The sequence below is a fragment of the Miscanthus floridulus genome, chromosome 7 (assembly GCF_019320115.1).
Source record: "Miscanthus floridulus cultivar M001 chromosome 7, ASM1932011v1, whole genome shotgun sequence".
Lineage (NCBI taxonomy): Eukaryota > Viridiplantae > Streptophyta > Magnoliopsida > Poales > Poaceae > Miscanthus > Miscanthus floridulus.
The window spans coordinates 2,415,684-2,487,772 of NC_089586.1; the positions used below are offsets into that span (position 1 = coordinate 2,415,684).

At 44.6% G+C, this 72,089-nt stretch overlaps 3 protein-coding genes, 1 long non-coding RNA gene and 1 pseudogene across 4 annotated transcripts; 3 read left to right on the forward strand and 2 right to left on the reverse strand.

Moving 5' to 3' along the window:
- Positions 1-15,788: 15,788 nt before the first annotated feature.
- Positions 15,789-18,959, forward strand: LOC136462354 (uncharacterized). Its single transcript, XM_066461465.1, has 2 exons — positions 15,789-16,401; positions 18,347-18,959. Exons 1-2 carry the CDS (start codon positions 16,006-16,008, stop codon positions 18,506-18,508), a joined length of 558 nt encoding a protein of 185 aa, XP_066317562.1. The 5' UTR covers positions 15,789-16,005; the 3' UTR covers positions 18,509-18,959.
- A 251-nt stretch (positions 18,960-19,210) lies between these two features.
- Positions 19,211-20,129, reverse strand: LOC136462355 (non-specific lipid transfer protein GPI-anchored 7-like). Its single transcript, XM_066461466.1, has 2 exons — positions 19,643-20,129; positions 19,211-19,529 (listed from the first exon to the last, which is right to left on the reverse strand). Exons 1-2 carry the CDS (start codon positions 20,010-20,012, stop codon positions 19,381-19,383), a joined length of 519 nt encoding a protein of 172 aa, XP_066317563.1. The 5' UTR covers positions 20,013-20,129; the 3' UTR covers positions 19,211-19,380.
- A 1,431-nt stretch (positions 20,130-21,560) lies between these two features.
- On the forward strand, positions 21,561-49,263 carry LOC136462357 (uncharacterized). The gene is made up of 3 exons (XR_010760699.1): positions 21,561-21,683; positions 23,381-23,433; positions 49,048-49,263. It is a non-coding gene; the product is annotated as an uncharacterized lncRNA (long non-coding RNA).
- On the reverse strand, positions 46,234-47,849 carry LOC136462356 (F-box protein GID2-like). Its single transcript, XM_066461467.1, has 2 exons — positions 47,487-47,849; positions 46,234-47,333 (listed from the first exon to the last, which is right to left on the reverse strand). Exon 2 carries the CDS (start codon positions 47,266-47,268, stop codon positions 46,570-46,572), a length of 699 nt encoding a protein of 232 aa, XP_066317564.1. The 5' UTR covers positions 47,269-47,333; positions 47,487-47,849; the 3' UTR covers positions 46,234-46,569.
- An 8,456-nt stretch (positions 49,264-57,719) lies between the features above and the next one.
- Positions 57,720-62,256, forward strand: LOC136466388 (uncharacterized; annotated as a pseudogene).
- The last annotated feature ends 9,833 nt before the right edge of the window (positions 62,257-72,089 follow it).

The window sequence follows — 72,089 nt, forward strand, 5'->3', positions numbered from 1 at the left end:
CTTATGATGCCTCACTAATGGTTAAGAATGAGACACTCAAGAAGGAGGTAAAAGAGCTCAATCACACCTTGGCTAAGGCCTATGGTGGTGAGGATCGCTTGCTTATGTGATTGGGTAGCCAAAGAGCTTCTATCTATAAAGAGGGATTGGGCTATACCCCTAAGAAAGGCAAGATAGCCTTTGCTCCTCACAAGACTAATTTTGTGAAGAACAATGGTCGGTTTTACACTAGTTGCAAGCAAGTTGGTCATGTAGAGCAAAAGTACATGAAAAAGAAGCCTCAAGCCAATGTATCCATAATTAAGCTTGATTCTTTTTATGTGCTTACTAAGGGTATAAATGGTGTGAAGACTAAGTTCATTGGTGCACCATGGATGGGCTCAAAGAAGAAAGCCATTTGGGTACCAAAGAGCTTAGTGACTAACCTTCAAGGACCCAAGCAAGTTTGGATACCTAAAAAGAATTGATCTTATTTTGTAGGTCAACTATAAAGCCAGAGGAAGGCATTAGGTTCTTAATAGTGGGTGCACTCAACATTTGACCGGTGATGTAAGAATGTTCAACTCAATCAATATCAATGGTAATAATGGTTATGATAGTATCATATTTGGTGACAATGGCAAAGGCATGGTCAAAGGGCTTGGTAAGATTGCAATATCCAATGACATGAGAATATCCAATGTGTTGCTAGTGGAGAGCTTGAACTTCCATTTGCTATCCATGGCTCAATTGTGTGATCTTGGATTCAAATATATATTTGGGGTTGATGATGTAGAGATCATAAGTGTAGATGTCTCTAATTTGATCTTCAAAGGCTTTAGATATGAGAATCTATATTTGGTTGATTTCAATGCTAGTAAAGCTAAATTGTCAATATGCTTGTTCACTAAGTCTAGTATGGGTTGGTTATAGCATAGAAGGCTTGGTCATGTTGGAATGAAATAATTGAATGGATTGGTTAAAGGCTTGAAAGATGTTGTGTTTGAGAAGGATAAGCTTTGTAGCTCTTGTCAAGACGACAAACAAGTTGGAAACACCCATCTTAAGAAAAGCATTATGAACACTAGTAAAGTATTTGACTTGTTGCACATGAAATTGTTTGGGCTAACACAATACACTAGCATCGGTGGAAACAAATATGGCTTTGTGATAATGGATGACTATACAAGATATACTTGGGTATTCTTTCTAGTGGACAAGAGTGATGTGTTTGCAACATTGAAATCATTTGTCAAGGACATACACAATAAATTTGAAACAACCATCAAGAGAGTTAGAAGTGACAATGGTAGTGAGTTCAAAAATACAAAAATTGATGAGTTATGTGATGAATTTGGAATTAGACATCAATTCTTGGCCAAGTACACTCCATAATCAAATGGCCATGTTGAGAGGAAGAATAGAACACTCATTGATATGATAAGGCCTATGCTTAGTGAGTACAATGTGAGTCAATCCTTTTGGGCCAAAGCTATCAACACGGCTTGCTATTGTAGCAACTGCCTATGTTATCATCCATTGAAAGAGAAGACATCATATGAGCTCTTGAATGGTAGAAAACCCAACATTGTATATTTTCAAGTCTTTGGTTGCAAATGCTATATCTTGAAGAAAGGCGCTCGATTGGGCAAGTTTAACAAGAAGTGTGATGAATGATTCTTACTTGGATACTCCACTACAAGCAAAGCATATAGAGTTTGGAATTTGGAAAGTGGTACTCTTGAAGAGGTGTATGATGTTGAATTTGATGAAACCAAGGGTTCTCAAGATAAGAATGAGAACTTGCAAGATGTTAGAGGCATTCAACTTTTAAATGCCATGAAGAACATGGATGTTGGTGAATTAAGGCCTAGGCAAGTGAATGATGAAGAAGATGATCAAGTGCAAGTGCTCTCTAACTCAAATGTGTAAGATGATACAAATCAAGCAATTTCAAGTGGCTCTCATAACAATGTGCAAGATCAAGTGGCTAGTATATCATCTCAACCTAATGATAAAGCAAGTGCAAGCAACAATGTTCCAATACTCTAACCAACTCATATTGCAAGACACCATCCATTGAACACTATAATTGGAGATATTTCTAGAGGCGTATAAACTAGATCAAGATTGGCTTCATTTTGTGAGCATTTCTCATTTATGTCATCCATTAAACTAAAGAAGATAGATGAAGCATTAAAGGATGTTGATTGGGTGAATGCTATACATGAAGAATTGAACAACTTCACTAGAAATCAAGTATGGGAATTAGTGGAGAGACTAAATGAACACAATGTGATTGAAACCAAATAGGTGTATAGAAACAAGCAAGATCAAGATGGATAGTAGTAAGAAACAAAGCAAGATTGGTAGCACAATGTTACACTCGAGTTGAAGGTATTGACTTTGGAGAAACATATGCCCCCATTGCTAGATTGGAAGCAATTAGAATCTTGCTAGCCTATGCTTGTGCCCACAACATCAAGTTCTATCAAATGGATGTCAAGAGTGCATTTCTCAATGGCTACATCAATGAAGAAGCATATGTTAAGCAACCTCCTGGTTTTGAAGATGACAAGAAGCCTGACCATGTGTATAAGTTGAAGAAGGCATTGTATGGCTTGAAGCAAACACCTAGAGCATGGTATGAGGGGTTGAGGGACTTCCTACTCTCAAAGGGGTTCATGATGGGCAAGGTTGCCACCACTATTTTCACTAAGAAGATTGGTAAAGACTTGTTTGTGTTGCAAATCTATGTTAATGACATCATATTTGGATCAATCAATCAAGACTTTTGTGAAGAGTTTGAAAAAATGATGGCTAATGAGTTAGAGATGTCCACGATTGGAGAGTTGAGCTACTTCCTTGGACTTCAAATCAAGCAATTGAAGAATGGTACATTTGTGAGTCAAGGCAAGTAAATCAAAGACATGCTCAAGAAGTTTAGCATGAATGAAGCAAATGCCATAAGTGTTGGTGTTTGATGACCAGCAACTCATCACGGGGTTACCCAGGATGATGTTTGAAGGGCCTCGGCGTATGCAAAACTCGATAGTAAACGTAAAGAAACGAACGATTTATACTGGTTCAGGCCCTCTTGTCGAGTAATAGCCTTTATGTCCAGTCGGCGTGTAGCCTTTTACGTTGGATTAATTATATGATTGTTAGGGTTATAAGGGGTGCGCTGTACCTCTCTTTATATAGGGGAGAGGGTAAGGGCACGTATCTAGTCCTAGTCGGTTACAAAAGAAGAGTTCTAATCCTATTATATAATCTAGCTTTCATAGTAAGCCGACCAAGTTGATCTAGAATAGTTTGAAGTCCACACCACCTTGTCTCACGTCCTTCAACAGATCATGGGCCATCCTAGGGCCCATCTAGGTAGAACTCCTGTGGGGAACCCCTAGGACCCTGGTCTATCAAGCCCTCGAGCATGTCATGGTTGAACTCAGAAGCCTTCTTGTTCCTCCTGGCCTTGCCGAGTAGAAACAAGTGTAATCCAAGTGCTTTCATGAGTGAAGCCATAAGGTGCTCTATAAAGCCTCTAGGTGACTTGCACCTTTCAGAAAAGTGCACTCACTGAGTGTAGCCCCTGTGCCTCTTGTTGTTTGCAAAATAAAGAGTAAAGGGTCTAAAAGAAAAAATATCCATAGAGGATATATACCCTGCATCCCCCAAGCCTATGTCCAAGTACTTGTACTCAAAATAAGGATCTAAAAAAGAATATACTCGAGGATGAGGGTGCCAATGAAAATTATTGCCCTATCTACTTGTATAGAAGCAGGAAGGACCTGTCGAAGTCACATGCAAAGCTTTAGTACTGTTGGTCCAAAGATCCTCAGTATATCCATGAGAATATGCCATCAAAGATGCTACCGGGTGTACTATAACTTCACATGTGCTGGGAAAAGGCTGCCTGTACACTGAAAAGGTGTAGTGGGATGCACTGTACCCTTGTAGTGTAGCACGTGAAGCTGTGTAGGTGTCAATAGTTTGTCTGTGTATTCCGCATGAACCTGGTCTATAGATGTCGTCAAAACACCTATAAAACCCCCTTAGCGAGCACTTGAACCTCAGTTGTAGAAGAAGCGAAGTGGCTCAGAGTTTGTAGCTTGCAAATATGGTGGTGAGCGAAGTAGACCAACTCCTAGGAGTACTCGGTTGGCATAGCCAAGAGCTGTAGTGACTAGAAGAATTCTTGTGAGAGGGTTTAGAGGTAGGCTAAACCCGTATTTGTGCACAGTAGAGTAGTCTAGATCTACAACTAGAAGAAATCTTATGATGGCTGGTGGGGTGGCACATCCAGCAGTCCCATGTCAGTGCTTCTAGGGTGCATGTGGACGTCTATCCATGAAGGGTCGTACCTGGACCCAAATGTGTACAAATGGCGTCGGCTGGGTCGCAAGATGTATGAGTAGCTCATCCTACATACTAGCCGCAGGCTTCCTATTCGCAGTAGCTATGCTACCAAAGGTAGGTGGCCAACAAATGTTCATAGCCGGACAGTCTACCCAAGGTTCTAGGCTAGGACACACTACACTTCTGTTATCTACCCAGATGCATGACTCTTCTCTTGGATCTAGGTGCATCAGGTAGAAAAGTACCTACTGAGAAGCACTTAGAGTATGAGTATTATGTTATATCTGAGTAGGTGTTGTCTTTGTTATTGACTAAAATAAATCTTGTACTAGACGATCTTGAATGTTGTAAAGTGTTCAACTTTGTATCCATGGTACTGTTATTGAATAAAAAATCTTCATCCGAGTACTGCGTTGTGTAGTGCAAACTGTTAAGCAATTGTCCAAGTACTATAGAATCATCCAGGTACTGCACGATGTGGCCGTGTGGATAATAGTTGTAGTGTGGCCGGTACCCGAATGGAGGAAATTCAACAGATAAGTTTGAACGCATTCTAACACGTGGGAAATCGTGAAAAGGCGTGCAACCATCATATCAAACCACGCAGCATCATTAAAATGGAAGGGAAACCGAAATGACATGCCCATTGGCATGATTATCGATCGCACGGTAGTGGAATCCCTATATAAAAGGTAACCACCCTATGCGTCATCTTCCTCCATCGCATTCCACATTCTGCTTAAGCCCCCATGCCTACTATGAGCACTATCTCCCTCAAACCCTAGATCTAGAAAAGAGCTCCGCTTGATGGGTAAGGGCAAGAACCCAAGCGTTGCCGCCAAGAAGGTTGTCGAGAAGAGGGCGTTGGAGGTGCCGGAGATGTCCGCCATCGCCCAGATCTGGCCGGCGCCAAGCACAAAGCTAAAACACCTTTAGAAGCTCTGCGATCAGGGCTATCTCTCTAACTAGAAGCTGGGGGAATGGAAGGCGCCTAGTGAGCACTGCATTCCCAATCTTGAGCTGGGTGAAATTGTGCTCTTTATCCCGTTCATCCAGCATGGGTTAGCATTGCCAGCTTGTCTATTTTTACAAGGGTTTTTGCATTACTATGGCATAACCCTAAACCATCTCAACCCTAACTCCATCCTGCATCTGTCAATTTTTGTTCATCTTTGTGAAACTTTCCTTGGTATTCCTCTCTCCATCACTCTTTTCTGCTATTTCTTCAAACAAAAAGTGTACCCAAACACCGCAAATCCAAGCATTTGGGGAGGTGCTAGTATTTAATTTTGTGTGGGGAGGAAGATCGAGTATATCCACTATACCCTGGTGGATTCTGTGAAGAATTAGAGAGCCGAGTGGTTTTATGCGGGAAACATGTGGCCCCCCTAGAAGTCCATAGCGACACCGTGCCAATGCCCAACAATCGTTGGAATAAGGAGACGCTGAGTGCGATGGAACTTGAGGGTATTCTCCTTTCCTCAAGCAAATCCGAGCTAGGAAGGACCAAGACCTTAGTGGAGTTGGAGTAGTTGCCAACTTCATTAGACGCTGAATACAGCCTCTATAGGAGAGGATCCACTATGGGTTCGAGTACACAGGCCTAGAGGACCCAGCCCGAGTAACCGCTGATGAACTGACGGAAGGTGAAGTTCTATTAGAACGTGCTTGCGTCGGTACAGGGATACTATACCAGTACCCGAAACATGATCATCAGAATCCGCCAGCCGCTGTAAGTATATTAATACTGTACATTATAAATATCTTAATACTATGGAAAACAGACTCATGTGTGTTGATTGCAGGAGTTGGGGCATAATTTCAATGATTTGCCTACCCATCCTCCGTGTCCTGATTCTAGAGGAGTTGGCGGAAGCGGATCGGCATCTGGCAGAGCAGCCGAAGGAAGCGCTACCTCCGCCTCCCCTATGGACCAAGAAGCCGAGGGCGAGTCTGAAGATAACCCAAATGTCATCATTGTCTAGGCAATCCCAAGTGCTAGGCAGGGAGCCGCTGGCGAGAAATGGTCGCTGGAGGCCAATGTTGCCATCGGGAGCGGGACAGTGCCCAAAAGTCCCCGACGAGCCTACACACGGAGACCAAGTAAAAGATATCTAAACTATCTCCGAGTAGTCTGATTGTTATCTTGTGCTAAATCCAATTCGTTAACAGCTACTACAGATGAGACTATTGAGGAATAGGCGGAAGAGGAGGATACCACTATTACCTTGTGCTCGTCAAAGTAGTGGCATAGCTTGCATGAAGTAATTAAGAGGGCATAGAGGAGCTTTTGCATATGTGGGTACCTGGCCTTGGATTCTGATAGCACCTCGCTAATATAATAGATAGGTCATTGTACCTTATATATGTGTCCTTCTTCATCCTGCTCCACAACTATTGTCGTGCTAACTACTGTAGTAGTAGCTGCAATGTAAAGTAGGAGTGGTTGATGCTTCTCGGGTGGAGTAAGAATTGGAGAGGTGGACAGGTACTCTTTGAGCTTCTAGAAGGCTTCATCAGCTTCAGTTGTCCATTCGAACTTGCCCATCTTTTTCAACAACTTAAAGAAGGGTAGACCTTTCTCCCCAAGTCGCGAGATAAAATGATTGAGGGCCACCATGCACCCTGTCAGTTTTTGAACATCTTTAACGCAGTGAGCTTGAGTCATCTAAGTGATTGCTCGAATCTATTTCGTGCTGGCTTCGATACCCTAATGGCTCACGAGGAAACCTAATAGCTATCTAAAAGGAACTCTAAACACACACTTGGTTAGGTTAAGCTTCCACTTGTACTAATGAATATTATCAAAGGTTTGCTTCAGGTCTACGATCAGAGTAGAGGGATCCTTGGTCTTGATGATGACATTATCCATGTAGGCTTCTACATTATGACCGATCTATTCACTTAGGCATGCCTAGATAGACCGCTGATATGTTGCACCGGCGTTTTTTAACCCAAATGACATGGTTGTGTAACAGTAGGCACCAAACAGAGTGATGAAGGATGTCTTACTCTGATCTTCTTTTCGAAGGGCAATCTGATGGTAACCCGAGTAGCAATAAAAGAGTTGACCTGGCCATGGAGTCTACGCTATGATCAATGTGAGGTAAGCTAAAGGGATCCTTTGGGCAATGCTTGTTGAGATCTGTGTAGTCAATGCACATGCGCCAGTCTTTCGAGTTCTTCTTCTAAACGAGTATAAGATTGGCTAGCCAGTCAGGGTGAAGAATTTCTCTAATGAACCCGTCTGCCAATAGCTTGGTGATTTCCTTCTTGATTGCTGCTTTCCTATTAGGTGAGAATCGTTGTAGTCATTGCTTAACCAGCTTTGAGCCAAGATTTAAATCCAATTTGTGTACAACCAACTCTCTTGAAACACCCGGCATATCAGCCGGCTTCCATGCAAAGATATCCTTATTTTCCCTAAGAAAGTTGGTGGGCTTGAGTCCCTATTCTTTGGAGAGGTGGGCGTTGATGATAGCCGTCTTAGAGATATCACTAGTACCCAGATCAATCTCAATGGTATCCATCTTAGAGGGTGGGGCAATGATTCTCGCCTTCTTAGTCAGAATCTCCATGTCTTCTGGCTTAGTCCACTATGTAATGTTGGCAATCTCCTGTGCTTCATAGGCTTGCTGCATTCTGGCTATGATTTGGATGACTTCCATGTCATAGTCATATGAGCGCTTGAGGTCGCCTTGAAAAAAGAGTACACCATTGGGACCTGGCATCTTGAGCAAGAGGTATGGGTAATGCGGTACGGCCATGAACTTGGCCAAAGCGGGTCGACCAAAGATCGCATGGTATGATAATTCAAAGTCAGCTACCTAGAACTGGATGAACTCTGTTTAGAAAGTGTTTAGGGTGCCAAACGTTATTGAGAGCATGATCTATCCGAGTGGCATGGCAGCCTTGCCGGGTACTATCCCATAGAAAGGGACGTCAGTGGGATTGAGTAGGCTAGTAAAATCTAGGCCTATCTTCTTTAGTGTGTCTTCAAATATTATGTTCAATCCTACGCACTGTCGATCAGGACCTTGGGGACTATCATGCTGACTATTGTTGGACCCAGGATGAGTGGATAGTGGCCGGCATTAGTCACGCTAGTCCATTGATGTTTCCTGGAAAACTAGATCGAGTACTTAGACCAATTAAGGTACTTTGGTATTGAAGGTTCTCCTGCTATGATATCCCAAAGAGCCAACTTCCTAGAGCGCTTGTTTGATGAAGTCGGTAACCCCGCAAAGATTACTACAATTTGGCCCTTGGACTATTGGAAGCCAGGGTCAGCGTTGTCATCTCCATCTTTGTTGTTATCAGTATTACCCTTGCCTTTGTTGGTTTTGGCGTAGAAACCCAGTTCTTGGAGTTGTCTACACTCGATCACCCTGTACTTGGCGTTCTTATGGAAAGGGCAGGGTAAATTCTTGAGGTCTTCGAACTTCTTGTTATTCTTGTTAGACTTCTTGGACCTATCCATGGAAGTAAGGGTGTTGTCGGGTCCTCTCTTTCTGGTGGATTGTCCACCCTGATTGCTTCTAGGGTCGTAACCTTTGTCTTGTGGGCCACGTGGGAATCGTTCACGAGTATGCTCTTTAAATGCAATCATTTTTTGTACTGTACGCTTGAATTCCTCAGTGGTCTCTAGATTGTCGTCGTAGATTTTTTTTTTCAAACTATCACTTGTATTTGATCCCATTGGCGAAGTGATCTATCACCTCCCTATCTATGATATCAAAGACTTGGGCTCGTATTTTAGCAAAGCGGTGATAATATTGCTAGAAGGATTTATCTGGTTTCTGTTTGCAAGTTCTAAGCTCATTCTGAGTACTTGGGTGGGTGAGGACACCGCAAAAATTTTCATAGAATTTGCGCTAAAGCTGTCCCCAAGTATCAATGGAGTGGGCTCGTAGTCTATCAAACCAAGTGAGAGACACAGTGTCGAGTGCCATGGGAAAATATAATACTTTGATGTTGTCATCACCGCCTGCCAACTCGATGGACTGAGAGTAGATGTGCACCATTGGTTGGGTTCTGTCTTCCCATTGTACTTGGTATTGTTGGATGGCTTAAACTTGTAGGGAAGTCGCACAGAGAGTAGTCTAAACATGGGAACCTATTTAGGGGATACTGGCTTCTCTGTACTTAGACTCGCCTCTACCTTCCCTGTTGTTGTACTAGTGTCCATGATAGGCCAACTACATGGCACCCTGATTCCTGTTCTGGTTACCCTAGGGTCATAGACAGGAGTGGGCTGGTACTCGCTATTCACCTCCTTGGTTACCCTATGGTCCAAGACGAGTGGGCTGGTGCCCACGCCTCTGGTCCTCAGGAAGGGTTAGCTTGAGATGTTGCTTTTGCAGCCTACATCTGAAGGGTTGTTGATTCCAAAATGACTTTGAGTCATTGTTGATCTAGAGTAGGGTTTTCTATAGCCGCCATCTCCTCTACCAGGGCATAGACATTGGCATAGGGCATGGTAAAGACCCTATGGCTAGCTACTTCCATGAATTCAGGCTCAAGGTTGCGTGATGCAAAGGCTTGACTGCATCATGGTCTTGGCGCTGTCGTTCCACTTCTTCATCCCGTAGATGTTGTTCATACGCTACCTCTATAGCCAAGCATCGTTGTTCAATGTCTCGACAAACCAATTGATATCGCTGCCACTCCTCCCTATGATGTTGGGCGCTGTTACATCGAGCTCTATTCTTCCTTTCCCTGGCCGTCTTCTGCTCATCTGTCTCTCCGTTGGGTGGCGCAGTGTCCGGGGAGATGTCGGACAAGGTTTCCTCTCCATCTTGGATATCTTGTGGGTTAGACATAGGGATCTGAGGTGTTGCTCAGCCATGAAGACTTCTCTAGAGTGCTTCATGGCCGAGTGAGTTCTAGATTCTATAGTCATCGCAATGTCTAAGATCTCTGTAGAATCATGATTGTTGTTGTCTGCTGGAAGAGTGCTGCCGTCCTGATAAGGCAAGAGCTCCACCATGCCGATAAGACAAGATGGATCTATTAAAGAAGTGTTGGGTCGAGCACTCGGCCAATGAACGATGACTCCTTTGGGTGTGATGGATAGAACCAATCCTCTTTGGGCACCCGCAAGAGGGATTTCTTGCTTAGACTGCATGAGGTGGCTAATCACATCTTGATAGATTGAAGCCGAATTCTTGAGTCTGAGTGGAAAAATGAACTGGGTCTTCGAGTTGGACTTCAAATAGGACCTCCAACCTAGACAAAAGTGATGTGTCTGAGTGGGAGTCATGGTTGATGGTGACCTCCTGAGTTTGAGTTGAATCAGAAATTGAGAGGTGCGAAAACTTCTCATCGAGTTGATCTAGTGTGACCGTCGAGACATCTAGTGAAGCTTGAGGCACCGGGATCTCCATGAGGCGACTTTGGAGCTTGCCATTGTCGTCTACCTTGTAGATCTAGGAGCCAAAGATGAAGGTGGTTCCCACCGAGAAAATCATGTTGTCGAGGTTCGCTGAGATCTCGATCATGAAGTCACTGAAGGCCCCTACCTGGCACGCCAGCTGTCGGTGTTTGATGACCGGTAACTCATCACGGGGTTACCTAGGATGATATTTGAAGGGCTTTGGCGTACGCAGAACTCGACAATAAACTCAAAGAGACGAACGATATATACTGGTTCAGGCCCTCTTATCAAGTAATAGCCTTTACGTCTAGTAGGCGTGTAACCTTTTGCATTGGATTGATTATATGATTGTTAGGGTTACAAGGGGGTGCGTCGTACATCTCTTTATATAGGAGAGATGGTAAGGGTACGTATCTAGTCCTAGTCGATTATAAGAGAAGAGTGCTAGTCCTAATACAGAATCTAGCTTTCATAGTAAGCCAACTAAGTTGATCTGGAATAGCTTGAAGTCCATGCCACCTTGTCTCGCGTCTTTCAATAGATCATGGGCCATCCTAGGGTCTATCCGAGTAGAACTCCCATGGGGAACCCCTAGGACCCTGTTCTATCAATAAGTACACTAATATGAACAAATGGCAATTTGGATAGTGATGCAAGTGGCAACATGATGAATCAAAAGTTATATCGGTCTATGATTGGAAGCCTACTCTATATGACCGCATCAAGGCCGGATGTCATATTTAGTGTGTGCATGTGTGCAATATTTTAAGCCTCACCAAGAGAAAGTCATTTGAAGGCTATAAAAAGAATATTGAGGTACTTAAAGCATACACAAAATGTTGGTTTGTGGTATCCCAAAGGAGCAAAGTTTGAGCTTATTGGATATTCGGACTCCGACTATGTGGGATGCAAGGTTGAAAGGAAGAGCACCTCGGGCACTTGTCAATTGTTGGGAAGATCACTTGTTTTATGGTTATCAAAGAAGCAAAATAGTATTGCATTATCAACCACCGAAGCCGAATACATATCCGCCAGTAGTTGTTGTGCACAAATACTAAAGGCCACATTGAATGACTTTGGAATTAAGTTCGAGAAAGTGCCATTGCTATGTGGCAATGAGAGTGAAATCAAGCTAACCAACAATTCGGTTCAACATGCAAGAACAAAGCACATTGATGTCCGTCACCATTTCATTAGAGATCATCAACAAAAAGATGACATTTGCATTGAGAGTGTTGGCACCGAACATCAACTTGCCTATATATTCACCAAGCGATTAGATGAGAAGAGGTTTTGCAAGCTAAGAAATGAGTTGAACATATTAGATTTCTCAAATATGTGTTGATGCACCCCCCCGCTTATATGACATGCCTCTCATTCGAGTATTCCAAAGTAAAAATTGATTGGCATGCATACATTCTTTGCTAAAGATATGTTTAGTGCATCTAGTCATTCCTCACATGTTATAGGCTCATTCATGAAAATTAAATAAATTTGATGCTTGTATGGTACCACTATTGTTTCTATGCTTGATATGATCTAGTGGTAGCATATGACATGTTTGTGGGTTTGTAAACCTAGTGTTTGATCTAGAAAATAAACTACAAGTGTTTAACTCAACATGGTATAAGATAACCCTTATTTGGATGTGTGAAGAAGCTTGTCCTTGGATCAAACCGAGTTAAATATCTTTGGCAAGTCTTCTAGATTGAACCGAATTTGAGAAAATGATCCTCACCCCATTGATTGACATTGTTAATCTTAACCTATCTAAAATTAAACCTTTGTGGTCATTAATGACAAAGGGGAAGAGAAACAAAGATATAAGTGATAGGGGGAGAAGTAAACACTAAGGGGAAGAGAACTTTGACATAGGGGGGGTAATATGAGAAAGGAACATGATCAATTAAAATTTGAGCACACAAGTAGGGGGAGCAAGCTCATAAACTTAATTGGTGCATTTGAATGTGTATTTTATATGTTTGCTTGCATGGCACATGTTTTAAATTTTAACATCCATGCTTGTGTGGTGTATTCTAGTTGTAGGATTGAATGATGAAATAAAAAACTAGCATGCATAGATTGAGTAACTAGACTTATGTTATATTGTGAAAACTAGACCCTTGCTTCTAATGTTGATTTCACCGAGTATTCTAGTTTTTGTGTATGTCTAGTTACTAATGGTGCTAAGGATGGTATATTTGGTGCACTCCGATTGGTATCACGCTTCAAAGGTTCATCTCTTGCACCTTAGCATTATTTGGTAGACATTACTTTCCCACAACTCAAATCTATGTATATGTTCAAGCTTCAATCCAAACTCTTAGTACATATGTAGGGGAAGCTAATGCTACCGATGGGGTTCATGAAAGTTGTCCATATCCTTTTACAAATGGTAAATATGCTTGGGCAAGCAACATGGATTTAAATGAATTTTAATTCATATCTTTGTGAAAGGGTTGTCATCAATTATCAAAAAGGGAGAGATTTAAAAGCTCTAGTTTGGTTTTGGTGAATTGATGAAACCTTAAGTGCTAACCTAGTTTATCAAAGTGATCATGAGATAGGTAGCACTATTCCAAGTGGTAGAGCAATGGTGAAGATCATGATGATGGTGTGACCATAGTGATGATCAAGTGCTTAGACATAGAAAAGATGAAAGAGAAAAATAAAATGCTCAAGGCAAAGGCGAAATTTGATAGGAGCTTTTTGTTTTGGTGATCGAGACACTTAGCGAGGTTGATCATATTTAGGATCGATAGCCATATTATTAAGAGGGGTAAAACTCGAATCAAAATGTGGTTATCAAAGTGCCACTAGATGTTCTAACTCATTTCATGTGCATTTCGATCTAGTGTAGTGCTAACACCCTTAAAAATATTTATGAAAATATGCTAACATACATGCACAAGGTGATACACTTGGTGGTTGGCATATTTGAGCAAGGGTGGAGAAGTTGGTGAAGTGAAGGAGTTGACTTTCACTGAAAATCAGTGACCGAACGCAGCTCATGGTGTGACCTGACGCTAGGTCAGTGAGTTCGGTCATTTATAAAATTTGGTGGCGCCTTTGGTCTCTGTTTGTTGCTTGATCGAACGCAAGAGCTGAATGTGACCTGACGCGTAGAGGGTGAGTCCGGTCTTTCATGACATACGGTGACGTAAGCGGCTGAGTGAGCGCGGTGAAGACCCGACGCGGTGATGCGTCCGGTCGCATGCACCTGACGCGTCAGGTCATGGTTTTGGCGCTCGGGAGCTCTTTGGAAATGACCTGACGTGCGGTGGCTAGAGTGATCGGTGCGTCCGGTCGTTTGTTACAGCGGGCGCGGTTTCGTTGATCTGACGCAGGGCTAGCGTGTCCGAGCTCTTGATTGGTGCGTCCGGTCCTTCATTAACGCGAGCGCGCGAGCGAGTTAGCCGTTGGAGATCAGGCGGCTCTCATTTAAAGGCAATGACACATGGAGATCATCTGTTGACCGAATGCAGGGACCGTGTGTCAGGTCAATTCGACCTGCGCGTCCGATCAGCGCAATGACAGTGAGGTGCATTTGTATTGACATAGCAACCTTGTGAGCTTAGCCAAAGTCCTTTCACTCATCTGTATCATTGATTTATCATCTTTGTGAGATTGGGAGTGAATCCAAGTACATTGCTTGAGTGAATGTATCTAGAGGCACTTGGTATTCGTGTTTTACTACGGGATTCACTTGTTACTCTTGGTGGTTGTTGCCACCTAGATGGCTTGGAGCAGCGAGGATCGTCGAGCAGAGAAAGGTGCTTGTCTCTGGCTCCGATTGTGGTGATTGTGAGGGGTTCTTGATCTTTTTCCGGCGGAGAGGCAAAATGTATTCTAGTGGATTGCTCGTGGCTTGTGTGATCCTCATATTGTGTTGATCGTATGGCACCCTATTGAGGATTTGACGTGTGATGACAATTAGCGCGTGAACCTCTAAGTGAGTGAATCACCACAACGATCGATAAAAAATCGTGTGTCATCATCGTACAAGGATTTCTTTGTATTTATTATGATTGATTATGATCATCTTGTGATTGGCTCAATCTGCCGACATGGCAGTATAATCATCACCATCCTCTCTTGTGCATTTACATTTCTAGTGTTGCTCCGCTCTTTAGTGTAATTAGTTTTGAGAGCAAGCTTATGTTGGGTCTAGTGGTTAGTGAGGCTCTTTAGTTAGCCTTTAAGAGTTCACTAATTTAGTGTTTTGACATAGCCATTGTATACTCAGAGATCATAGTCACTAGAATTATGGTAGGTGATTTATATTTTTAGTGTGCTAACGTAATACTCGTTTTGCTATTTAATTATCTAATATTTTTATTAAGCGTTGTTGTAGAAATTTTTAATAAAATATTCATTCAACGAATAGCTCGGCGCGGCGGCGGTAGTCATGCGTGCGCGCCCAGCTCAGTACGGCGGCGGCTCGCCTGGCTCGGAGCCATAGAGAAGAAGGGAGCGGTGGGTGAGAGACAAGGAGTCGGAGGTGACTCCGTCTCGCTCGTGAGCGTTTCAGCTGGTCAGACCCAGACGAAACGGACCTGGATATCGTTTCCCGGAGAGAGAGAGAGAGAGAGAGAGAGTGAGAGGATGTTTTGCACCAAGGCTGGCCAAGCTCGCAATTGGGTCCGAGACATTAAACACGAAAGTTACAGTCCAAGAGCGCAGCCAGACCGCCGGGCCACTATATCAAACAAGTTTTATAGGCCAAACCACATGGTGCTTTCTTTCGTGTAGGCCAAAATCATAGTTCGGTTATTTCTCTGGATGTTTGATCGACAGATCGGAGAATCTGCATAGGCCTCACCGGTCTTGAAAATTTTATTAGGAACGGGTACGGCCTTATGCAGAAGCACAGTACAGACGGAGCAAAACATGCACGGGCACACCGTGCCCTCTGCGGTGCCGTGTGGTGCGGTCAACACTCTAACACACACAGCAGACAGCATGGCCATCATCTCATCGCTCGAAGCCGGGGGGGCCCCCGAGTCCCCACCCACGCCGCAGCACCGCACCGCCCCCCGAGCCCAAACAAAACAAGCCGCACAGTGCGGTCCTGTCCTGCGTGGTTTGACCGCGACCCGCCCGCTCCTCTCCCTCGCCGAAGCGAAGCACCCCACCACCCCACAGGCCACAGCAGAAGCGAAAAACGGCAGGAAGCCATCCGGGCCCGCCAGGCATGCTCGCCCGCTGCCGCAGCTGAGGCGAAGGCGAAGGCGAAGGCGAGGCGACCCGCAGCCGTCCCCGTCCGAGACGCAGGCGCGCAGCCAGCCGCCATGGATCCGGCGTCCGAGGAGCTCGAGCGCCGCAGCCGCTATCTCAGCTCGCTCATCCGCCGCACCAAGCTCAGCGCCGCCCCGGCTCCCCCTCCTCAGCCGGAGCCCGAGCCGAAGGCCGCGGTTGGGAAGTGCGGGGAGGCCAAGGCGGCGGAGCCAGTGGCCGAGGAGGAGAAGCGGGAGGCCAAAGAGGCGGGGGACGGGAAGGGGAAGGAGATCAAGGGGAAGGACGACGGGGGTCCCAAGGAGGACGACAGCAGCAGGAAGGTGTCGGTGCGGGTGCGCGCGGCCGACATGCCCCTCCCGCTGCAGCGCCGCGCGGTCCAGCTCGCCTACGAAGCCATCGCAGCCATGCCGCGCCTCGACAGCAAGCGCCTCGCCCTCGCGCTCAAGAAGGTATGGCACCGTCCGCCCTACATCTCGGTAGTTAATTTCTCTTGGGAAAGATATGGCAGCATGTTTTTGTGTCGCTATGTCTAGCGCGCGGAGATCATTTGTTGTGGGCCTGATATGCGGGTATGCAATTGTGCATTTGGGTTTGATTCGGCCGTTCGGGTAGGTGTTACTCCTACTAATGTTGAGATTGTAGGAAATGTGCCTAACTGGCTAGTCCCCACAATGGCTAGTCATAACTCGTAACAAACCAAACCTTGTTGGGGGGAGGGGTTTACAATCAGAGATCCAGTTTCACATTCAGTCTGCCCTCTCTGCAATTATTCTGAGATGAATGGAACTCCTCGAGATGCTTCTGTAGTTGTGTGAGAGTTGTGCTATGACTTTGGTTTTGATAGTTATTTATAGCCATACAGCCAAGGACCACGGTAAGAGGCAGGCCTTGAGGAATTCATTAGCTAGCTTTGCATCCTGCCTAGTAAATACGACTTGTTGCATGCTCTTTAGCAAATTGATTCACCCATCAGTACAGCAGAGGCGATCTGGATGAGGAAGGCAACGGTGTTAGAGATGACCAGTCATGAAATGTCATGTATGCATCTTAAGCTTGAGCAGGACTGTTTCATGATTGCATTGCAGTGTCTGTGGGCTGTTTGGATCCCTTCATTTTGGAGGAATTGGAATCTACTTAATGTATTAGGCTATTTGGCTTGGAATTTGAGATTTCACAACTTTCCAAAGTTCACATATAAGCCTATCTCAAATTCATAGGATGGGAGATGGAAATTGATTCTATAGATCACCATGCTATGTTTCTACTCTTCAGCTTATAGCACGCTCTCCAACTCGCTTCCCTATAGTAGAAATGAAACATATAAGCATCTCTCTTTCATGGCTAACAATAGTATTCAAATATATTCCATACACAGCCATATTAGCTTAATTAATATGTGCCTAAATTATAATTTATAATTTATTAGAATGAATTCAATTCCAAGGATCCAAACGGGGCCTTAGAGTTATTGAAAGGAGCGTCTTGAAGAAAGTAGGACAAATTGATATTTCTAAATGTTAGATATTGGCATTTGGTCCCTATATTGAAAACATACCCTCAGACCGTAGTGCTATTAGTGCAAATCATCTGCTTTTGTGTAGCCATTAATGTCTTGTTTATGTGGACCTTCTGAATTCAACATAGGTTAGCAGTGGACCTAGATGTCGCCAAGTTCTGCCAATGTGTTGAATGAATGCAATCTTCTGTTCCTCTTCATTTATTGTGTTTTGTCGCCATGCCATCTTTGTCTTGTCTAGCAAGTAGCAACTACTGTTAGTTTGGTCCCCCACATATGTTACAAGGAATTAATCTTCAAAGATGTTGGTACAAGCACCCCAGAGGATCAGAGCAATCTGGACTTCTACTCGGTGTTAGTGTTGTTGACAAAAGGGTTCTTTGACAAAACTATGTATTGGTGTGTACAATAATTTATTTTAGCCTACATAAGATTGTTTGGGCCAATAGCCTTAATTTGTCACTATGAATAGATTTGTTATAGGTTTGCTGCTAAAATGACTGTTGTCTCTTGGGTTTTCAATCTTACAGCTTAGTGCAATATTCTGTCCTCCGTTTATGAAGCAATGATCTTCTTTTATATTAAGCATTTGGTGTACCTGAGACTGTAGAAAATCATTGTATCTCTGTGCATATCTTTCGTAATATGATTTATAACTATTAGTTTCCTGTAACCTCCTAAATCTGCTGAATGTATAATCTGGGTTCTAGTATTCATTTCTAGTAATCTGCTGATTACTTGAGGCTATTGCTTTCCAGAACATTGGTTGCATGCATGCATATTAGTTGTTTAACCAGGATTTGGATGTCTGGTGACTCTGCAATTCATCAATCTTCCCCATGTTATTGGTAGATGATATTGTTTTCATTTGCCTGCAGGAATTTGATACGGCATATGGCCCTGCTTGGCATTGCATTGTTGGAACTAGCTTTGGTTCCTATGTCACTCACTCTCTGGGAGGTTTCTTGTACTTCTCTGTCGATAAGACCTATATTCTTCTCTTCAGAACCGCTGTTGAGCCACTAGACCATCCGCGATGAGGGGCCATGAAACAGTCTACTAGCTAGCGCATTCTGTATTCGACATTTAACTGCAGAAGAAGGTTAAGGAGAGTAGAAAGATCATCGCCCTCCATGCAAATATGTAGAACCAATCTGCTGTAACTAGTTTTTTTCCATGTACTGTGCACTAATCTGCCATGTAAACCTTAACATTAGCATTCGGAGCTGCAACTTGACTCGGTTCTTCAGTGCGAGGGGAATTTTCTTCCGCATCCTGTAATGCCTTGTAACCTTTGTTCGCTTTGGAATCAGTATGATCTCTGAGGTCGTAACCTATGGTGGCGAACCATGAGATTTGAGATTCAATCATCGGTTGTGGTAGATGCATCCAGTTAATATAGCTGCTGTGGTATATGCATCCAGTTAGATATAGCTGTTCTGATGGATGCTCCCTATTTGATCTGCGCTTCTAACTGGCTTTTAGATTCAGAAAGAATGTTTGGTATCACATGTTCAGAAACATATTGATAGATTAAGTACCTATATTTACATCTGATCGGCATTGTCACCGTGGAGCCGCGTGAGAAGAATGAGCTAGTGTTTCATCATCCAGTTTGTTCAGTTAATATATACTGTATTAACAAGCAGCACTCATGTATAGTGCAGTTCCTATCTTTTCTTCTTCTTTTTTTCTTTTTTTTTTGGCGAAAAAGTGCAATTCCTACCTATCACTAATGCATCTGAAATAGATTCCGTCGCTGTCCATTATAGCTAACTGGTGAGGCGATAAAACATTACGATATGACAACGCTAAAACGAAGAGCAACACGGATCACCCTCTGCAGGTAGGATAGCAAGAAAATTCAGGAATAGGCGCCTCGAGATGACCCAGAACAGCCTAAATAAAAAATTCAAAATAGTGCAGCCATGGGGATCATCTGGCCCAAAACCAACGGCGCGACCAGGCTCCAGATGCTCCTGAACTCGTCACCCCTCGACGAGGCACCGTGCTGGTGGTGGTGCTGCTGCACCGGGGCGGGCGGCGGCGGCGCTTCCACGACTGCATGCATTCACTCTGGTGTCAGATGCCATCGGATGGGTGCACGGTGCACAGCAGGGGCATCGGGTGGCTAAAAACGCCGCAACGGCAGCCGGCCAGAGAAGAGAACTAACCAGGCTCGTGGGAGGAGGTCCCGGTGCGGCAGCCGACGGGGAGGCCGCAACGGGCGGGGAGCTTGAACATCTGCTCCCTGGTGACGTTGAAGGTGGCGAGCAGCTCCGGGTCGGCGAAGAGGCGGCACAGGCACGGCATCTCGGCCGCCGCGGCGTTGTGCATGGCGGTGCAGCACGTGGCCGAGGGGTGCTTGGTGGTCATGAGGTACGCCGTGCACGGCAGCAGCTCCTCCAGGCACGGCAGCAGGTGCTGTGACGGGGCCACGCCGTGCGGGGCGCCCGCCGGGGCATGATGGTGGCGGGAGGAGACGGAGGCGGTGTCAACGACGGCGAGGAGGAGGAGCGCGGCGAGGTGCGCGCGTGGACGCATCGTCGTCGACTCGTCGTTTGCGCGGGCTTCGGAGAGGTCGGGGTGTGATGAGTGACGATGCGAGGCTCAGGGAGGTGGAAGGAAGATCGCCGGGCCCGTTTGACTTGTTAAGCCGGCCTGCTGCCGCGCTGGCCAGGGGACGACGTTATTTCGGGCAAAAGACGCTGATTTTGCCAAGTTCCTAGGATCACATACTGGCATACATAGTTGGTCAAATGGAGCGGTGAAACAACACACTCTTGAAACCCAAAAAGAATGAAAGTCTCTCTATCAAAGAAATCAAATAATTTTAAATTTAACTTTATATATACATATATATATACATATATATATATATATATATATATATATATATATACATATATATATATATATAGAAAACTACTAACACTTAGGATGCGTAACAAGTATCACTAGATAATTATGAAATATATTTTGTTAAAAAACAACATATTTGAAGATATAAATGTCGGTACTATTTTTTTATAAATAACCTAGTCGTTGTGTGACTTTTCAGAAAATGAGATTTTACATTCTTTGTTTGACCGGGGAGTGCTAGCAAACATTCAAAGTTTCTCTTAACTAATGTCACCAATCAAACTCCTAGGTTGTGTAAATCCCTTTGTTTCTTAATCCATTATAGTTAAGAGAAACTGAAGTATGGGTTTAACTAAATTGAATCCTTGATGGTCCTAATGTTTGCTAGTGCCTTTAGTTTCTCTTAACTAATGTTTAGCTGATATTTTGATAACAAACATATTTGAAGATATTTGATTTCTCTTTGTTTCTTGATCCATTAAGCCAACTAGTAAATGAGACATAGATCTTGGTGATGTAAACCCAGTGGCCGGCTGAACTATTCTCCAAACGGACCTAACACAGGGACCATCAAGGAAAGCAGCTTAATCGTTTCATTGCAAGCATAGAAACAACATTATTGACTTCACGTCTAGTTTCTTTTTGTTATCTTTTATCATTATGACTCCACACCTAGAGCACAATAGTAAAAATATTCATACATGGATTGAACTGAAAATTGACCAGGACCAAGTAAAAGTGTTTTCTTGTTCAGTAAAATGAATATGAGCCTACCTTAGCTGTTAGGTTGTGCTAACCAATGAGCTTATTGCGCCCTATCACTCTATGAAAAGAAAAATTCAGTGGCTTATATCCCACTACGGTTGTCACTGTGTAGCGATGACTGTTGACAATATTACAGAGGCTAGAGAGCTGTTCCTCCTAATTATCTTCCTAGAACTAGTTTTGGACTCATCAATTATTTTGAAAAGTCCCACACGCTAAAAACAGTCTTTGAAGTTTAGTATTTAGCCGTAGCTCGGTCCGGCCTGATAGACTGCCAGGCCAGGCCTAGTGGCCTAGTGGGGATCCGGGATGTAATACTCTCCGGCCCAGCCCGGCCCGAGTTATGTTCACTCCACAAGACAAGCACACTGGACGGAGCAGAGGAGCAGGCGACCCCTTCGCCGCTGGAAGTGACGGATCGACAGGCGACAGCTGGGTGGCGGTTTGCCCCCGGGGACGGGGCGCGGCGGCATCCGCAAGCAGTTCGGCAGGCAGCGACGAGGCGCGGGGTGGGCGCCTTGCTTGGTGGAGTAGCGCGGGTCGGCCGCAGTAGTCGCGGAGCACAACGAGAACGCTAGCATCCAGCAGGTCTGTATCTCCTCTCCTGCAGTCCACCACTGATTTTTGGTAAATTTGCTCCACGGCAACAACTTGAAACCTTGGTCGCCTGGGAATGAGCAAATAAGTAACTATCATCGAATACCTTCTACCAAACTTGTTTCGTCTTGTGCTATCTGATTGTGTTTGGTAGCATGTGCGTCGAATCGTGAGCAACAGTATTCATTGTTTGGTCGAGAAATTGGTTCGAATGGCATGATAGTATGATTGGCCGACTCTGGTTCTGGAGTAGTTTAGCAGGAACCTGGTTGCTGGATACCTCACTTCTTGATTTTGTTGCTATTATCGTGGATTTAGGGCTAAATTTTTGGGTGCTCATGCTGGGGCTCTAAGCCTCTAACTCAAGTAAACCATTTCCTCGACAAGAAAACAATATTCTCTGACCTAGGGGGTATTTTTGTGGTGATTTCTATGAATTATGGTCACTTCATGTTGCTCCTCAAATTTCTGTGTTGTGTCATGTAAACTTGTAATGGGTTTCTGATTAATTTGGGTAGGAGATGATATTGGTGTTTAATGTCCTGCTGTTTTTGTCTTGTTAACACCGTTCTTGATTTTCCGGAGTCATACTTGCAAAGGTCTAATGATTTCAATATGAAATTATACCCCATTTATGCACTTTGAGTCAGCCTGTTGTTTGAACCGAGTCACTCTAACTCTCGACGAACAGAGGTAAAAGATGAACAGTAGACAGATAAACTTGCCGGCGCCGAACACCTGTATCTTGGCTTCTATTATTCAAACACACGACTCGGAACACTCTAAACCACGAGCCTACATGGCCAGTTTATACCCACGGCAACGCAGCGCCGCTGCACCCACCTTGCAAGCCTCACGCGCACTTACGCATGGCAGCTTGGACGACCTGGTTTCATGCGTTCGTGAGCCACATACTTCTTCACATGAACGGGTCTCCATCCTTCTCTCGCGTGACGTGCTCCTGCATGCGCTTAACCGCCAACGACTTGGCCTCTAGACTCGATCAGCCTACACACACATGCACCTGATGAACGACATGCAAGCACACACATGCACCTGATGAACGACATGCAAGCACACACACACTCCAAGTCATGATTATCCAAACAAACTCTCCCTAATCTTGACTTGCCGTTGCCGGAGTTGCTGCAGCTGCCGTTGCTCCAAACACGTCCTTATTTTCCTTTTCTTTATGGTGGGCGGTGTTTGTGGGCAGGCTCATTTACGTAGGAGGGAGCGGGACGGTGCTTGTAGTACCTGTAGTGGCGTGCATGGCGTTTCCTTTTCTTTTGTTTTATATAAATGGACCCTGGAGGTAAGCGGTCAGGTGACAGACGTGGGATGGACCTTCGTAGTACTCGGATGAATGGATGGATTTAGCTTACAATGCAAATTAGACGGCTCATAATACTTGATGACGTGGATCACTGTGGGATCTTATAAATCTTTTAGTAGGGTTTTGATTTATAAGAGCTATAGATTACTCTCATTTTTACATGAAAAAATATACAGTCCACTTTTATGATCTTTTATCACCTATATATATCGTGGCACGTGGCAAACCTTGAGTAGTTTAGCTTTCTTTGTTTGTAACAACCATGTAAAATTTGCAATGCAATTTGTGTAAAACTTAAATGCTTCTCTTAAATGATTGATCATTCCCTTGCTTTATTATTTTTTAATTAAAGGTATAACACGCTGATGAGGAGCTGGATTGCGTCGAGCTTCGAGGAACACAAGGGTAATAGCTTGAAGACTCAAATCTATATAACGGGAACACGTTAAAATCACAACAGGAAACATACGAATATAGAGAGGAAGACTCAAATCTACAAATACAAAGTGACACGAATGTTAAAAATAAATAAGGCACCCTCAACCAAAATTGTAGCTTGACGCCACCTGCCAAGCAGCAGGGTACCTGTAAGCCATTCTAGCACAGCAGACAGCACAATGGGAATCTCCTATTTCCAGCGACCACAAGCATAATACAACCCATATCGACCAAACAAGAACCCAGAGCACATGGCCGATTCACAGTAGATTGAATACTGAAATGTAAATTTCTGGGCACAAGGATTTTCTTTACTGCCCATCTCCGGATTCACCCTTGGGAGCCTCTTTGATTTCTTCCATGTCTTCGACCTGTAGCCAAGCAATTTGAAACTGAATATTCAAGGGATTGACTCCACAAAACAATAGGATGTAAGTGAAAATATCTATGGCGTAGAAAATACAAAGCTGACGGAAGTCCACACTCATCAACAAACATAGCAGAATTAAGAGACCAAGAGTACGGCCCTACTATGTCATAAAAGGACTGAGTTTAAAGTGCTGAGGACCAAGATAGGTAAGGGCAAGAAAGAAAAGGAGGGTGCACTTGATAGCAAACACCGAACCAAGAAAATTAACTCCACCAGAAGAAATGTAAGGTTACTATCCTAAAGATTCCCGAACTGCAGAAGAAACAGGTGCCAAATTGTCATTTGCTTATGCTTGCTATTTTTGCTCATCGCTTGTCACTTAATCTAATTTTTTTTGTTTATTAAGAACCTTAGAATTATTATTTAGTTGATCATAATGCCTTATCTTCAATTCTTCATCAGCAGTTTAGATTCAACTCACCTTTAGTTGCATACATTGGTCCATAAAAAAATACTAATATGTGTTGGCCCACAGGATCAACGGCTTAGGTGAGTGAACCACTCACCAGTCTTACCGAGCACCCACTAGCTGTGCTGACCACGAACAAGCGTTGTCCGTCCCGATACACTATGGCTAGAGCCAGAAGAAGAAGAAGGGAGAACAGAGCATGCACACATAATGCAAGACACCAGCGTTGGCCGAAGCCATGTCTGTGAGATGACAAATCTAAACTCTCTTTACTGAGTTGTCGTGGTAGTCTATTTATACAACTCTATCCATCTAGTCTCAGTACAGCTGTCCTGCTGCAACAGTGACTAGATAACATACAGGGCTGACTCTGCGTCGGACTCTGCATGTGCCTACAGTACTGCAGGTGAGCCGTGCGGCGCCTGCACCTACAGCGGCTACGGTATCACAGCAGGGAGCCTTTCGGCGCCGCCTTCCCTTGCTGTGTTCACACAAGGTAGCAGTAGATTATTTAACAATCTTGCCCTAATCCTACTGCTAACCCTTGTACCCCTCCATGCCGATCATCTCCTTCAGCTCCGTGAGTCGAAGACGTCCGAGCGGTTGGTGAGGACGTACGCGAGTTGCCGACCAGTTTCGATAAACTTGATGACGATCTGCCCTCCATCGACATAGTCCCTGAGGAAGTGGAACTTCACGTCGATGTGTTTACTCTGGTCGTGCAGAACTAGATTCTTTGCAAGGGCGATGGAGGGCAGCTTGTCCACCATCAGTGCTGGTGGGTGAGCTTCCACGCCGGTTAGCTCGCCCAGTAGCCGACGTAGCCACACAACTTGGCACGCCGTTGTGGCCGCCACTACGTACTCTGCCTCGCACGTAGATAGTGCCACCACCTTCTGTTTCAGCGACAACCATGAAATTAGGACCGACCCGAGGAAGACGAGCACGCTAGAGGTGCTCCGTCGCCCGTCGATATCCCCTGCCATGTCTGCATCGCTGAACACAGTGAGCTGCAGCCTACTCCCATCGGTCTTTGGAAAGATGATCCCATGATCTATCGTCCCCTTGACGTAGCGCAGTAGCCATTTAACCGTAGCCCAGTGATCCTCTCTGGGATCCTCCATGAAGCGACTGACATAGCCCATGGCGAACGCAATGTCTAGCCTTGTGTGGACTAGGTAGCGCAGACCGCCACCGATGCTCTGGTAGAGTGTCGCATCCACCTTCGCCGCGGTGCTGGCCTTCGTCAGCTTCAGCCGCTCCTCCATCGGAGTCACGCATGGCTTGCACTCAACCATGCCGCTCCACTCCAACAGCTTGGAGGCATACGCGCTCTGACCGAACGTGAGTTCCTCCTTCCCCTGTCTCACCTCAATGCCAAGGTAGTAGGAGAGTGCGCCGAGATCGCTCATTCAAAAATGAGCCACCATCTCGCGCTTGAAGCTGTTGATGTCCTCCGTGCACGCGTCGGTGACGATTAAGTCATCCACATACACATAGACGACGAGCTCCTCCTTCCTCCATCACCGTGTGTAGAGCGCGTGCTTGGTTGCGCACCTCTGAAACCCAAGCTCGCCCAGCATGGCGTCAAGCTTGGCGTTCTATTCTCGGGGGGCCTGCCGTAGCCCATAGAGCGCCTTGCGCAGTCGGAGCACCATGTGCTCCTCTCCCTTGACAGCAAAACCTAGAGGTTGCCTAACGAAGATCGTCTCCGCTAGCTCGCCGTTGAGGAAGGCCGATTTAATATCCAAGTGATGGATGCGCCAGTCCTTTGCTGTTGTCAAAGCAAGTAGCAAACGAATTGACTTCATGCGCGCTACTAGCAAAAAGACCTCCTCGAAGTCTATGCTCTCACGCTGAACAAAGCCTCGGGCGGCGAGGTGCGCCATGTGCTTGACAATGGCGCTGAGCTCGTCCCGTTTGACCTTATACACCCACTTTAGGCTGATCGGACGACATCCTGATGGTGGATCGACGAGCTGGCATGTCTCGTTTTCCTCGATCGCCTTTATCTCCTCCAGCATCGCCCGTCGCCAGTTTCTGTCCCGTTCGGCTAGCGCGAACGTGAGCGGTTCCTCTGCACTGACTAGCAGCAGCTCTGCTAAAATGTCCTAATGGCTAGAGGGTGGTGAATAGCCTAATATAAATTTCTACAACAACACTTAGCAGACTGGTTAGACAATTATGAGGTGAAGCAAGTGTTGTGCTAGCCTACTAAAAAATGCAAGCCACCTTCCACAATTCTAGTTGATGTAGTTTCTATCCACACAATAGATATGTCACTACACTAAGTTAATGTGCTCTCAAAGGCTAACTAAAGAGCCACACTAACTAAACTAACAAGCTCTCACAACTAGCTACACTAAAAAGCTTGACAACTAGTTTGCGGTAATATAAAGAGAGTGAGCAAGAAGGTTATACCGCTGTGTTGAGAAAGGAGCCAATCAATCACACAAATGAATAACAATGAAGACCAATCACCTCGGAATCAAATGATGAACATAATGTTTTTTACCGAGGTTCACTTGCTTGCCGGTAAGCTACTCCTCGTTGTGGCGATTCACTCACTTGGAGGTTCACGTGCTAATTGGCATCACACGCCAAAACCCTCGATAGGGTGCCACACAACCAATACAAGATGAGGATCACATAAGCCACCAACAATCCACTAGAGTACCTTTTGGCTCTCCACCGGGGAAAGGTCAAGAAACTCTCACAATCACCATGATCGGAGCCGGAGACAATCACCAATCTCCGCTCGACGATCCTCGCTGCTCTAAGCCGTCTAGGTGGCGGCAACCACCAAGAGTAACAAGCGAATCACGTAGCAAAACACGAACATCAAGTGCCTCTAGATGCAAACACTCAAGCAATGCACTTAGATTCTCTTCCAATCTCACAAAGATGATGAATCAATGATGGAGATGAGTGGGAGGACTTTGGCTAAGCTCACAAGGTTGTTGTGTCAATGCAAATGGCCAAGTGTGTGAGCTTGAGTCGGCCATGGGGCTTAAATAGAAGCCCCCACGAAATAGAGTCGTTGTACCCCTTCACTAGGCACAACGCGGGTTGACCGGATGCTCCGGTCCGATCGACCGGACGCTGGCCCTCAGCGTACGGTCACGTGATACACGCCACGTGTCCCCTGCTTCAAATACTGTTCATTAGATTTCAACGGTCATCTGCTGATCGGACGTAGTGCACAAACTGACCAGACGCTCAGCCTTCAGCATCCGGTCATTTCCAGTAAGGTTCTAGAAACGAATTTCTTCGACCGGACGCGTCCGGTCATGGTTGACCGGACACAACCAGCATCCGGTCACACAGTGTCTTCTTATGTGCTGCCATGTCACCATGACCGGACACAGCCTGCCAGCATCCGATCGCTGAGCGATCTGGCATCCGATCGTTTGACCGATGCCAGCGTCTTCGCTGTCACAACTAACCGAACGAGTCGGTTTCTCTAAGACCAGCGTCCGGTCACCTTATGACCAGCGAGACTAACTCCTTTTCACCTCTAACTTCTTCACCCTAGCTTAAATGTGCCAATCACTAAGTGTATTACCTTGTGCACATGTGTTAGCATATTTTCACAAACATTTTCAAGGGTGTTAGCATTCCACTAGATCCTAAATGCATATGCAATGAGTTAGAGCGTCTAGTGGCACTTTGACAACCGCATTTTGATACAAGTTTCACCCCTCTTAATAGTACGGCTATCAAACTTAAATGTGATCACACTCTTTAAGTGTCTTGATCACTAAAACAAAATAGCTCCTATAATTTATACCTTTGCCTTGAGCTTTTTGTTTTTCTCTTTCTTCTTTCCAAGTCCAAGCACTTGATCATCACCATGGCATTACCATCATCATGTCATGATCTTCATTTGCTTCACCACTTGAAATGTGCTACCTATCTCATGATCACTTGATAAACTAGGTTAGCACTTAGGGTTTCATCAATTCACCAAAACCAAACTAGAGCTTTTAATCTCCCCCTTTTTGGTAATTGATAATAACCCTTTCGCAAAGATATAAATTGAAATTCAATTGAATCCATGTTGCTTGTCCAAGCATATTTACCATGTGTAAAAAAATATAGACGAGTTTTATGAACCCCAAATGGTAGCAATTGCTCCCCCTACATATATGCTAAGAGTTTGGATTGTAGCTTGCACATATGCTTAGATAGGAAATATAGGAGACAATATCTACCAAATGATGCTAAGGTATAAAAGATGGACCTTTGAAGCGTGATACCAATCGGAGTGCACCAATATATCATCCTTAGCACCATGGTTAGTTTAATATCACTTGGAAACACTTTGGAAATGAAAGTTATCTAGTGATTTTATTTCATCATTCAATCTTACAACTAGCATACATCACACAAGCATGGATATTTTAAATTTGGAACTTATGCCATGCAAGCAAACATATGAAATGCACATTCAAATGCACCATACAAGTTCATGAGCTTGCTCTCCCTACTTGTGTGCTAAAAAAATTAATTGATCCATTTTCTTTTGTCATATCTCTTGTCATATCTCTCCCCCTATGTCAAGTTCTCCCCCTATCACTTATATCTTTTATTTCTTTCCCCCTTTGTTGTCTTTTCATCATCTTAGTACATTAATATCTTTGTTTTTCTCCCCATGTACTAATATCACTAATATCTTTGTTTTTCTCCCTCTTTATCATCAATGACCATAAATGTTTAAAAAATAGATAGGTTGAGATTATTAATGTCAATCAATGGGGTGAGGATTATTTTCCCAAAATTGATCCAATCTAGATCATTTATCAAAGATATTTAACTCGGTTTGATCCAAGGACAAGCTTCTTCATACCTCTAAATAAGGGTTATCTTATACCATGTTGAGTTAAACCCTTAGAGTTCATTTTCTAGATTAAACACTAGGTTTACAAGCCCATAAACATGTCATATGCTACCACTAGATCAAGTCAAGCATAGAAGCAATAGTGATACCATATAAACATCAAATTCATTTGATTTTCATGAATGAGCCTAATAAGATGGAGAGATGACTAGATGCACTAAACATGTCCTTAGCAAGGATGTATGTCATACCAATCAACTTTTACCTTGGATTGCTTAAAGGAGAGACATGTCATATGAGTGGGGGGGGTGCATCAACACATATCTGAGAAATCCAATATGTTCAACTCATTCCTTAGCTTACAAAACATTTTCTCATCCAATGGCTTGGTGAATATATCGGCAAGTTGATCTTCGGTGCCTACACTCTCAATGCAAATTTCTCCTTTTTGTTGGTGATCTCTTATGAAATGGTGACGGACATCAATGTGCTTTGTTCTTGTATGTTGAACCAGATTGTTGGTCAACTTGATTGCACTCTCATTGTCATATAGCAATGGCACTTTCTTGAACTTGATTCCAAAATCACTAAAAGTGGCCTTCATCCAAAGTACTTGTGCACAACAACTACCGGCGGATATGTATTCAGCTTCGGTGGTTGATAATGCAACACTATTTTGCTTCTTTGATGACCATGAAACAAGTGATCTTCCCAACAATTGACATGTGCCTGAGGTGCTCTTCCTTTCAACCTTGCATTCCACATAATCCGAGTCGGAGTAACCAACTAGCTCAAACTTTGCTTCTTTGGGATACCACAAACCAACAATTTTTGTATGCTTCAAGTACCTCAATATTCTCTTTGTAGCCTTCAAATGATTTTCTCTTGGTGAGGCTTAAAATCTTGCACACATGCATACGCTAAATATGACATCCGGCCTTGATGCGGTCACATAGAGTAGGCTTCCAATCATAGGCCGATATAATTTTTGATCCACCATGTTGCCACTTGCATCACTATCCAAGTTACCATTTGTTCCCATTGGTGTGCTAATGACTTTGCTATCACTCATGCCAAACTTCTTGATCATATTCTTGATATACTTGCCTTGACTTACAAAAGTACCATTCTTCAATTGCTTGATTTGAAGACAAAGGAAGTAACTCAACTCTCCAATCATGGACATCTCAAACTCATTAGCCATCATCTTTCTAAACTCATCACAAAAATCTTGATTGGTTGATCCAAATATGATGTCATCAACATAGATTTACAACACAAACAAATCTTTTCCAATCTTCTTGATGAAGAGAGTGGTGTCAACCTTGCCCATTATGAATCCTTTAGAGAGTAGGAAGTTCCTCAATCTCTCATATCATGCTCTAGGTGCTTGCTTCAAGCCATACAATGCCATCTTCAACTTGTATATATGGTTGGGCTTCTTGTCATCTTTAAAACCAGGAGGTTGCTCAACATATACTTCTTCATTGATGTAACCATAGAGAAATACACTCTTGACATCCATTTGATAGAACTTGATGTTGTGGACACAAGCATAGGCTAGCCAGATTCTTATTGCTTTCAATCTAGCAACTAGGGCATATGTTTCTCTAAAGTTAAGACCTTCAACTTGTGTATACCCTTGTGCTACCAATCTTGCTTTGTTCCTTACTACTATCCTATCTTAATCTTGCTTGTTTCTAAAGACCCATTTGGTTCCAATCACATTGTGTTCCTTTGGTCTCTCTACTAATTCTCATACTTGATTTCTTGTGAAGTTATTCCATTCTTCATGCATAGCATTCACCCAATCAACATCCTTCAATGCTTCATCTATCTTCTTTGGTTCAATGGATGATACAAATGAGAAATACTCACAAAATGATACCAATCTTGATCTTGTTTGTACACCTCTAGAAATATCATCAATTATAGTGTCCAATGGATGATCCCTTGCAATATTTGTTGGTTGAAGCATTGGAACTTGATTACTTGTGCTTGCTTGATCATTGGGTTGAGATGATGTGCTAGCCACTTGATCTTGTTCATTGTTATGAGAACCACTTGTACTAACTTGATTTTGTATCATCTTGCACAATTAAGTTGGAGAGCACTTGCACTTGATCATCTTCATCATCATTCACTTGCCTAGGTCTCAATTCACTAACATCCATGTTCTTTATGGCATTTAAAAGTTGAATGCCTCTAACATCTTCCAAGTTCTCATTCTTTACTTGTGAACCCTTGGTTTCATCAAATTCAACATCATAAACTTCCTCAAGAGTACCACTATCCAAATTCCAAACTCTATATGCTTTGCTTGTAGTGGAATAACCAAGTAGAAATCATTCATCACATTTCTTGTCAAACTTGCCCAATCTAGTGCCTTTCTTCAAGACATAGCATTTGCAACCAAAGACCCAAAAATATACAATGTTGGGCTTTCTACCATTTAAGAGCTCATATGGTGTCTTCTCTTTCAATGGGTGACAATAAAGGTGGTTGCTATAATAGCAAGCCGTGTTGATAGCTTCGGCCTAAAAAGATTGACTAACATTATACTCACTAAGCATAGACCTTGCCATATCAATGAGTGTTCTATTTTTCCTCTCAACAAGGCCATTTGATTGTGGAGTGTACTTGGCCGAGAATTGATATCTAATTCTAAATTCATCACACAACTCATCAATTCTAGTGTTTTTGAACTCACTACCATTGTCACTTCTAACTCTCTTGATGGTTGTTTCAAACTCACTGTGAATGCCCTTGACAAATGATTTAAATGTTGCAAACACATCACTTTTGTCCACTACAAGAATACCCAAGTGTATCTAGTATAATCATCCACTATCATAAAGTCATATTTATTACCATCGATGCTAGTGTATTGTGTTGGCCCAAACAAATCTATATGCAATAACTCAAATGTTTTACTAGTGCTCATCATACTTTTCTTAGGATGGGTGTTTCCAACTTATTTGCTGGCTTGACAAGAGCTACAAAGCTTATCCTTTTCGAACACAACATCTTTCAAGCCTCTAACCAAGCCATGCTTAACCAATCTATTCAATTATTTCATTCTAATATGACCAAGCCTTCTATGCCATAACCAACCCATGCTAGACTTAGTGAACAAGCATATAGATAATCTAGCTTCACTAGCATTGAAATCAACCAAGTATAGATTCTCATATCTAAAGCCTTTGAAGATCAAGTTAGAGCCATCTACACTTATGATCTCTACATCATCTACCCCAAATATGCATTTAAATCCAAGATCACACAATTGAGCCACATATAACAAATTAAAGTTCAAGATCTCTAATAGCAACACATTAGATATGCTCATATCATTGGATATTTCAATCTTACCAAGCTCTTTGACCTTGCCTTTGCCATTATCATCAAATGTAATACTATCATAACCATCATTGCCATTGGTGTTGATTGAGTTGAATATTCTTACATCACCAGTCATGTGTTGAGTGCACCCACTATTAAGAACCCAATGTCTTTCTCTAGCTTTATAATTGGCCTACAAAAGAGGATCAATTCTTTTTAGGTATCCAAACTTGCTTGGGTCCTTAAAGGTTAGTTACTAAGCTCTTTGATACCCAAATGGCTTTCTTCTTTGAGCCCATCCATGGTTTACCAATGAACTTAGCCTTCACACCATTTATATCCTTAGTAAGAACATAGAAAGAATTAATCTTAATTGAGGATACATTAGCATTTTTACTCTTGTTTTTGCATCCGTGCTCTTTATGATCAACTTGCTTGCAACTAGTGTAAAACCGACCATTGTTCTTCACAAAACTAGTCTTGTGAGAAGCAAAGGTCGCCTTGACTTTCTTAAGGATATAGCCCAATCCCTCTTTGTAGAGAGAAGCTCTTTGGCTACCTAAGCACATAAGCAAGCGGTCCTCACCACCATAGGCCTTAGCTAAGATGTGAGTGAGCTTATTGACCTCCTTCTTAAGGTTCTCATTCTCAACCATTAGTAAGGCATCACAAGTGAAACCATCACTACTAGATGAGGTAGAAGTAGAAGTACTACAAGAAGGGTTAGTGGGAGCAACAACAATATGCATAGATAATGATTCATCAATTATATCACAAGTTAAGCATACATTGCAAGTTTCAACATGCTTCTTTTTATTTTGCCCATTAAGCAAAGAGGAATGAGCTTTTTCAAGCTTCTTGTGAGCCTTGCCAAACTTCTCATGGGCTTCCTCTAGCCTCTCATGAGTTGCTTTGAGCTCATCAAGGGCTTGCTTAAGGGCTTTTACCTCCTTATTCAAGCTCTTGCATTTCGTTCTCTTAATGTCAAATTGTTCTTTAGCATCTTCTAGCATGTCAAATAATTCATCTTTAGTAGGTTCATCATCATCACTATCACTATCATTTTCATTTTCATTTTCGTTATCATGTTCTTCATCACTTCCATCATCATAAATTTGTACGTTAGTGGCCTTAGCCATGAAGCATGATGGAGTGTCAAAGAGAGAAGGCTTCTCATTTATAGCAATGCTTGCAAATGCCTTTTTCTTGGTGGTCTTGTCATCATCACTATCATTATCATCACTTGAGGAAGCATCACTATCCCAAGTGACCATATATGAACCACCCTTCTTCTTCTTGAAGGTCATCTTGTCCTTCTTATCTTTCTTTTTCTTTTTGTCCTTCTTCTTGTTCTTCTTGTTATCATCATCATTGTCGCTATTATATGGACATTGAGCAACAAGATGATCTTTGCTTCCACACTTGAAGCACCTTCTTGACTCTTTTTTGTTCTTGGATGAAGACTTCTTTCTTCTAGCATGGTACCCTTTCTTCATCATGAACTTGCCAAATTTCTTAACAAAGAGAGCCATCTTCTCATCATCATCATCATCCCATGAGCCATCATCTTCACTTGATGTTTCTTGCTTTGCCTTGCCCTTGGATGATGTGGCCTTGAATGCCACGCTCTTCTTATCATCCCTCTTCTCATCCTTCTTCTCCCTCTTTTCTTCCTTCTCATCATCATCTCTATAAGTATCATTGGTCATAATATCTCCCAAGATTTGGTTTGGTGTTATTGTGTCTAAACCGGTCCTCACTAGCAAGGTGACCAACATGCCAAATCTTGCGGGTAAACATCTCAAGAACTTATTAGAGAAGTCCTTGTCCTCTATCTTCTCACCAAGTGATTTGAGATCATTGACAAGCACTTTCATCCAATGGAACATGTCCGGCACACTCTCATCCTCCTTTATTTTGAAGCTTGTAAACTTCTCTTTGAGAATGTAAGCCTTTGCACCCTTCACGGCTTAAGTGCCCTCAAATGATTCTTCCAACTTCTTCCATGCCTCATAAGCTCTCTCAATGTTCTTGATTTACTTAAATATTCTTTCATCCAAAGCATCATGGATGGCACTAAGAGCAATGCCATTATTTTGTAGTAGCATCTCTTCGGCGGCGGTGGGAGCCTCTTCATCTTCTATCTCAATCTTTGTTTCTACCACCTTCCAAACCTTCCTATTAATTGACTTAATATATGTTGTCATCTTAGCCTTCCAATAGAGATAATTTGAGCATCAAATTGGGGTGGCTTCTTGGTGTTGTTGATTTGAGCCATTTTTACACCGAAGGTTGTTAAGCCTCAAATCATGGTGACCTCGGCTCTGATACCACTTGAAAGGTTCTAATGGCTAGAGGGGGTGAATAGCCTAATAAAAATTTCTACAACACTTAGCAAACCGGTTAGACAATTATGAGGCGAAGTAAGTATTGCCCTAGCCTACTAAAAAATGTAAGCCACCTTCCATAATTCTAGTTGATGTAGTTTCTATCCACACAATAGCTATGTCACTACACTAAGTTAATGTGCCCTCAAAGGCTAACTAAAGAGCCACACTAACCAAACTAACAAGCTCTCACAACTAGTTACACTAAAGAGCTTGACAACTAGTTTGCGGTAATATAAAGAGAGTGAGCAAGAAGGTTATACCGCTGTATCGAGAAAGGAGCCAATCAATCACACAAATGAATAACAATGAAGACCAATCATCTCGGAATCAAATGATGAACACAATGTTTTTTTACCGAGGTTCACTTGCTTGCTGGCAAGCTACTCCTCATTGTGGTGATTCACTCACTTGAAGGTTCACGCGCTAATTGGCATCACACGTCAAACCCTCGATAGGGTGCCGCACAACCAACACAAGATGAGGATCACACAAGCCACCAGCAATCCACTAGAGTACCTTTTGGCTCTTCACCGGGAAAAGGTCAAGAACCCCTCATAATCACCACGATTGGAGCCGGAGACAATCACCAACCTCCGCTCAACAATCCTCGCTGCTCCAAGCCGTCTAGGTGGCGGCAACCACCAAGAGTAACAAGCGAATCCCATAGCAAAATACGAACACCAAGTGCCTCTAGATGCAAACACTCAAGCAATGCACTTGGATTCTCTCCCAATCTCACAAAGATGATGAATCAATGATGGAGATGAGTGAAAGGACTTTGGCTAAGCTCACAAGGTTGCTATGTCAATGCAAATGGCCAAGTGTGTGAGCTTGAGCTAGCCATGGGGCTTAAATAGAAGCCCCCACAAAATAGAGATGTTGTACCCCTTCACTGAGCACAACACGGGGTGACTGGACGCTCCGGTCAGCATTCGATCATGTGATACACGCCACATGTCCCCTACTTCAAATACTGTTCGTCAGATTTCAATAGTCGTCTGCTGATCGGACGCAGCACATAAACTGACCGGACGCTCAGCCTTTAGTGTCCGATCGTTTCTAGTAAGGTTCCAGAAACAAATTTCTTCGACCGGATGTGTCCGGTCATGCTTGACCGGACATAGCCAGCGTCCGGTCACACAGTGTCTTCTTTTGTGCTGCCACATCACTATGACTGAACATAGCCTACCAGTGTCCGTTTGCTGAGCGACCCAGCGTTCGGTCGTTTGACCGACGCCAGCGTCTTCGCTATCACAACTGACCGAACACGCCGGTTTCTCTGAGACCGGTGTCCGGTCACCTTGTGACTAGCGAGACTAACTCCTTTTCACCTCTAACTTCTTCACCCTTGCTCAAATGTGCCAATCACCAAGTGTATCACCTTGTGCATATGTGTTAGCATATTTTCATAAACATTTTTAAGGGTGTTAGCATTCCACTACATTCTAAATGTATATGCAATGAGTTAGAGTGTCTAGTGGCACTTTGACAACCACATTTCAATACGAGTTTCACCCCTCTTAATAGTATGACTATTAAACCTAAATGTGATCACACTCTCTAAGTATCTTGATCACCAAAACAAAATAGCTCCTATAATTTATATCTTTGCCTTGAGCTTTTTGTTTTTGTCTTTCTTCTTTTCAAGTCCAAGCACTTGATCATCACCATGGCATTACCATCATCATGTCATGATCTTCATTTGCTTCACCACTTGGAATGTGCTACTTATCTCATGATCACTTGATAAACTAGGTTAGCACTTAGGGTTTTATCAATTCACTAAAGTCAAACTAGAGCTTTCATCTGTGTCATTGAGCAGCCGGCCAGCTAGTCTTGAGGGTCATGTGCCACCGACAATGTCGTCCAGCCTGCGGAACCGCACCTCCTCGCCTTCATGGTAGGCATCCACAAACTCAGTGATGTCATTTGGAGGTGAGACGAACTCGATCAGCGTTGATGGAGTTCCCTATTCCACTAGAGTGCTCGGCACAGTACCTGAAGTGCTCGGCACCCCAAGTTTAGTGCCCGGCACTACTTCTGGACTTCTCGTCATAACTCCTGCAATGTTCGGCCATACTGTATGAGTGCTCAGCCTCAGTCTTGGAGTGGTTGGCACCACTGCAAGACATCTTGGCTCCACTACGGGAGTGCTCGGCACCTGTCCTAAAGTGGTCGCCACCACTGTAGAACCTCCCGGCACCATTCCTGACGTGCTCGACATCCCTCTAGGAGTGCTTGGCATCTCTCCCGAAGTGCTCGGCACTGCCCTAGGAGTGCTCGGTTCTACCGCTGGAGTGCTCGGCACCTCTTCCTCAGTGTCTCCACCACCGTGGATGACCAAGTGCTCAACGACGAAGGTGCTGGTGAAGCCGCCAGCTTTCCCCGTGCTCAGACTGCTCTAGTCCCAAGCCGCTTCCTGGTCGAACACGACGTCGCGTGAGACAAGCACCTTGTTTCCACATGGGTCATCGAGCCGGTACGCCTTGGTACCCTCCGCGTAGCCTAGGAACACCATGGGTGTGCTCCTGTCCTCTAGCTTGGTGAGGTTCGGCTTTGTCTTCCTGACGTGGCTAATGCAGCCGAATATCCGGAGGAAAGACACGCTCGGCTTGCGCCCATACCAAGCTTCGAATGGCGTCTTGCCCGTCAAGGCCTTGGTCGGAGCGCGGTTGAGGATAAACACCGCTGTGGTCACCGCCTCCCCCCGGAACCTTGTCGACATGCCTTTGGCCTTCATCATGGATCGGGCCATGCCGACCACCATCTGGTTCCATCGCTCCACCACGCCATTCTATTGTGGCGAGTACGATGCGGTGTGGTGTTGCCCCACACCCTGATCCGCGTAGTACGCAGCGAACTCCACCGAAGTGAATTCACCGCCGCGATCAGTCCTCAGTACGTGGAGCTTCTTGCCGCTCTCGGCCTTTGCGCGCGTCCTAAACTTCTTGATCGACGTCGCCGCTTCGTCCTTGCTCGTCAGGAGTTGCAGCCACATGTAGTGATTGTAATCATCTATGAGCAGGAGGAAGTACCATCGACCACCGTTTGTAGCAGGCGTGATCAGCCCGTAGAGGTCGCCGTGGATGAGCTCGAGAGCGTCCTTTGCGCGATACTTGGCCACCTTTGGGAAAGGTAGCCTCCTCTGCTTCTCGGCCAGGCAGTTGTCACACAACTCGCCTCCGTGCTTGATGTGGGGTAGCCCTCAAACCATCTTTTCCAGCTGACCAAGCGCATCGAAGTTGAGATGTCCAAACCGGGCATGCCACATCCACGGTTCCTCGGAGTGCCTTACCGTTAGGCACACCGGCTACTCTACCTTCAGGTCGAGCAGGTACAACCGGTTCAGGGACCTCTTCACCTTAGCAAGAAGTCGCTGCTCCCGATCCCTGATCCTAAGGACTCCGTCCTTGATCAGTACCTCGCTACCATGCTCATCCAACTGACCAATGCTGATGATGCTGGAATGCAGCTGCGGGATGTAGTATACATCTGTTAGCGTGCGAGGCTCCCCGTTCTGGCACCTGAAGATGATGGTGTCGCGCCCTTAGATAGCCATCCTTGAGCCGTCACCAAACTTCACCGTACCGGTATAATGTGAACGAGGGTCCCGATCTTCCGTTAGGTTCAAGATAAACAACGATTTGTTTGGAAAGCGACATATCGATCCAGCTTCAGATCACAAAGATCCAAACCCTGCAACCTTAGCACCATGTCTCCTCTGGTTATCAACCGTGTCACAATCCGGTTGACCTCGCTAAGAAGGCTAATTCCTGCTGTGAATCGAAGAACACAAGCAAGAACAAGATAAAAAGCAACTCAATTAAAGTAACAATTACAGATGAATGATTAAGCACTCGAAGTTGGAGTCTTGTAAACCGATAACGGCGACTGTTCAATGATAGATTGATCTAAAACAAAACCCAAAACCTAATGTAGGTGGTGTCTACTGATTAATTAGCCTAAGAGATGTCCAAGGATCCCTCTTCACGTCCTAAAGGTGTCCCAACACGTTACAAGGCCCAACGGCCCAAAAGACAACGACGCAGCGCCGTGACAGATTCTGGACATCAACTTGTTTCGACGATTCCCATTGATTCTGATGGAATTTTGATATGGGACCACATCCATTGGTTTCCTTATGAAATTATCTTTCCATCCACATGTGGATCATCAAAAACGGAGTTCGTATGCGACCTGAACGTCCGTTTTACTACACGCTGATCCTGGAGCCCGAGATGGACTCAAACTCAAGTTGGACTGGGCCTCCGGCTTAGCTTGGACGTCCTTGCTGGCCTCCTAAGGTGGTGGCCAAGGAGGAGGACGTCCAAGGGCTTTCTTGGTGGATTCTCCAAGTCCTTAGGGTGTGCTCCCACTTAGGCCAGGGTCCTAAAGATGAATAACAAGTCCATAATGACAGTGTAGCTCCCAGCAGAAACAGTGACAGAATATCTTGATAGTTTAGAGGCCATGTTGATGTGATATTGAGATGAGACCAGATCTATTTGAAATCTTATCAAACAAGCTTTCCATCAAGTGCTCATTGACCTCGATCGCACTTCAGATGGCTAAGTTATGGCCTTCCCAATGAAGCACTGTCAAGCTATCGATGAACCAAAAATTCAACTTTGATGAACTTGCACGTTGAGACATATTTGTACCTACATTCAAATAACGACATGTACATGTGGAACCAAGTGAATTGTACCAAAAATCACTATACAAATGTAGGAACAAGCTCACCTTATAAACAATGGTCGTATTCGATGGTGTCATGTCCTCATCATCCTCCCCTTCTTGATAACAAACCGTCCTCGGTTTGGGACGGTTTGGGATTAGCTGAAGAAAACGTTGTTGGTAGTAGCCAACATTGCTCCCCTTCTTGAAATTTAACATGTTTCTTTATAACAAAACTAGGGGAACTCGACATGACAAGATTATAGCAATTGCAATCCTTTGGTTGATCATACTTTTGCACAATATAAGGAGATTTCAGATTTGAACAAATATAGACATGATGCATCATATACTCTCCTTTATAATTATATTTTCCAATAAAATAATATGTACAAGTAGACAACCATGACAATTCAACACATTCAAGTTTCTCTTCTAAACTACTAAGAGTATATAAAGTATCAAACTCAATATAACCCAAAGTATTTGAAGAATACAATAATTTCTTTTTATCTTTTTCGGTAGCAATGGAAAGCAATTTTTTATGTTCAGCATAAGTAATTGGTTCCAAAGCCAAAGCATCATACTCATTCACTAGTTGTGGCATACGTATAATAAAAGCATTTTCACACAGCTCTTCTTTATCACTAGCATTATTAGAATAATTATTTTTTGATAAAGGCAATTCAGATTTAATATCCAATTCTTTTATTTCATTAGCAGCTCTATCTCTATTAGTTTGTGCATTTTCAGCATGGTTTAAAGTTTTACCAGACTCCAAAGTATGTGTGGAAGGTGGTGGTGGTGAAGATGTTGTTGTAGTGGCGAAAGTAACCACTCGCCTTTTTATCGTAGTCTCAACCTTCGCAAATGGTTGCTCCACCCTTGCTAAAATATGGTTGAGGTTGTCGCCAATGTTGGTATGGTTCTTTTGCTGATATTCCTACAATTCTTTTTCTGCAAGCATAGCAAGCTGGAACAAACGTTTGAGAGTATAAAATTCTATATGGAAAACAATATCTTGTATTTCATGCCTCAAACCACCAAAAAAACAAACAATGGTATCTTCTATGTCCTCTACTATCCCACAACGTATTGCACACTTTTGAAACTCTGTATAATATTCTTGGACAGACATATTGCCCTGCTCTAAGCACTGCAATTTGTTATGCCATTCATGTTTATAAGAAGGAGGAATAAAACGATCACGCATAGCTATCTTAAGTTCTTCCCATGTACCAGGTAAAACATCCTCTGCAACTAGCCCATACCACCAAATAATGGCAAAGTCCTTAAACTCACTAGTAGCTTGTCGAACTCTATATTGCTCAGGTACAAGGTGGGCACTAAACTTTTGTTCTACCATTATCTCCCAATTAAGGTATCCTTCAGCATCATAATGACCCGAAAAGGATGATATGGTCAATTTACCTCTCATACCTTGATGATTATAGTCTATATGTGAGGGCTCATTGTTCTTTATTCGGTCCATCCTTGTAAACTTCTGGTCCATGATTTCCTGCAATTCACTCTTAAACAGAAACTTGTTGTTTGATATTGTTAGAAATTAATATAAATCCCCTATCAACTATTTATGGGTAAGTGGAATCACACTCTCACACGTCTTACCAAGTTCTTACAAGGTTCTTACCAACGCAAAGTAGTGGACGGTACAATCGGTGGCTGTTCGTGATACCTATGAGGGTGTGACACCAAGATTATAAGGGTCTTTTTTTGTAACGATCTGAAGTATATGTGGAGCTTGGGAGGCACGAAAAAGAACAAATATATATATGTGGCACACAAGTCAGTGACAGACAGCAATATTGAATAAATGTCCAAAGCACTTGTCCTAGTTGCTGGCCAATACGTGTTTCTATCACCAGTTATGATAAACAAGAGAGGAAACAAGGATGAAAGGAAACAAGTATTAAAGGTAGCAACGGATATAAACAAGACAAAAGATACCACAAACAATAGAGCTATTGAGTGTTCCTTATGTGCTCCTTTTCGATATCTTCTATTCTCTTTTACTATTTTTTCTTTTATTTTTTTACCCAATCTTTTTTTTCTTTCTTTTGCTCTTTTGATATTTTTTTCTCAGGAAGGAGCACACAAGAATAAATCACAAAAAAATTAAGCTCAATTGAATAAAAGATGTGGCCTATAGAAAATTAGGACTGTGCTCTAAAAAGCATACCAAAACTTGTGGGCCCAGAAACTCAATTTTCCTAATCGAATTTCGCAAATCTAATTTTTGCGAACCCAGCAACGCTAGGATGAAATAGATCTAAAATTTTCTAGCGTTCTCCGTAGATATAAAAATTTTCCCGTTTCGAGTTCGGATGCAAAAGTTATGACTGTTTTAAGGAAGCTGCTCGAATCAGGGATTTAGTGGACACAAGATGCAAACCGATGGTGATACGGAATAGCGGCGGGTGGAGGTATCAACACAAACTAGAAAAGAACACAATCTAAACCAGCAACAAGACTTTGACCTAGGACACAAACTCAACAAAGCGTACTCTGAAACTGAATCATGCAAAGGCTATGGCGCGGATGGTTATAGGATAGGAAACAAATATAGCATTGGACTATGGAATAAAAGCAAAAACACTCAAACTAAGGGTAAGATGCGAACTTGACGGTATACCTGAAGCTCTGATTACCACTTAATGGAGACAGGGATCCCGATCTTCTGTCAGGTTCAAGATAAACAACGATTTGTTCGGAGAGCGACACATCGATCCGGCTTTAGATCACAAAGACCCAAACCCTGCAACCTTAGCACCACGTCTTCTCTGGTTATCAACCGTGTCACAATCCGGTTGACCTCGCCAAAAAGGCTAATCTCTGCTGCGAATCGAAGAACACAAGTAAGAACAAGATAAAAAGCAACTCAATTAAAGTGACAATTGCAGATGAATGATTAAGCACTCGAAGTTGGGGTCTTGCAAACCGATAACAACGACTGTTTAATGATAAATTGATCTAAAACAAAACTCAAAACCTAATGTAGGTGGTGGCTACTGATTATATAGCCTAAGGGACGTCCAAGGATCCCTCTTCACATCCTAAAGGTGTCCCAACACGTTACAAGGCCCAACGGCCCAAAAGACGACACAGCGCCGTGACAGATTCTGGATGTCAACTTGTTTCGACGATTCCCATTGATTCTGATGGAATTTTGATGTGGGACCACTTCCATTGGTTTCCTTATAAAATTATCTTTCCATCCATATGTGTATCATCAAAAACGGAGTTCATATGCGACCTGAATGTCCGTTTTATTACATGCTGGTCCTGGAGCCCGAGATGAACTCGAACTCAAGTTGGACTGGGCCTCCGGCTTGGCTTGGACGTCCTTGCTGGCCTCCTAAGGTGGTGGCCAAGGAGGAGGACGTCCAAGGGCTTTCTTAGTGGGTTCTCCAAGTCTTTGGGGTGTGCTCCCACTTAGGCCAGGGTCCCAAAGATGAATAACAAGCCCATAATGACAGTGTAGCTCCCAACAGAAACAGCGATAGAATATCTTGATGGTTTGGAGGCCTTGCTGATGTGATATTGAGATGAGACCAGATCTATTTGAAATCTTATCAAACAAGCTTTCCATCAAGTGCTCATTGACCTTGATCGCACTCCAGATGGCTGAGTTATGGCCTTCCCAATGAAGCACTGTCGAGCTGCCGATGAACCAAAAATTCAACTTTGATGAACTTACACGTTGAGACATATTTGTACCTACATTCAAATAACGACATGTACATGTGGAACCAAGTGAATTGTACCAAAAATCACTATGCAAATATAGGAATGAGCTCACCTTATAAACAATGGTCGTATCCGATGGTGTCATGTCCTCATCACGGTAACATCGTCGTCGAGCTCGGAGAAGGATGCCTTGGAGCCCGTCATGTGGTTGCTGGCATTAGAGTCCAGATACCACCGCTGCTCCTGGTCGGCGTCCACATGTCCGAGGTGGACTTGGGCGTGTGGTTCGTCGAGGTTGACAGTCTTCAGGGCCTTCCCAGGTCCTTCCACCATCGTCGCCTCTTCCTTCTCCTCGGCCTCGACGTCGTGCAGTGCACAGAACGTCGCCATCAGGATAGTGGCCTCATCCTCATCATCAGCTTGCGCCAGATGAACTTCAGCCTTCTTCTCCTACTTGCGATTTGGGCACTCCCGTGCCCAATGGCCCATCTTCCCGCAGCGTCGGCAGGCGTTGGGGTCGACCTGCTTCTTCTTCTCCGAAGAAGCCTTGCCGCGGCGCTTACCATGGCCACCACGGCTGGAGGAGGCTGCCTTCCCGGAGTTCCTCCGTGCAGCCCACTCCTCTTCCGTTAGCAGGAGTTTTCCGCTGTCCTTCCTTGTTGCCGCCTGCTCCAGGCGCTCGTCCACCGCCCGTAGACGACCTGTCACATCCTCAATGGTGAGGATGGACAAGTCCAACATTGTCTCTATGAAGAGAGCGATCTGGATGTACTTTGCCGACACGGAGTGGAGATACTTAGAGATCGTCTCCTCTTCATCGATGGTGACGCCATGGCTCTTCAGCTTGCTGATGAGTGTCTGCAGGCAGAGGGAGAAGTTCTGCACCGTTTCACCATCCTTGAACTTGAGGTTGGCGTACTCCTGCTTCAGAAGCTGGGCCGCCGCCTTCTTTGCGCGGTCAGAACCGACGCGCATCGCCGCAATAGCCTCCCACGTCTCCTTAGTCGAGCTCTTCGCCCCCAACGGCTCCCTGTACTCTGCCGGTACAGCAGCGAGGATAGCCTCCAACGCTGACATGTCATCCTCCTTATTGTCGGTGCCCTTGTCAACAGCATTCCAGAGCCGTCGGGCACTGAGCTTGACCTTCATGGTCACCGACCACTCTCCATAGTTGGTGCGAGTCAGCGTCGGCCAACTCGTGCCACTAAGCTCTCGCACCGTGCAAACAACAACCTTCGGTCGTGGCTGGGCAGCCACAGCAGTGCCACTGCTATCGCCCATCTCCGAACCGCCCGTCATCACCAGCGGTTAGTCTGACGACGGCGCTTGTACGACTCTGATGCCACTTGTTGGCCCACAGGATCACCGGTTCAGTTGCCGAGCACCCGCTAGTGTTGCCGAGCACCCACTAGCCGTGCCGACCACGAACAAGCGTTGTCCGTCCCCACACACTATGGCTGGAGCTAGAAGAAGAAGGGAGAACAGATCATGCACACACAATACAAGACACCAGCGTTGGTCGAAACTCTGTCTGTGAGATGGCAAATCTGAACTCTCTTTACTGAGTTGTCGTGGTAGTCTATTTATACAACTCTATCCATCTAGTCCCAGTACAGCTGTCCTGCTGCAACAGTGACTAGATAACATATAGGACTGACTCTGCGCCGGCCTCTGCATGTGCCTACAGTGCTGCAGGTGAGCCGTGCGGCGCCTGCACCTGCAGCGGCTACAGTATCACAGCAAGAGGCCTTTTGGCGCCGCCTTCCCTTTCTGTGTTCACACAAGGTAGCAGTAGATTATGTAACAATATATTGCACTAGTTACAAGTTATAGCTAAAGCCAGGTTAATAACAGCTGTCTGAACTGTGAAATGCATAATAACCTCAGTTCATGTTTTCACACATATTTTTCATAAGGATTGCAAAAAAGAAGAAAAAAAACAGTATACAGACCATGTAATGGATCTAGAAATCAAATCTGCTTGGCGAGATTGCAAGCACGGTCAGGCGAGTTGAGAAGTTGAGCACCAGCCCAAGCCTAATAGGATGGATGGGGGCCAACTCTTCCAGAGCAATATCCTGAAAGATTTAGCAGAAAAAAGAATTAACACATTATAAATTGTACACAAAAAAGGTTAATGCCCTAGTCAACAAAATTTAATATGAGAACAGTGAAATGAAGGACGCAGTCCACACTGCCACGGCCTTCTTCCTTCTACTCAATGGAGGATATGATGCACCATGAAATACATCGGGTTCCAATGACATTCTTGTAAGCAACTGACAGAAGGTAGTGCTCCTCCAGTGAGCTCCTCAGAATCAACTGTCTTAGCCACCTTCTCCATGAACTCAATCATCTCTTCGTACTTCTCAGAATCAACTGGAATTTCAAGGGAAAACTTTGGTGAGTTAAATGCTAATTTACAGACCAAAATGGTGGACCAATTTGTAAACTTTATCCTAAAAAATCTCAGATTTAACTAAATAGGGATAAATCATTGAGAAAGAAGGTCAAAATTTGGAAGGCACAATGTGAGAAATAAATAAATAAATCTACCAAAGCGACAGAAGAATCCAACTGAAATGAATTACATGAATCCACAGACAACTGTGTCATACATGCATGATGGCCTCATTAAATTTTGAATTTTCAATTTGAGAAATTCATATTTTCTCCAAATAAACATTATCAATCAGTATACAGCAGTTGCATCAGATTTGCTTAACAGACCTAAGAATAGCATGCAGTAAACAATAAACATAGGACTAAACTGAACTTCAGTAACACAAGTCAACATCTCAGCTATTCCTCACATTTATTAAGATATTGTAAGCTTAAACAGCTAAGTCCTTTTCCTTTCCATGGGTATGAAAAGGATTTCAAACAAAACAAAAAGGGGTTCACCCTTACTCCCTTAGGCGACACATGGGGATTTGAAAAACGCCATGGCACAACAGCACAAAGAGCATGATGCATGAATGAATCTCTCTTGGCACATCACATATTCACATATATGTCATGGAAACTTTACACATTAGCTGATCATGTGTAATTTAGGTACAACACACAGACTTGGCAGTCATCCAATACACTTGCACTCCATAGTCCATTCCATCTAATCTCACTCAGCTTATTTGCCTCCCTATGAATAGTCATCTCTGCCCACCAATCCAAGTGATTTTATCACCTTCTTGACTCCCACAAATGCAGTGAAGAACCACAATCTAATCACCTGACATTACATAAGCAGCTTGTGGTGATGCTGCATGGGAGATAGGCTCCTATTTTTCACAAACTTGATCAGTGGTCACCCACATTGGCCACCTCCATTCTTATCTGTATCTTTATCCTTGTCCTTAGGAGGTGATGGAGGAGCATCAGGCATCTTCAGAAAGAACGAGGTCGAGAGCAGAGACAGTGAGACTTGGACCTGATCCCGGCCCATCCTCACCGGCAACTGGCGCCTCTGCTGCTGCCCGGCGGGCGGCGCTCCAGCAGCACGCTGCTGGACCGGACGGATGTACATCTCGTGTAGGCGCCGGAAGCCGCCGAGCGAAAGCACGACGCTGCGAAGCATCTGCTCGGAGAATCCCGTGTAGGCCCAATCCCGCAGGCACGCCGCCTCCCACAGCCGCTCGTCCCGCGCCAGCACGCGCCACCCGCGGCTCACGCACGCCGCGGCCGCCAGCGTCCGGGCCTCTGCTCGCATCAGCACCTCGAACACCAGGTCCTCCCCGAGATCCGGCACCCTCACCTGCTCGCCCCCTCCGGGCTCCGAACCTGGAGGCGGCGGCGGCGCCGGCTCGTCCACTCTTGCGTCCTTCGGCAACACCGGCGGCGGTGGAGCCTGCGAGAACGAAGACGAGCACTCGCCCGCCGCGATGGAGCTTGAAGACGAGCACTCGCCCTCCGTCCGCTGCTTCTTACTTGGCTCGCCCGTGGCAGCGGGGGCCGGGGGCCGGGGGTCGTCGCCACCGCTGCCTGACGAATCGGAGCGGCACTTCATGGCCAGCGATTCGGGGCAGCCTTGCTCGTGGGTCAGCCACTGCTTGCGAGGAGGAGCGGATGAGCCTGCGTGAAGCAGTGCAGTTTATTATCTATACTGGGAACGATCGGTGTCTGTTTCGCAAAGCTTGAGCTAAGCAACTTTTTAGCAGCTTATATGCTTTTTGCCACTTCTTCATGGGAAAGTACCTAGACGAAAATCTATGGTGTTTGCCATACCTAGCTTTTCCTCGATACCCTCTCACCAGAGCTCGGCATCCGGCGGCCGCGCGTTCTCCATCTCCATGGAGCTCGATAGCCGAAGCTTAGCTTGCGCCCACTCCGTAGCCTCCTTCTTCCTTCCCGAACGGCGCCTATCCGGACGACGGCGCGCGATCTGTGGCGGCAGCACGTCGATCCGTGACGGCGCCGTGTGGATCCGGGCGGTGGCGGAGTCGATTTGGGTGTGGAAGATCCAGGAGTGCGGCAGCGCCAATCCGGGAGCGGGCGGGGAAGCAACGCGGGGATGGAGAAGATGAGAGGCGTCAGGCGTCCGTGGTCGGAGAAGCTCCTCTCCCCCCGGCCCCGAGCTTTTTGGCTTAATTTCCCTATTTTTTTTTCACACTGACTTGATTTGTGTCCCTGTGCATCGCAACGGGCGGCCAAAATTTTAACACAAATTTCAAAGCAACAACACGAGCACCGGAACACGAAAAACATTCTTCAGGTTCTCGTGAACGCTGAAAGAAGCCAATTTCCTTCACGACGTAGCTCCGTTCGGCTTACCTTATAGTTGTATTATTCAGTTTTTTTTTTCAATCGGAACAATATTTTCTCTCACAATAATTTAACCAAAATAGTATTTTTTTCAATCAATTTAGCCAATTTTCAGTAAGCCGAACGGGCCATAGTCAAATTCAATGCATGAATGAAGTTATATTAAGGAGGTGTTTGATACAGGGAAAGTTTAGTTCATGTCACACGAGATATTCGAATGCTAACTAGGATGACTAAATACGAGCTAATTATATAACTAATTACACAGACGTAGACTAATTTATTAAGTTTAATCAATCTATTATTAGCACATGTACTGTAGCGATGAGAACATAACACCCATACATATGACTATATTTTATGCATGGTATGGAGGGGTAGAAGGTCAATAAGGGTGTCCAAAGTTAAAAAGAAGGTCCGAGGCTAATTTGATTTGAATCCTCGAGGTGGAGGTCCAAAGCAACTCAAGTTCGAGTCTACCTCGGCCTCCAGGACCAGTCTGTCTTAAACTGGTTATTTAAGACGCATCCGGACTCCATTTCCGACGATCCACATATGGTTGGAAACCTAATTTAATAAGAAAGCCAATCCAAGTAGTCTCACATCAAAAGACTTTCGAAATCAACGGAAATCGTCGAAACAAGTCAGCATCCAGAATCTGCCAAGTTGCTGCGACACCGTCTTTTGGTTTATTGGACCGTGTATCGTGTTTGGGCCCATTAGGGGGCGCGTCCAGGGGTGTGACGCCCAAGACTCTATAAATAGCAGTCGTCGCTCTCCTTAGGATTTGAGTTTTGTTTAATTCTTGATTTCCTCGTGAAACAGACATCGTTTTGCTGCAATTATGCCGTCAAGGCTGCTTGCTGTGAACCAGAGCCCTAGTTCTTGATCTTGTTCGCCTGTGGCGATTAGTCCTTTCGAATAAAGACTCAAACTCCTTTTTGTTATCATAAAGCCTCATATTTATTTGCAATTTCAGATTGTGTTCATCCCATTTTTGCTTGTGTTCTCGATTCGCTTGCAGGAAAGCTTTCTCGGTGAGGTCAATCGCGTCCGCGTGGTTGATAACCAACGGAGCAGTGGTGTAACGGTTACGAGGGTCCGAATCAGTCTTGGTTCGAAGCCTAGATCGTGAACGTCGAGTCTCCACCAATCGACGCTATCATACCTTTTGAAAGATTAGGCCTAGTCTACATCAAGTGGTATCAGAGACCTTGTTGCGCATTAGATATAACTTTATTTTCTCCTTTAGATTGTTACTATTTTTGTATTACCTATCGTCCACAAAAAGGCAAAAAAATATACACCGCCACATATTTTCCGTCCTATAGCCTCGTTGTGCCTTTGCAATTTTTTTTAATTTCAGTTTGCTTTATTGAACTGTCGTCCCTCGTAGCGTCTTAGTGTTCGTTGTGTTCTGATATTATTCTTGGTCTAGTGTCAAGTCTTGTCTTCCAGTGTGGTGATAGTTTGTTCTTTTTCGCCAACTCTTGCATCCTTGTTGATTGTTACGTGAGCAAATTGAGATAAAATAATAAGTCAAGTTGAGAGAGACATATAGTACAAATCTTTATCCTGATCCTTATTTTCACGTTTAAAAAGGATATCTCATCCGATCTCCACGGTTGTAGCTGGTGGATTATTCTTGTGCACAGTTAGAAAGAAAGGAAAGCATTAATTGACCGTTATAGTCTCCTTTGGAAATAATATGCATACAAGATTTTTCTACTGTTGGTTAGTTGTGATTCTTGTTGGGCACCTCTTTGGTTTTTTCCTTGCGCTAATCCAAAAGGAAAGTTCAGGGTGTCCATGTCTAGGCAGTCCTACTACTGATATTGCTTTGCCGGCCGAGAGTTTAGATCACGCTACAGTGTAGCTTCTTGATATTTTTATTTACAGTTATTTTTGCAGCACTTTTCTAAGTAAAAAAAGAAAGAGTTAAAGGCAAAGAGGTGCAAAAACCAAAAGAAGGAAAAAAAAGCCGCACCTAAAAAAATAGAGAAAAAAATAAAGAAGGAAAGAAAATGAAAATGAAAAAAAGTTTAGAAGTGCTTGCATCCTTTTGAGTCCTTGTGCTGAGTTGTATTGTCTTGATTGCTTGAACTAGGTCCAGGACGAGTTTAGGCCAGCGACATAGACTAGTTTGGGACTATTTTTTAATCTTGTAATTTCTGAATTAAATTATTGCTATTCCTTGCTACTATATTGTGCATGTCCAAGCTCCACATTCTTCTAATCAAGTATAGGTTCGCCTTGCAACTGTTACACTTAAGTTACAACGGTATCATAGTCACCGACCGATTGCACCGCATGTTGCTTTGGTAAGAACACTTGTAAGACCGTGGTAAGATGCTTGAGAGTTGAGTGCCTTATTTTTCCTTGTCCACAACCTAAGTAGTTGATAGGGATAATACTTTTGTGTTATCTTTTGCTATCTTCTAACAATGATAAGTTGTTCGTATCCACCGACTTATGATAGTATAGGTGCTGATGAGTACATGGAGTGGAAAATTACCATAAATAACATATTTGCTACTCGCTTTATGTGTCCAAGTGAAAGGTCCTAATGGCTAGAGGGGGGGTGAATAGTCTAATAAAAATTTTTACAACAACACTTAACCAAATGGTTAGACAATTATGAGGCAAAGCGAGTGTTGCCCTAGCCTACTCAAAATGCAAGCCACCTACCACCATTCTAGTTTAGATAGTGTCAAATCACACAAGAGCAATGACACTACCCTATGTTAGTGTGCTCTCAAAGGCTAACTAAAGAGCCACACCAACCAAGCATGCAAGCTCTCACAACTAGCTACACTAAAAAGCTTGTCAACTAGTTTGCGGTAAAGTAAAGAGAGTAATCAAGAGGGTTATACCGCTGTGTAGATAAATGAACCAATCAATCACAAAAATGAATAACAATGATGACCAATCACCTCGGAATCAATGATGAACACAATGATTTTTTATCGAGGTTCACTTGCTTGCCGGTAAGCTAGTCCTCGTTGTGGCGATTCACTCACTTGGAGGTTCACGCGCTAATTGGCTTCACACGCCAAACCCTCAATAGGGTGCCGCACAACCAACACAAGATGAGGATCACACAAGCCACGAGCAATCCACTAGAGTACCTTTTGGCGCTTCGCCGGAGAAAGGTCAAGAACCCCTCACAATCACCACGATCGGAGCCGGAGACAATCACCACCTCCGCTCGACGATCCTCGCTGCTCCAAGCCGTCTAGGTGGTGGCAACCACCAAGAGTAACAAGCGAAATCCACAGCGAAACACGATCACTAAGTGCCTCTAGATGCAATCACTCAAGCAATGCACTTAGATTACTCACAATCTCACTATGATGATGAATTAATGATGTAGATGAGTGGGAGTCCTTTGGCTAGGCTCACAAGGTTGCTATGTTAGTGAAAATGTGCAAGAGTTGTCCCTTGAGCCGGTCATGGGGCTATAAATAGAGCCCCCATCAAATAGAGCCGTTATACCCCTTCACTGAGCAAAACGCGCTCTGACCGGACGCTCTGGTCATACTGACCGGACGCTGGCCCTCAGCGTCCGATCGCCCGATGGACGCCACGTATCATCGCCTTCAAATGTTGTTCGTCAGATTCCAACGGTTATGACGCTGACCGGACGCAGCAGCTTCAACTGACCGGACGCTGAACCCCAGCGTCCGGTCGTTTCCAGTAAGGTACTGACCTCGACCGGACGCGTCCGGTTAAAACTGACCGGACGTTGGAACCTCAGCGTCCGGTCGAGTACAGTAAGGGTCGAAACCTGGTTTTCTTCGACCGGACATGTCCGGTCCATCTCGATCGGACATAGCCAGCGTCTGGTGGTAAACCCTAGCCACTGTATCGACAGTCAACGCGATCGGACACAGGCAGTCAGTGTCCGGTGCTTCTGGATTCAGCGTCCGATCACTGGACCGACGCTAGCATCAGCTCTGTTCTCACTTCTATCTTCTCCACCCTTGCTCCACTGTGCTAACCACCAAGAATTTACATCCGGCGCAATAGAAAATAGGCATTTCATTTTCTCAAAAGCGCCGAATCCCGCCTCGCAAGCTCGGCAGGAGGGAGAGAGGGACCCAAACCCATCTCAACCCTACAAACACTTTGTGCACATATGGTAGCATATTTTCACAAATATTATCAAGGGTGTTAGCACTCCACTAGATCCTAAATGCATATGCAATGAGTTAGAGCATCTAGTGGCACTTTGATAACCGCATTTCGATACGAGTTTCACCCCTCTTAATAGTACGGCTATCAAACCTAAATGTGATCACACTCTCTAAATATCTTGATCACCAAAACAAAATAGCTCATATGGTTTATACCTTTACCTTGAGCCTTTTGTTTTTCTCTTTCTTTATTTTAAGTTTAAGCCCTTAATCATCGCCATACCATCACCATTGTCATGCTATGATCTTCATTAGCCTCTTCTACTTGAAGTGTGCTACCTATGTCATGAGCATTTGATAAACTAGGTTAGCACTTAGGGTTTCATCAATTCACCAAAACCAAGCTAGAGCTTTCACCAAGGAGGAAGGTAACAAATGCAGTTAGTATTTTGTGACATTCTGCTTTATCTTGGTGGAAGTCTTTAGATCCTTCTAATAAACCTCAAACTTGGAATGATATGAAACTCCTTATGTGAGAAACCTTTGTTAATCCACCTCCTATTTTGACTTCATATGCTGAGATGCACTATTTAGAGAAAGAGTCTATTGTTGTTCCTCTTGCTATGACTAACCTTCTGCAGAATAATGTACATAAGCGAGAGGATGATATGAAAGAAAATAAGAAGCTCACAACCTCATATGCAAATTCAGAACCATCACTATACAATGTACCTATTACTCCTGCTAAAAATATAGGTAATACCCATGGTGCTACACTCACGGAAGGTGAGAATTATTTTAATATACTAAATTCTTCCATAAACCATGTTATTATAGAGCAATTGTTAGTGGAACCCTCTCTTAATTTATCTTTGTCTCATGATAATTTGCTTGATGTTTCTTGTGATAAAGATGAATTGGTTGATGATGTTTCAGTTTTACATATTTTGGAATCAATCACTTGTGCTAAAAATAAACATATTATTCATATTGCTACTAAAACTGATGAGTTTAAACTGTTGTCTTCTTTACATACTTTGGGTTACATTAAATTTGATGTTTTGTGTAACCTAGATTGTTTAGAGGAGAGCCTTTTAAAATATGCTGATTTGCCTTGATTTTCTAAACACATATATTATATTATTGGCAAATATAACAAGGGATAATATATGATACATCGAGTATATATTCGTAGTAATATGAATTCTCCTTTTGTTGTATAAAATTATGATCGTTTAGAGGGCAACCATAATAATACAAATATTTTCTCATGTTCCTCAAAGAAACAAGTTCATTTTCAAGAAGGGGAGCATTGTTGGTTGCTACCTATGTCTGTTAGACCATCTATTCCTGCATTATCTTTGGTTAGTTCTAATCTTTTGCAGGATAGTGTTGATATATATTGTGTGCATTTGGATTATGGAGTCTACATGCTTGCTGAAATTTTTATGCGAGATGACATACTAGAAACTTGGAAACATGGTCACGTTCCTTTTCACAATTATTTTAGTTCTCTTTGTCTTCGCAACCCCGTTCTTCTTTATGTTGTGCAGGATCAGTTTCAAGCACAATCGACAACGAGGACGACTTTTTGTTAAGAAGGGGAGGATGATGAGGACATACACCCATGCATATGACCATGTTTGGCGCATGGTATGGATGGGTAGGAGGCCAGGAAGGGTGTCTAATTCAAGAAGGAGGTTTGAGGCTAATTTAGTTCGAATTCCCGAAGTGGAAGCCCAAAGCAACTCAAGTTCGAGTCTACCTCAGCCTTTAGGACCAGTCTGCCTTAAATTGGTCATCCAGGACACATCCGGACTCCGTTTTTGATGATCCACATATGGTTGGAAAGCCAATTTGATAAGAAATCCAATCTAAGTGGTCTCACGTCAAAAGACCTTTGAAATCAATGGAAATCGTCGAAACAAGTCAGCGTTCAGAATCTATCAGGGTGCTGCGACACCGTCTTTTGGTCCGTTGAACCGTGTATCGTATTTGGGTCCATTAGGGGGTGCGTCTAGGGGGTTGACGCCCAAAACTCTATAAATAGCAGTCGTCGCTCTCCTTAGGGTTTGGGTTTTGTTTAGTTCTTGATTTCCTCGTGAAACAGACATCGTTTTGCTGCAATTATGCCGCCAAGGCTGCTTGCTGTGAACCAGAGCCCCAGTTCTTGATCTTGTTCGTCTGTGGTGATTAGTCCTTTCGAATAAAGACTTGAACTCCTTCTTGTTATCATAAACCTCATATTTATTTGCACTTTCAGATTGTGTTCATTCCATTCTTGCCTGTGTTCTCAATTCGCTCGTAGGAAAGCCTTCTTGGTGAGATCAATCGCGTTCGCGTGGTTGATAACCAACGGAGCAGTGGTGTAACGGTTGTGGGGTCCGAATCAGTCTTGGTTCAAAGCCTAGATCGTGAACGTCGAGTCTCCGCCAATCAACGCTATCATACCTTTCGGAAGATCGGACCTAGTCTATATTATGTAGCACCATATTGTTAAATCATAGACTAATTAGGCTTAATAGATTTATCTCGCAACTTAGTCTCCATCTGTACAATTAGTTTTATAATTAGTTTATATTTAATACTTTAAATTAGTGTCTAAATATCTGATGTGACATAGACTAAAGTTTAGGAGGAATAACAAAGACCCCCTAAGTATCAACCTGTTTGACTGTTTCCAACCGTCCAACTCAAATCTGAGTTCACATTGTCTAATAATGTAGCGTAATGTCATTAATTCATTATCATGCAAAATGGCAAATCATAAATCCTTATATTTAGGCCTGATTTGTTTCCGCGTCTCTCGACCGAGGGGTGTGGTGGCTGAGCCCAGGATAACATCGAGTGAAACGTAACATTTGGTGAAGTTCTTTGCTTCACTTGATCGCCTCGTGAAAAAATGTACTTTTTGGGTCTAACTGGATCCCTGGTTTAAAATTTAGTTGATTAAAATTAAAGACTAGAACTTGAGACCACTTTAACTCTTTTGTGTGATCTAAAGTTTTTATGAGATTGACTGAACTTTAGATGATACTTTAGACTTTTTATTTGGAGCCTCAAAAGTTAAATTAATCTAAAATTTAGTAGTTACCATGGAATCCAAACGTGTCTTTACTATTGAAGATTTGGATATGTTCTAAGGAGATATTAGCCTGTTCGCTTGCTCATAAACGATCGTAAATTTCTAATCAGGAACAGTGTTTTTTTCTCACACCAAACCAGTCAGTAATAAATAATCTACGATATGATACGGCCTCCCGAACAGGCTGATTACCGATCGCAGAGCGAGGAAAACCAAAAGGACATGATGGCACTGTAGGACGATCATGTGCGGTCACGTTTCACAGAGCTCTAGCTTCTTCTTAGAGCTGGTTACCAAAATTCTAGATCTAGAGCTGACTTGTTTTGTTTATATTTTAGATTAAACAAGAACATTTAAATCACTTTAATTTAGTGTATAAACTGCGAGTCCGATATAGATCTCGGAGTTAAAGCTGTGTCCAACGGACTCATCGTGACACTAAGGCCCCGTTGAGATGCAAGTCAAAAACTAAATTTTTTCAAGATTCTCCGCCACATCAAATCTTGTGGCACATGCATGGAGTACTAAATGTAGACGAAAAAAAACTAATTACACAGTTAGCCGAGAAATCGTAAGACGAATCTTTTAAGCCTAAATAGTCCATAATTAGACAATTTTTGCCAAATAAAAACAAAAGTACTACAATAGCCAAAAGTAAAAAAATTTCGAAACTAAACGAAGCCTAAGAGTATTATAATCTAACAAAATAGAGAATTTTTTTTATGGAGAGAGTACGATCGTCCTGCTTCTGTCTTCAATGATTCTGGCGAGTAACGCGACAGCCGACAAGACAGAAAACGGCGTCGTGCTTTAGCATCGAGTGGGCCCTGCTTATATGGAGATCGCATATGGTAGAGCAACAGAGAGGCCCGGCTCGGGGGTCCATAACAGCCCAATATCTTCTCGACTCCAGCGTGGCCCGGCTCCTATCTTCTTGCTTGCCTTCTTTACTTCCTCAGTAATACTAGATTTTAGTTAAAAAAAGATTTTATAGGAAATCTAACGCAAGAAGAAGGACGAGGCTCGGTGACAATGGCGCTTGTTGAAGGCTATCATTAGGCAGCAGGGACTTACGGGTCTTCGAGTCTTGACAAACAACCGGTTGAGAGACGAGAGACGAGTCGAAGCTTAATAAAAAGAGACAAAAGAAAGTAGCTTTATCTGGATGAAAATCCATAAGCATGATATCCAAATCGTAATATGTCTTATACTAGTCAAATGCAATGAAAACGAGCATATATAAAACACCAAACACAAAAACGTGCTTTGCAAAATAATATTTTAACCATTTTGACTGTTATTTTTTGACATTAGCTCATTGCTATGGAAAAACAAAAAACCTTTTTTATTTTTTTAAACCAACGAACTTCTCTTTTGCATATCACTGTACATATGTGGTTATATAGGCACCAATAACACACAAGAATGAATGTGGGTACACAAATTACTCATATAAGCACCTACGAAAGATTGAACTTGTAAATCTCGAGGTTGACATAGTCATCACATATGTTTTATTGTCGAAAGATACGTCACATACCACCAAAAGATAACATTAAATTTTAAAATAAATCTAGAAAAACACAAGCAACTACATCAAGTCTAGAATTTAAATCCAGATGAACAGGTTTTCCTCGTAACAAATCTAAGCCCCTAAACTATGCAACATAGTTTGCCCGTTCTAATGGAACTTTTCACTGTGGTTGGTTTACTAATGGATAGAAGGGTCTATCTAGCAAAAAAAAAAAGAGTCTTAATTAGCTCCAGTGCATCCAAACAGGGGACTAACTTTTTTAGTTAGGTCTTCAATTAGTTATTAGTCAACTAGCTAGTTAACCGTAGCTAATTGGAACTAATTTTTAATCTCGTGTACCAAACAGACCCTTAGTCTAAAAACATTTCTTGGCTCCCTCGTTAATATTTCAACTTCAGACATTGTCTCTTAGGCCCCGTTCGCTTAACTGAATTTGGCTGAAAAATATTGTTCCGACTGAATTATTGTGAGAAAAAATACTATTCTGACTAAAAAAAAAAGTCGAAGAAGCCAGTTTTTCGAGTAAGCCGAACGGGGCTAGTTTCAAGGAGGAAGACGACTTTTACTAGTTCCACTCCACACACACACTCTCAACTATCTTGAACAGACAGTACCATCTATTTTCGAGGATGAGCGGAAGGCGTGCGATTTGATTGAATGTGGGTGAAAGGAGATGTCACGAAGCTGGAGCGCAATAATCACACATTCACACGGACATCTCGTGTGCTACAGCCGTTTAGTGCAGCGTGCAGGTGAACCGGCAGGAAACGCCCATCATTGTCATTTCAACTCCGGAAACATTTGCGTTGCCGTTGGAAGTGGAACGCTGGATCCAGCGCAGCAAATCGCCAACTTCGAAGCAGCCGCTCGACATTTCCGTCCTATCCAAGCAGCTATCCTCGCGTCCAAGTGCCCCCCCGCCGTCCCAGGCCCCCCCAAGCCGGACCGGCGGACGCCGGTCGCGCTCCGCCCCAGCACGAAAACCCGCCTCGCTCCAAAAGTCCAAATCCCCACACCACGGCAAACCTCGCTCCCCTCGCGGACTTGCCGAACCGCGTCCGCTTCCGGCTTCCCCTTGCCCCCTGGAATTCCGCGCGACGTCGCCGTCAGTCATCCCCGTCACTTCGCTCGAGCAGGTCATCGTCTCCCCGATGACCGAAACGGTTACCCCCCTAGTCCCACCACCACCAACAGCACCACCACAAGCGCCGAGCAGTCAGCCAGTTACCACCACTCTCCGCGTCGTCGCTAACTGTTCCAGGACGTGTCTCTGCTAATCCCCATTCCTCATACCGGCCGGGCCCCTCCCCAATCGCCGCCGATCGCAGCCATGTCCTCTTCCTCTTCCTCCACCTCCTCCTCCTGCGACGGGAGCGGGAACCCTAGACCCGCCGCGGCGGCGGGGGCCGTCTCGGCAGCGGCGGCTGTGGCGGGCCCCGCGGCGCAGTTGCCGAGGCGGCAGTGCCGGGACGTGTTCTGGCTGGTGGTCTTCCTCCTCCACCTGCTCGTCTTCGGCGCCGCGCTCGCGCTCTTCGGCCTCAACCGCTTCCGCCAGGCCGACCGCTTCAACATCGGCCGCTACGCCAACCTCACCGCGGAGCCCTGGGGCACCGCCACCCCCGCCGGCTCGCCGGAGCCCGCGCCCGCCGCGCCGCCGCCGCCCTCCGTCTACCGCTCCGAGGACCCCTCCGTGCCGGCGTCCGAGCTCACCGAGACGTACTGGAAGTACTACGGCGCCGCGGGCGCCGTCGGGGTCGCGCTCGCGTGGGCGTGGCTGGCGGCGGCCGCCTGGAGGAAGGACGGCGGCAAGGTGGTCATGCGGACCGCCGTGCACTGCCTCACGGCCTACCTCGCCGTCGTCAGCGTCCTGTGCTTCTGGGGGAAGCACTTCTTCTGGGGCGTCGCCCTGGCCGTCGGCGCCGGCCTGCACTTCCTCTACGTCATGTCTGTGCTCGATAGGTACAGCTCACAACAACACTATGTTCTGAATTTGTCTGTAAATTGCCTATTCCATCTCATTTCAGACGAATTTGGACTCTAGTGAATGTGGGTCTGATGCCTAACACCGAGTAGGAGAGCAAGTTTCTGCAAATAACATGCAAATTTGAAGAATATCCACTCGCAATGCCTTACCCTGTTGACTGAATCTGCACCATCTCACTATAACTGCATGAAGATCCTGCTAGGAGGTTGATTCATGTCTCTATCAAGGTCCTTTCCGACAGTTGTCTGCACATGCTGCATGGCTGCACAAGTGTGCCATAACGCCAATCTTCTATGCTTCCTTGATTGATATTGCTTTTTGGTCTGCTTAATTTGTGTGGGGGCAAAGGATCACGTATGTTAGCATAGATTTATGCCCCTTTACATATTATGATCACATATTTGAGATCAATCAACCAGAGTATTTGAAAGTGGGAAGTGATGAGTGCACTTTAAGCTAAAAATTGTTATGTTCTTTGTATTCTGGTTCAGATTACTGGTGCTCACGGGGCACTATCAGCTGCATTTTAATGGCAGACGACTGGACAGTTAGTGATACACATGTAACTGGTAGAATTTGACAAATAATGTTTTAAATCTGGACTACTGGTAGCTCGTATCTGTTTCGCCACTCAGCAATAGTTACCATTATATGCCATAATCAGTCTGATCATGTGGCCTATCAGTAAAATGTAATCAGTAGGGGCATATTCCATGTGCTGTCTGGTAGACTACTTTTGAAAAAAATAATGTTATATGGAACGGTGGGAGAGCCATAATATCTAGTCCTGAAACCTTATGACCTGATTTGCTTTAAAAAGAAATGAATAATTCCACTGCCTATTCTCCTTCATTTCGTGTCCATTCTATCTTGAATCATTTCTTCGTAGCCTTGGCGGTGTCTGTTATGTCCACCTATATATAAGGTGCCAGTATTTGCTTTAGAGACAAGAAAGGGTCAAGAAATTTTGTCCACCTTTCCTCTTTTCACCATTAGATTGAACCATGCCACAGCCCCTGGTTGTTGAGGACCATGGTTGAAACCTCCCACCCACCACGTCTGTCAATAAATGTTCTCTTCCAGTACTCCTGTGTATGTATATCTTGGAACAGTGTTTACTCTGTTTTCACACTTGCCTGGCCACTATATTTTGCTGAATGTTGTCAAAGGCACACTGCAATAATCCAATAATTGTGCCTCATCGATTCATAAAATGTTGGAGCCTCAGGCTGTTTATTCTGGAACTTTAGAACTCAGGTTACATGCTAAAGTACCTAGAAACAGTACCTTTGTTTGAGCATTGCATACTTCGTTGTTTTGCTTGGAAATTACTGGGTTGCTTTTTGCTAGGTTTCCCTTCACAATGCTAGTACTACAGAAGGCAGTAAGAATGGTACGGGAACTTCCTGATGTGATGCGAATTGCTTATGCATTTGTGGTAGTCATGCTTTGTTGGATGGCATTATGGTCCTTTGGAGTTTCTGGTATTGTTGCATTTGGCATTCCAAATGGTGGGCAATGGTGGCTTCTTTTGGTGAGCTGGCAAGTTTTTACCATACTTCTATATAAATATTTAGTGCCTTTATTATTCAGATGTTTTTTTTAATAATATCTCCTGTATTTGCAGATATTTTTCAGTCAGTTTATTTTGGACTGGAGCTGTCCTTAGCAATACAGTTCATGTCATTGTCTCAGGGATGGTTTTCCTCGTTCTCATTCATGGTGGTCCAGCTGCTGCAACAATGCCCCCAAAGCCTCTTCTGAAATCTCTTCAGCATGCTGTGACAACTTCGTTTGGAAGCATTTGCTATGGCTCACTTTTTACCGCTGCTATTAGGACTTTACGATGGGAGGTTTGCATCTTTACTCCCTCTTTTTGTACTCTGTCGTTTAGCTTCCTTTTATAGTTCTCATCCTTTTTTTTCTTCTTTTTTACCTCACCCCTTACAGATTCGTGGAATTCGTTCTAAAATTGGCAGTAATGAGTGTTTGCTATGTTGTATTGATTTTTTGTTTCATATTGTGGAGACGCTTGTTCGCTTCTTCAACAAATATGCATATGTACAGGTGAGTGATGTTTATCTCGTCAGTAGTTTTCAAGATGTAGACCATGCCTATGTTAAAAGTCTACATATTCCTGCTGTTTTCTGTTTATCATTTGTTTCTCCACACTGACAATATTTTTCTTATTGTTTTAAGCTATAAGGTTTAGTTTCTGTCAATCAAAGTACCTTTGCTTGCCTGGATATTTTTACACAAATGCGTGTGATTTGTGACCCAATCACTGCTTTTATTGAAATGTGAGAACTTATTATTGTAACAATTTATCTCTATTCATGCTATGGAATATTAACTACTGATATCATGCTTATCCAATCAATGTCCTAAACATAGTTTTTCATTTTCAGATAGCAGTTAATGGACAGAGTTTCAATCGCTCAGCTAGGGATGCTTGGGAGCTGTTTCAATCCACCGGCATCGAATCACTTGTTGCTTATGACTGTTCGGGTGCTATCCTTCTGATGAGCACCATTTTAGGTGGATTAATTACTGGAACCTGCATGGGCGTTTGGACATATTTCAAACAAAGTGATAAAGCTGTTATGGTTGGTTCAACCTCCATGCTGATGGGTATGATACTGGTAAGTGCCAATATCTCTATATGAATTTGCGTGACTGTAGTAACTAAGAAAAGGAAAACCGTGTCCAAGTTTTCTTCATACAGTACAATCTCCGCTAGTTCTGTCAAGATTGACATCTGGTCAATTTTGCAGGTTGGACTAACTGTTGTGGTTGTGGAAAGTGCTGTTACATCAATATACATATGCTATGCTGAGGATCCCCTTTTGATTCAGAGATGGGATCCTGAATTTTTCGAACAAATATCAGAAGCACTACACCAGCGACTGCAGTACCGAAGTGCGCGAGCCCGTCAAATACTGAATGGGCGGCTTGATCATTTGCCACATTCGTCCATTATTTGAATGAATTGCATGCCAGATATTGCTTATTTCTGTGAATCCATTGATACGTAGGCAGGCATTTCCAGAAGAAGATTTGGATCTCCCTGCCATTGAAATATATAGATCAAGGAAGATATTCCAAGCCATTGACGTTTAGAGAACTGAAGTGCCCCAGCAATCTTGGACGCCTTCAAGAACAGCAAAATGTTTTCAAATCCCAATGAAGCCGTAATGTGTTCAATGCTCATGCTTTTGTGGTACTGCAGCATCATTTTTTATCTGTGTAGGCTTTTGTGGTAAGGTAGATACTGTTAAATTCATTTCGAGATTTGTGATGCAGAGTGGGTGCGGTTTCAACATTTGTGCGGGTTAGTGCGGCAATGTGATAGGTTTTTGTCTTTCTTGTGTATTCTTAGCCCTACAGTATGATAATCTATGGAGACTTGGAGAGGAACAGCAACTTGGTTGCTACTTGGCCGGTTGTACAGAACAGTGCTGCTTAATGCTCATATACTAGGTGGTCTGACTGTTGTATTACGTTTGCTCACGTTTACTTAAGGTTAGCATTACCAGTTTGAATATTGGAATGGACAATTCTAAGGCCCTGTCTCGACCCGCCCCAAATTGTGTAAAAGTTCACTCGAATTTCACAATCTGGGTTTGGTGGATCGTAAAGGAAAAGGGCCGATAATCTAGGGTGTTTGATTACAAGCTAGATTGTAAAAAGCTGTGAAAGGATCGAGATGTCCAAGAGGGGGTGAATTGGGCTAATTCTAAATTCTCTTGCAATAATCAAATCCTACGGATAGCCCAATTAACCCCTTGTGCCTAGAAAAGTGTTTGTATCAAACTAATGCACAACAACCTCTCAACCTATGTTCCAAACTTACTCTAGCAAGCAATTCTATGGATGTAAAACAAGTATTGAATTGCTCAAAGTAAATACTCAAAGTAAGAGCTCAAAGTAAGTAGAGAGAGAAAGGAACGCGGCGATGTTTTGTCGAGGTATCGGAGAGTCGCCACTCTTCACTAGTCCTCGTTGGAGCACCCGCGCAAGGGTGTAGCTCCCCCTTGATCCGCGCAAGGATCAAGTGCTCTCTAAGGGTTGATTCTTCGACACTCCGTCGCGACGAATCACCCAAAGCCGCTCACAACTTGAGTTGGGTCACCCACAAGCTCCGCCGGGTGAACACCAAACTCCCAATCACCACCAAGCCGTCTAGGTGATGGCGATCACCAAGAGTAACAAGCACGAACTCTCACTTGACCACGCGAAGCCTAATGAGAAGATGGATGCACACTTTGCTACTCTTGATTTGCTAGTGAGGCTACTCTCTTGGATTCTCAAATCACAAACACCTCACTAGGATCTTGCTCTTCTTGGCACTCACAAACGTGTTTCTCAGCTGTTGGAATGAGCAAAGGATACTCCACTCACGAGTGGAGCTTCTATTTATAAGCCAGCCTGAAAAACGAACCGTTATGAGCTTCTGCGGGATGACCGGACGCTCCGGTCGTGATGACCGGACGCTCCGGTCAGTTCAACCCGCGAACTAGCATTCAAGTGATGACCGGACGCTGTCAGGGTCCGGTCAGTACCGACCGGACGCGTCCGGTCGCTCTTGGATGCTTACTGTAAACGACCGGACGCTGGATACTCAGGGTCCGGTCACACGGACCGGACGCGTCCGGTCACACTTTTCCAAGTCTGGACCCTTACTGGAGTTGACCGAACGCTGGCCCTCAGTGTCCGGTCACATGACCTCCCAGCGTCCGGTCACACCAGACTTGATCTTCTCGGTCAAATGAACTGACCGGACCCTGCGGCCAGCGTCCGGTCGCACCGGAGCCAGCGTCCGGTCAGTATTTGACCCTCCATTCACTTCCAACTTCCGAACATATGTGAATGAAGTTTGCTCCAAAGGATCTTAGGCATTCATAGGAGCTACCTAGAGCTAGTTTTAACAAGTGTGCACCACACCTAACTCACTAGACTCAACTAGGTCAAGCTACCCGTTCATACCCCCCTTCATAGTACGGCCAAAGGAAAAAAAAACAAAGTCCTAAACTACTCTAAGTGTCTCTCCAACTTCAATCGACACTTAGAACTAGTTATCCTTAACCTTGTCGTCCATCCTTTGAAAACCGAAACGATTTCTATCGTAGGGGCATGACAACCTCGATTGCCCAATCGATCTCCATTACCATGACCTAACTTAATTGCCTCTGCAAAACACACGTTAGTCATAGTAATCTTGTATTGACATTAATCACCGAAATCCAACTAGGGGCCTAGATGCTTTCAATCTCCCCCTTTTTGTGATTGATGACAATACCACCTCGAGTATGTTATGGAGTGAGGTTTTTGACGGGCTTGGTTCATATAAGCTTTTGTCAATAAGAACAAAAGAGTTAGTCAAGCTTATATGACCCAAGCCAACACAATGTACTCAAAGGATATGAATTAAGCATGAGTACAAATAACAAAGCTCATTTGCTTCGAAGTAAAAACGCGGAAGCAAAAGCAAATGAGCATTCCACAAGTGATATGACATATAGATAAAGCAAAGTAGAGATCACACATGTCAAATATCATAATCATGTAGATAGCACTATCACATGTATATATAATAGTATGCATGAAAGAAAACACACGAATGCATAAGTAATAGTGTATCACACAAATAAAACTCCAAATGTATATAATAAGCTAATACTAGATAACTAGCTCCCCCTAAAACTCGCTCCCCCTAAGTCTACATACTCAAACCCTCTCCCCCTTTGGCGTCAAACACCAAAACCTAAGGGTCGGTCGGCGGGGCTGCAGCGGACGAGTCGGGCGCTGAAGTACGTGGAGCAAGGTGGAACTGGGCGCCATCATCATCTGACCCTGAGCTCTGAACTGACTGACCCTCTGAAGCAGGAAGTGTCGCTGAAGCGGTCTGGGTCTGAGCTGGGGCTGGTGCTGCCTGTGAAGCTGCAAGTATGTCTGTCGTAGGATCTGACGAGGCGACAGACGAGGGGAGCCTCTGAGTAGTCATGATAGCTGGAGCTGCTGTAGACGGACCGGCAGTATGCATGTGAGGCGGAGTAGGCATGCCGGTCAACTCACTGAATGATGCTCCAAGACTCCTAGAGACTGACGACTCAGGCACGAATAGCAAGGAAGTCTGCTCTGGTGAGAAACCCATGTGATAAGGAGTGAACTGTGGGGCTACACCAGGTGAAGCTAACCACTGGGACACCTGTACAGGAGGTGAAGTAAACTGAGCTGGAGGCTGTCCCTGACTCTGAAGCCCGATGGGCTGTACTGCTGGAGTCGTCGAAGTGGTAGGAGGCTGTGCAAGCTGGGGCGAAGTCTGTGGCAGTGGAATCCCAATGGCTGTCACTACATACTGCATGAATCCCATGAGCTGCTACTGCATGAGTAACTGCTGGTGCTGAAGGAGCTGCTGCTGCCGCTGAAACTCGTCCTGACGAGCCTGAAACTGTGCGAAGTTTGTAGCTGTCTCCTGTGCCTGTCGTGTCTGATCCTGCTGCATCCGCTCAAGAATAACAATGAGAGCGGGGTCTGTCTGTGGAGCAGGTGGAGTAGAACTGGAGCTACCGGCCTTTGCATCGTGTCTGCGTGGAGGCATCTGAGGTATAGGCTGGTAGTCATCGTCAGAGCTGTCACTGTACTCACTCACTCCCTGCTGTGCCTCTAGCTCCTCCTCCTCAGTGGCTGCAATCCCTCTGATGATCTCGTCCTGCTGAGCTGCAGACTCTGGCACATCGGGGCGACGGCTAGGCTGACTGGGTGCCTAAGGAGTGGCGTGTCTGATCCTCTGTGACAGGTTGTAAGCTGGGAACTCTGTAGTGGCACCTGTATACTCATCCATCATGCCAGGGGGCTTATCAATCACAACTCTGCGGATGAGGAACGTGATCCAGTGAGCATAGGGAAGCTGCCTGTGACCCTTGAATCCCTCAGCTATAGTATCCTCCATCTCTGAAAGAAGGAGGTCCCAGATGTCAAACACTGTCATCTGCATGATGGCATTGAGAAGCCAGAGCTGTAAGCGAGTCAGGCCCTCCCTGTATCCCAACCTGGGAAGCAGTGTCCTCCTGATGATGGCCTCTAGTATCCTTGCTATAGGAGTCAAGTCACTGGGGTTCCTGCTCGACCCCTCACCAAACGGCTCCTTGAAGCAATGGCGCACTAAGTCTATAGGGGGCACCAACCCTCTATGAGGACGCCTGGGAGGCTCCTGATGTCCATAGCAAACCTCATGCATCCTTACAGGCTGCTCCTGTAGTCTCAGTATCTCTCTGGCCCTGCTACTCGTCACTCTATAGTCTTTGCCGTTGAAGGCAAAGTGAATGAACCTGTGATGAGGATCGATGTAGAGCGAGGCATAAAACTGACGAACCCAAGAAGGTACATATATCCCTGTCCGTCCAATCAGATCTGACAGTCCTAGCAGATATGACAAGTATTGTCGAATGCCCTCTCCAGCTGCTGCCACAATGGACTCTATCGGACAGACCCTCTGTGATCTGAACACTGCCCCACTGTTTAGATATGCATTGTAGAAATCCTCCTGCAGTGGCGTGTAGAACCCCTCAGCTGCTCTCTCATCCCTCCTCGGAGGGAACCAAACCTCAAACTCAACAAACCGTAGCTGCTGAACCTGCCTGGCTGTAGCGGCCCTCAAGTCGAGGTGAACCACTAGAGGCGGACCCTGTGGTCTGGGCGGAGGGCGTGAACCCCTGCGCCGTGTAGCTGGCCTCGGTGGAACTGCAGCACTGGTATGACTCGAGCGGCATAGCTGAGGTGCCGGCTTGGTCTCCTGACTCTCCTGAGTCTCCTGGGCTAGCTGAGGCTCTGCTGGTGGAGGCTGCTGCTGTGCTGACAGACCCTCCTCAATGGCAACCCGTCGTCCTGCAAACGTGGCAGTCCCTGCTGGGCTACCATGACGACGCTCAACCTCCTCAATCGTAGCTCTGACTGCGGGTGAAACTGGCTGATCTGCAATGACAACTCCGCTGCGGGTGCCACCTCTCTCGGCACGCTCTGTGGCCTCTGCAACAGCTGCTGCTCTGGCTGTCTCTACGTCGGGGTACTTCCGCTTCTTGGATGTTACTTGCTTGGTTGATTTGCCCTTGGATCCGGCTGGCTGACGAGGCGGGGGCCTCCGATCATCTTCACCTGGGCCACCACCAACATTCTTGGTGCGAGCCATCTGAACTGACAAGATGGTGAACTGACGCTGATGGAGATCAACTGTCAAACTGTCGGCAGCTGCTCTTCCAACGTAGCTCCACCCAGCCGCTCGCCTCGCCGCCGCCGCCCACCACCAGCGCGCTGCTGGCTGCGGTTCCTGCACCCAGCTACCAGCAGCCCGACTCGACCGGACTGGCCGGCGGTCGTCCAGCGCGCTGCCATGGCCCCTGCCCCCTGGTGATCTGTTTTGGTGCCGGATGTGACTCCTGCAGATCGTGCATGCAACCTATTCGTTGATTTGCTAGACCAAGAAGGAGGGAGATCAACGCAGCAGCAAAAAACAGAAGCAGAACCATTTTATCAAACCTTGAGCATAACCATGAGAGTCTCCCGGCGACCACCCCTCCCACCCACCCTTCGCCGCCCCACCACCACCTCCTCGTCTCCTGGCAATGGTGCCTGCTGGTGATCCCCTGACGCTCCTCCGGCCATGGGTTCCTCATCCGATCTGGTCAAGCGGCTTGACTTTGATCGTGGTCTGGAATTCCAAGATGAAGTTCGTCGTCTCTTCAGATCGCCGGTACATCATCCATCCCCAATCCCTGATGGCTCTTTCTTTCTGCTCGTCACGTTCCGGCGCTTCCTCTTTCGTCTGACGGAAGAATCAGTCTCCCTTGCACTCCAATCTTGTTTGGGTGGTCGGGCTTTGGATTTCCACGTCAAGTTCTTGAGTAACAACCACTTTCGTTTCTCGATGTTTTCAAAACAAGTTGGCTTTCATATCTACAAACTCCGTCGTGTTATTAGTTCCAGTTTTGATTGCTATTTTCATTTATGGAACAATGGCACTCCTCACTGGGAGCGTGAGAAACGTGCTTGGGAAATCGAACAGGAAAAAGAGTGGACTAAAGTTCTTTCTAAGAGTTCCAAAAAGGACGCTGCTAAATCTCACAAGAAGGTCTCTTTTGCCAAGAACTTAGTTCATCACTCCCCCGTCAAATCCTCCCCTGTGAAGGAGAAGATATCCTTCGGTGCTTTCTCTGTTCTTGCTGTCACCTCTCCTGGCAATCTTGTTTTTGGAAACACCGATCTTAAGTATGGAATGGATCACATTCATGCTTTTCAGCCTGGAGCCAAGCAGGATCGTGTTCTAAAATCCGAGATGCAACGGTCGCCCAGCATGCAGAGGCCTGGAGAAATTCCCGACGCTAATGCTACGGCCAGGGCGAAATCTTCGGCCCATATTTCAAACTCTAAATCTCTTGTTACTGGGCCTCGCTGCTCTAGCTGTTTCAGTCTGGGTCACCTCAACGCCAAATGCCCTGGGAAAATCCGATGCTGGAAGTGTTCAAAATTTGGTCACACACGGAAAATGTGCTCCACAAGTTCAATTCCTATTTTATGTGGCAGCCAAAACTAATTATGGATGATGATCGCACTTTACCACACAGCCATGTGACTCGAGTCAAGCACAGATTGGTGTGGACTCCAAAGATCCCAATATGCAAGGCTTCTGATATCCTCGATTCCTGCACTGGCTCCCCGGACTCTTCGCATTCCCTTAACCAGGATCAGTTGTTTGAAGGTGTTGTTGACGAAAGTAGCTCTTCATCCAATGATGCCACGTCTGCGCCGTTGGAAGAACGTGCCCGCTTTGCAGCTGCCCAACAATGTTGTGCCAATGCTTTGATATTCAAGAGGAAGGATTTACCAGATGACGTTTTTGTCCGAGGTTCAACTTCATCTGCTCCCATTATCATTGATAGAAATGCAATGCAATCTGCCCTCCTCCAACCAGCCCCTGCTGCTGTTACTGGTATGGAGATCGTCCCATGGAAGCCAGTTTTCGATGTGCTAGCTCTCCAGCTCTGGCCTGCAGTAGTTAAGAGCAGACGTGAAGCAAATGCTAGAGCAAGTGTTGTTCCCTCTGGTCCTGTGATCCTTTTGGGCCCCCCACCTCAGTTTGAATTTCAATCAGAGCAAATCAGGCCCAGCCCATCACTCACTCAGGGCCAAAAGAGCAAGGCAGCTAATGAGAAGAAGACCCTCGCTCTCCCAACTACTATATCTGAAAGTAGTGCTTCCACACCTTTGGTTCAGAGTACTGTGAGACGCAGTTCCAGACGCACTGCTAAATTGGATGGATTCTGCCCTGTCAGACTATCTGCCAATCCATCGAAGAAACGCAAAATAGCCGTGGTCCAGATTAACGAATCAACAGGAGAGGTTGCTCCTGTTGACATTTTTGTGCTGCAAGGTTGGGGTATCGACTGTGGTGTGGCTCCTAGCGAGCTCACTGAAGACGCGCTGCTGCAAGCGCCAATAGGCCAAGTTCCCAATGAAGATCACGCCAACTAGCCTTCTTGTAGTGCTGGAGAGGCCTACATGCTTTTGCTATATCTATCATCCTGTTAAATGGTCTTTTTATCTTTCCCTTTCATATGACAATGTCGTTTTTCCTACAAATTCTTTTCTATCGTGGTACTGGGGGATGATCATGCTCCTGAACACTTATGTTCTCTGGCTGTTGAGCTTATGCTCAAATGCTTTCTGGCCTTTGAACCTTTTCTGTTATGCATCCATCTTCATTCTTTTGTACCTGATTATGCTAGTCATAATTAGGTGGTTTTATCCAACCCACTTGTTATGCAATGAATACACGAAATTGGCAGATATTATGTTGGAACATTCGGGGAATTAACGCGTCAGAAAAGTGGGATGCAGTTCGGAATAAGATTGAGGAAAGCGCAAGCTCTGTTATATGTCTGCAAGAAACGAAACGTGAGGTTTTTGATATTTCGTATATCAAAAAATTTGCTCCCGCGGCGTTTTGATTGTTTTGATTTCATCCCATCGGTGGGAGCCTCGGGAGGCATTCTTGTCCTATGGAACAGCAATGTGCTTTCAGGAACGGTTCTTGATAAACAAAGTTTTGGCATCACTGTGGGTTTCACTTCAGTGCATAATAGAGAGACATGGAAGCTAACCACAGTCTATGGGCCTTGTGATGAACCTGCACGCTCTGATTTTATCAATTGGTTCCGTGATCATGATATCAATGACTCCGACAACTGGATTTTTTTGGGTGATTTCAATTTTTACAGATCTCTCAATAATCGCAATAGACCAGGAGGTAATCTTGCTGACACTCTCATCTTCAATGATGCTATTGGTCACCTGGGTCTAGTTGAGTTGCCACTGAAGGGGCGTGCCTTCACATGGAGTAATATGCAGTCTGATCCGCTTCTAGAACAGCTAGATTGGTTCTTTACTTCGGCAAATTGGACCATTGACTTCCCCAATACAGAAGTCCTCCCCCTAGCTAAGATCACCTCAGACCACATACCCTGCAAGGTGATTGTCAGCACAAGTATACCCAAAGCGAGCTTGTTTCGGTTTGAAAATTTCTGGGTACAGCAGAATTACTTCCAAGAAACAGTGATGGATTGTTGGATGAGCACCCCTAGACAAAATGATGTAGCAAGGAATATTTCCTCAAAATTCAAAGCACTCAGAGCAAGATTGAAGCATTGGAGCAAGGATATATCCAACCTTCGACTCTTAATTAGTAACTGCAACAGTGTCATAGGTTTTCTGGATGGCCTGGAGGATAGAAGAGGCCTATTTAATCCAGAAATCAATCTTAGAAATGCCGTCAAAAAGCAACTCCAAACCTGGCTTCACTACAAAAATCTCTATTGGAGGAATCGGTACACAGTCAACAGAATAAAACTAGGAGATGAATGCACCAAGTTTTTCCATGGTATGGCAACCATCTCTTACAGAAGGAATGCCATCTCCCAGATTATGAACGATCAAGGAGTTTGGATTCAGGATCATGCAGGAAAGGCAGGGCTCTTGTGGACTGCATTCAGAATCCGCATGGGGACAACATCTGAACCGGTCATGCTTTTCGATCTAACAAGTCTGATCACGCAGATTGACGGCCTGAATGTGCTCACTATGCCAATTTGTCATGAGGAGATTGACATGGTGATCAAGCATATGCCCAATGACAAGGCGCCGGGACCGGATGGTTTCAACGGGCTTTTCCTGAAAAAATGTTGGCAGCTAGTTAAGAGCGATTTCTATTCGCTATGTGCAGACTTCTATGCTGCAAGGATCAATTTAGAGTCTATCAACACCTCTTACATCACATTGGTACCCAAGAAAGACAGCCCAGAAACGGTTAATGACTTTCGGCCCATATCACTCATGAACATTTCGCTCAAAATAATAACCAAGATACTGGCAGACAGATTGCAAGCAGTTATTTTACGAATTGTTCATAGCAATCAGTACGGTTTTATCCGTTCCCGCACGATACAGGATTGTTTAGCTTGGAGTTATGAATATATACATCAGTGTCACCAGTCAAGGAGGGAAATAATCATTTTGAAACTTGACTTCGAGAAAGCATTCGACACAGTGGAGCATTCAGCCATCATTCAGGTTATGTCACATATGGGCTTCCCCGAGAAATGGCTAGCTTGGATCCAAGCAATTCTATCTTCTGGTTCTTCTGCAGTCTTGCTTAACGGGGTCCCAGGAAAATTTTTCAAATGTAAAAGGGGAGTTCGACAAGGGGATCCACTATCCCCTCTCTTATTTGTTCTTGCAGCTGAACTACTACAGATTCTTGTCAACCAAGCAATGGAGATAGGCTTGCTCAGATTGCCAATACCTCAGTCGATGAGTGAGTTTCCCATTGTCCAATATGCTGATGACACATTGATGCTTCTCCAAGCTGATGCTAGGCAGTTGTTCTTCTTAAAATCACTCCTGCACAGCTTCTCCATTTCGACTGGACTACAGGTGAACTACAGAAAATCACACATGTACTCCATCAATATCTCACAGGACAAACTAGCTCTGCTTGCCAACACATTTGGCTGTGATGTTGGCTCAATGCCATTTACATACCTGGGACTGCCAATGGGTACAACAAAGCCACGTATGGAAGACCTTACCCCAATGATGGACAGAGTTGAAAGAAGATTATCGGCATGCTCCACCTGGTTGTCATACTCCGGGCGACTTGAAATGGTAAATTCAGCCATCACCCCTATCACCACCTATGCCATGTGCACCATCAAGCTCCCAAAAGGTGTGATCGACAACATTGACAGAGCCAGGAAGCAATGCCTCTGGCGTGGAA

Bases quoted from the DNA above. Each gene is read 5' to 3' on its own strand.
- LOC136462356 (XM_066461467.1), bottom strand. From the start codon at position 47,268: ATGAAGTGCCGCTCCGATTCGTCAGGCAGCGGTGGCGACGACCCCCGG.
- LOC136462354 (XM_066461465.1), top strand. From the start codon at position 16,006: ATGGATCCGGCGTCCGAGGAGCTCGAGCGCCGCAGCCGCTATCTCAGC. The intron at 16,402-18,346 runs GTATGGCACCGT...ATTTGCCTGCAG, and splicing joins TCGCCCTCGCGCTCAAGAAG to GAATTTGATACGGCATATGG.
- LOC136462355 (XM_066461466.1), bottom strand. From the start codon at position 20,012: ATGCGTCCACGCGCGCACCTCGCCGCGCTCCTCCTCCTCGCCGTCGTT. The intron at 19,530-19,642 runs GTTAGTTCTCTT...GAATGCATGCAG, and splicing joins GACCTCCTCCCACGAGCCTG to TCGTGGAAGCGCCGCCGCCG.